Source organism: Prosopis cineraria, unplaced genomic scaffold (genome assembly GCF_029017545.1).
Source record: "Prosopis cineraria cultivar Desert tree isolate PC_DT_omini unplaced genomic scaffold, ASM2901754v1 PC7, whole genome shotgun sequence".
Taxonomy (NCBI): domain Eukaryota; kingdom Viridiplantae; phylum Streptophyta; class Magnoliopsida; order Fabales; family Fabaceae; genus Prosopis; species Prosopis cineraria.
This window is the reverse complement of record NW_026555338.1, coordinates 14,470,429-14,542,517: the sequence shown is the minus strand read 5'-3', so window position 1 is coordinate 14,542,517 and position 72,089 is coordinate 14,470,429. Positions and strand designations below refer to the sequence as shown.

The following is a 72,089-nucleotide window of genomic DNA, read 5'->3' as shown; positions in this document are numbered from 1 at the left end:
TTATTTATAAAATATTAAATTGTCCAATAATATTTTTAAATAAAAAAATATTTAGAAGCATTTATTAAAAACATAAATAAAAATTAGAGTTATATTTTATTTAAAGCTAAACACAACTCAATCTAAATTAGCTGGTGTCTACTAAAAACGCAAATACTGCAAGGTACGTTACCGAAGCTAATTATTATTCTGTCCAATTTATATAACAAAAAAATAAAATTAATAATTACTAAAATTAAAATTTATATAATGCAAAGTCAAGTCAAATCAAATCTGGATATTTAAGAAATTTTGTTATCAAATATAGATTTGTTCAAATAAAAAATTATAAATATTCTACTATAATATATATATATATATATATATATACCCTCCCCATCTCAAACTAAAATTCTCTCAAATTTTGTCTATAAATATCCCATCTACCATCCTTTTCTTTTCACGCGACACAACAAACAGCAACAACAATCATTAAAAACTATGTTTATGTTCATCTTTGGTCCCCCTGATTCCTTCTTCGGTGGATTACCTCGTTATAGTGGCAAGCCCAACCCAGGCCCAAGCCAAAGCCGAAGCCAACACCTGAGGACAAGCCTAAGCCTATGGCCGAGCCAAAGCTTGAGGTTAAGCTAAAGTCTAACCCCAAATCTGAATCAAAATAGAGGCCAGCAATCAAAGATTTTGAGTGCATGGGAGCCAAAGGACTAAGGATTTCGCCAAAATTTCATAGTCACTATTATTATATCTTCTTGATTTTGCTTTAACGTAATGATTATATTTTCTATTTTTAATTTATGAGGATCATTATGATTGTTTTAAGGTTATAGTTTATTATATATGAATCATTTTATGGTAATTAGTTTCAATGTTTTAAAGAATTGAAATTTCGTTGTATTTTAGAGTCAATTATGATTGTATGCTATTATGCTGCACCTTTTTGTTCTTAAGAAATTATATACTTTAATTTTAATTATCCTCTTCATTGGGTTTGTCCATATTTATATTGATAAATAAAAATTTTGCTATAACATATAGTGGAACGTGTGTCTGTATGACAGAATTTAAATATTATATACTCTCTCCGTTAAAAAATGTAAGACAATTTTTGAAGAGTTGGATGTTCAAAAATGTAAAGCATTTTTATCTTTTGAGATGTAATCATTACCTTTTTTTAAAAAGTGTCATTATTGATGAATAACTTTATGTTTATTGTAAGGCATTTAATAAAATTAAATATGAAAAGATAGGATTAGTTTAAAAGTAAATAACTACTTTATTGGAGGTGAAATTCAGTTAAAGTTGTCTTATATTTTTAACAGAGGAAGTGTATATATATATATATATATCTATGTAACATAATATGATTTACTATTCATTTAGTATATCTTGGCAACTTGTATTCAATATGAATTATCTAAACAATGTATTTGCACTAGTTATTATTTAATTAATGAAAGATTTGAATTTTTGCTTATCAATACTACTAGCCTCATTCACGTTTGGAAAGTAGAAAATTAATACAACAACTATTATAATTATTATATACATTATTTCATAATTTTTGCTTTATTTAAAGCCCTCGACTTTATCCATTATGGACTTGTAGATATTTTATAAAAAAAATATATATTATTTTATGTTTAGTTACAATACTATAAAAGTAATTGTTGGTTAGTTATTTTTAATTTTATAATATCTTTTTTAATTTTTTTATAAAATAATTTATTATTTAATTATTTTAAAATGTTATGATATCTTTACTTATAATCTTTCATTTATTACAGATTAGTTTCAAATGTTGCTCAAAGTAACTTATTAAAATAATCAAAAATCTATCATGTTTTTCAAATTTTAATTATTTTTAAAATTTTAAACAAATATCATAGAATCTTATAGAATAGATTTTTTTTTTGAAAAATAATTTATTTTTTTAATAAAGTAAGTTGAAATAAACATACCCTATATTTCTTTTTATAAAATCTTTAAATCATCTAAAAATTATTTATTTTTTAATTTTAAATAAAGAGGCCTAAATTGTAATATGTAGGCCTGTAATGTTTATTTTTACTAACAAAAAAAAAACTATTAGAAACTATCTAGAGATAATATAAATGACAAGATAAAATATAGAGTTATTTACTTGAGTAATGATTAAATTTTAAATTCTCATGACATAAATAAATTTATTTTGAAAATTAATTTTAATATTTTTGTTAATATTTCACACCTAATTACAGAATTTTCTTTGTAAAATTGAATAAAAATATTCAAATTTAAAAGAAACACTTATATATAGATCATCTACCTGTCAAGAATTAATTCAAATACTTGATGACATGAAAAAAGAATTCAAATACTAATAACTGGGTGATGTGTGATAGAGGTCATTGATTTAAATTTAAAATAAAAGTATTTATATAAAAAATAGAAATATTTAAGAAATGTCTGTAAACAAAGAAATACAAATGTCTATTTATTAAATAACTAGTAGACTTTGTTCGAAAATGTAAAATTCTCTTACTTGGCCTATGCGTCTTAGAATAGATTACATTTTCGTTGTTCGTCGGGAGTATCCTTGATATTCACTAAATAATATCATAATTAATATTTTATAAAAAATTATCTTTTATATGTTTTATCACATTAAAATTTTACATTTATTTACTGAATATTTGCAAGAGATATTATAGAGAATCTCAAAAATAATATTGGGGACCTAATTTAAGGCCAAGTGGTTTGCCATCAAGATAAATTCTTTTTTTTTTAATACGTCCATCATGATAAATTCTTTGGGTTCCCATTCCTCAATTCCAACTTAAATCTTCGGTTTTGCACCAAACTTCTTCTGACTCTATTTTTCATCTCCCACTATTTTATTTGCATAAAGTGCGAAAATTCATATGTATGTGTGTATATATATTCATATAATTATTTATGTATGAATTTATTTATTTGTTAACCAAATATATATATGTATATTAATCCTAAATATATTTCAAATAAATTTTATTTGATTTGCCAAATTTTAGTAGTTAATAATTAATAATTGTTACCATGGAAGCTTTGTTGTGATTTCATTAAGGTTTTAAAAATCAAACCGATCATCAAATCAGACAAGGCACTGGTTTAAGGGTTAATGGTTGAATCATGATCCAACAATGGTCGAACCGTTTATAAATTAATTATTATATTTAAGATTTTATATGTCAAATATTACATTATAAGTAACATTTTATCAATATTTCTTACACTTTTTAATGAAATATTCTTTTATTAGTATATAATATTGGCAAGAAAATTTAAGATTAGGTATTTTAGAGGCTTATTAAAACTAAATTTGAAAAATAAAATTGATATAAAAATATAGATAAGTAATCAGAAGTATAAAAAATTAAAGACTTATGTCTGTATTGAAAAAATAATTTAAGGATTAAGTAAAATGAATCAATAAAAATCAAAGAAACAATGTATTAAAAAAGGAGAAGCAGCGTACATCTTAGGCTTCACAGTGTTGCGTTTGTGTTCATTCTACTGCTAGCACAAGTCCCACATCGTCTGAATGCAAAGGAGTTGCAAGGAGAGATGTATTAAAAGGGGAAGTGAATGATGCTTTTCGTCAGCGTGCCAGTGAGCATGTGAGGCTGACATATGCTGTGTTTAATTGATACAGCTGGGCCGCTACTTATGAGCATGTGAGCATGAAACAGATTCAGTTAAATGTTACACCCAAAAATATACCACATACATATATACTGATAAGGAATAGTGAACATACAGGGTGGCAGCTTTTAATGGATTAATTAAAACTTTGGTAAATATGAGAGAGGAGAAAGGGGCTAATAGTGGTCATTTTTAAAACATCAGGCCACTGTGATTATAGATAAACTAAACATAAAGGACATGTATATGCAGTGATTACAGTCCCAAGCCACATCATTACAAATATCATCCCAATACAAATGTAAAGAATGCACATACCAAACACCACCTAAAAGATTCTTCATATTTCAATGTATCTCATCATAATTTGGCTACTATAATCATAAATGGGTAGGGTACCAATGCACATATTATCTCTTAGTGTAACAAACTTAGAACTTCACATAAGAGGAAGCAAAACAAACATAGAAGATTGCCTAAAAGATATGAACAAGAACTGGGTCTTACAAAATGCTACTCAAATTGGAAACACCATATTGATATGCCATATTTTGTTACAAAAATTAACACTTAAATAGAAGTATAAGCCTACACTTAAACAACTATTCACATAACAACATTGCAAAGCTAATGAATTGACTAGTTTTCACCTTAATATAGACCTTTAAAGTTAATAAAACACAGAACAGCAGGATTAAATGCTAATTACCATTGGATAAAGTCACTCGCATTCACTAAAATGAGTTCATAACACAAACTAGTTTAAAAATAGCACAAAATTACTATATGGCTAATTGACAAGCTTTTCTTCTATTTAAGAAGGCATATCATGTTGTTCTTACAAGAAATCATAGAAGATGGAAAACAAGTAACTAATGGGGTATGATATTGATTATGTCAAACTTATTTATAGAGCTGCCATTGCATCACAATTGTAGTGATAACAACTTCTGAATGACATGGAATGTAATTCACACTTCATGATTTGGAAGACATTTTTATTAAATATTAAAATATTTTTATTTGATTCTGAATTTATGATAATATACTAATGAAGCAGATGTGTATATATCTATGTATGTGTGCATGTATATGTATAACGGGCTAAAATCATATTCAACTTCTCCTAATTTGATAAGCATTTGCAGTCAAATTTCATGTAAAACACATGTCAAACACTTAATTTATCTCCACTTTGTGTATCCACAAAACTGATTGTCAACCAGAAACTACATAAAATAAGCAGTAACTTATGGTCTCAACAAGTAAATACGTTACTAGCCTTAGGTTTTGCCAATGACAGACAAAAGTAATAATGGGGCTAATGGCAATTTTAAGCCTGCTTGAAATGTGCTTGAAAGGGATACGAAGTGCTGATATTTATGGTTAGATAAAGTAAAAGGCTGCACATGTACCCATCATTAGATTAAATGGTTCCCCTGTCATTCCTTTTTGCAATTTCACACATGTAAAAGTTGCTAACCTATTGCTCTATCATGGGATAGAACCCTTTACAAGATCCCTGCATCCTGTAGCTTGCTTTTGTAACTATTGTTTTTTGCATTTAACTGCGATTGGCTCTTAAATATGACAGAGAACTAAAGTCCATCAGCCAAATCAAATATCCCCAAGCTCAATTCCAATATAGAAAACACAGAAACTAAAAATTTCTTTGTTGAAAGATTCATACATACTTCTTCCAACTTGGAGAACTCATGTCCGAAGCCAGAGTATGCAGGCAGCTTAAGGACAGTCAGACAAAACATAAACAGTAATAGACGCGAAGGTTATGTGAAATCAATGGAAAACCATAACTTATGCCAGAAGACAGAAGCACACGAATGACATACTGACTTTCAAGAAAGGACAAAGAGAAAACAGAGAAGAGACGAGGAGCAGTATACAAAGATGAGAAAATGAGAATAGACACAAATGAGAAGCAATATACCGACAAATCAATCAAAATAGCTTGCATTGAGGAAGAGAAGCTTTCCTACGGTCAATCAATCGAAAGAGCTCATGCTAGGGCAGAAAAGCTTTCCTCTGATCAATCAATTGAAATAGCTCCTTGGTAAGGCAAAGAAGATTAGAAGAGAGCTTATCGCTAGGGTAAAGAAGAGAGCTCGTCGCACACACAGGAACTCATTAGCAAGGCAGAGAAGAAACCGAGCAGAGATGAGAGCTCGTCTTACATAGGATCTCGTTCTAGCAAAGAAGAAAACGAGCATTTAACAATTACTTGAGAAGAAGGGTGTTTCGGTCTTTTCCTGTGACACCAAAATATTACTTAAAGACTCTGGGACTTCATTGGCCTTGAGAGAGAGAGATTAGAGCCCAATCCTACTGACACGAATAGGTTTCCAAGAGCTAGCTTCTATTTCCTGCTGAATAATATGAGATAAACGGTCAACACATATCACAAACAGATACAATGACATTGGGTCTCCTTGGCAGATCCCTCTAGAGGGCAAGAATGAATCCGATCTATTACAATGCCACAATTGCATTGATGGAGAATAGACACAATGCATCATAACCTCAACCATATGGGTAGGCAAATTTAAAAGTTGCAAGCAATCCTTCAAGAAGGGGAAGGAAGCTCTATTAGGAGAGGTATTCAAATCATTGAGAGAGAAAATGCATAAAAACTTGCCACAAAATTTCCTAATAGACACAATGCATCATAACCTCAACCATATGGGAAGGAAGCTCTTCATTCTGTTGGTAATAACCTTAGTCATGATTTTAAACATCATGTTACGTAGGTTAATAACACGGAGGTCACGTACCACTTCAGGGGGATCTTTCTTCGAGATCAGGACAAGGAACATGTTATTCATGTCCTTGATACGATGAAGCTGTTCAAACATTAATTTAATACTGACTCTGGAAAAAAATAGCTCCGAACCCATTGAGAGAGGAGACTTCATCACCCCCATAGACTTGGGAGCATCATGTATTTCATCATCTTCAATCCCACTCCCAATTGTTGAGTATGTTTGGCTTAAGAAGGGGAAACGTGAAATTAGAGTATAACTGCAGACAATGATGATCATCTTCGACAAAGAGATTGGCAAAAAAAATTCGTCAATAAATTCTTAATTTCATCTTCAAGCTTTAGAGCCCCAATACGATTAGCCTTCTCATGTCCATTAGCCACAATGTGAAAAAACCAAGTATTCTTGTCTCCATAGAGATTCCAATTCCTCTTAGACTTTTGAGCCCAAATGATGATTTCCTATAACAAGACAGTTTCAAATTCTTTTCGTAGTTCATCGTTACCTAGAGCTTTAGTAATTCCATTTAGATGGAGGATAATGTGTCTTTTCCAACCTTCTATGTGACTGAAAGCCTCTTTATTCTAGGTGTTGAGTTAGATTAGGCCTATATAAAAGTCCAAATTGAGGAATGGAGTTCTTGTCACAATCATGAGAAATGTTTGAGTTCAATGTGCAATTTACTCAGAGCCTCAAATATAATTTTCTCCAACTTTTGAATTTTGAGAGGGAACAGTTAAGAAACTGAATCCGCCGCACGTTCCCATAAGTCATCAGTTATGGGTGCAGTTCTCGCAAATTTTTTTCTGAGTGAAAAGAACAGAATGCTTTCATTTTTCCTAGCTTCTCATTCTCTCTGTGTGTGCATTTGCTATGTGTATCCGAACGAAATTCAATTGGTGTAGCTTTATTCCTGCATACGTCTCAATAACTCAAGGTATGCTTTCCTCTTTAGATTCTTACACTAGGAAATACAATGACTAGCAAAATTGTCAGTCTTGTCCACCCAAGAGTAATACCAATCCCATTTATCCTTAAAAAAATTCATGAACTCCTTCTAGAGGACCCAAGCAGCTATAAAGCGAAAAAGTCTCTTGGTGAGCAAAAAAACCTGTTAATTCATGCATATGGAGAAAGAGATGACAATAATCAGAAGGAAAAAAAAAAAAGGGAAGATGGGTTACCAACGTTGACCTAAAGGAATCAATCCACTCCAGGTTTACAAGTACTCGATCTAACTTACTTACTCCTATCCCTCTATGTTATGTGAAACTTGGCCCGATAAAGCCAACGTGGTTGAGAGTATAGTCATCACTATTTTATTATTGAAGTACATTACATTTTTTATTTTTAAAATGCATTACATTTTATTATTGAAAATCATGATTATTTTAATCAATAATTATTATAAGCTATCACTATTAACCAGACCATGGCTATTGACTAATTTTTTAATTCTCTTAAAATTTTTTAAATTAACACAACCAAACAACATATTTTTCTTTTGCTTTTGTTGAGATAGATACTTATTCTATTAATATATTTTATCTATTATGATTCATTCTTTTTAAATTTAAGAAATATTTTGTATTCATTAATTATTATTAAGTTCATCTATATATTATAAGCTCTTCAAATCAATAACGTACATTGCTTTTTTTATTCTCCTTTATTTCTCTCCTAAATTCTTTTAGTTTTGTTTCGGAAAACAATTTTAACAATGACATTTCACAACAATTTTTAAAATAAGAAAAGAAAATATAAACCAACAGGCCCTAAGAGTCCAACAAAATACTAGTACTATCGAATAATAATTAAACAAAATCCCGGCATCTTTTGCCCAACAAGAACAACAGAATGGGAAAATATACAGCTGGTTTAATTTTATTCACATTTTATTTTTAAAACTATTTTTTGTAACCATCTTTTAAAAATTATTTTTTAGACAAAACAAAACAAAAAAAAGTTTGTTTGATTATATTAATTTAAAAATAATTTTAAATTAAAATATTAGTCCATAGTAAAATTTGGTAGTGATTAATGATAATGAACCTGTGAATTATGATAGTGGTTAGTCTTGATTGACCATAATGTAGTATATTTTAAAATAAGCAAATGAAAAACAATTTTGGAAATAACTAAATTCGAAACACGTAACCAAATAATTTTTTATTTTTAAAATAAAAAACAGTTTTTTGTAAATAGAAATCAAATAGTTTTTGCTTTCTAAAGCTATTAATGTTAAGATGGATCAAGATCCCTATAATTTTTTTTATTAAAATATCAATCACAAAACTTGTGCTCAACTTTAATCAAAGTCTTTACTACTACCAGTTATATCATTGATACATCAACAACATCATCTCTAAGTTAGAATTTACCATAATTGTATAAACTAATATAAGAACATTAATCAAAGCTAATCATATCTCTTGGGACCAAAACCTATGTTTCCACAAATGGACTCGGAAAAAAAAAAATCTTAACTATCATTTCATTTAAGTGGAACATTGATTATTTTGTTATTATTTTACCCTTCATTATATTAACTCTTAATTTTATAGTGAACAAAAATGTAACAAATAATTAAAAGATTAATAGAATAAAATTTTGGTCAAATAATTAAAATTGACACAAAAATTTACGGGTAAAAACACACAATAGACAAATAACTATTATAAGAATATATTAGCACAACATTAAAACAACACAGCACAACACACAATTGCTTATTTATGAAATTGGTAAAATTTATTGTTGACATCCATCTCCTTGAACAATGAAGCTAATCTAGGAGCCAAACTTTGTTTCGAAGCTGGAGAAATAGCATGTTCTTCGATCATGGTCTCCAACAATGTCCCTGAAAGTGCTTTGTTTTCTATCACTCCATCTGGATTTTTTTGGCAGTGTAGCTTCGGAGTCCGGAGAAGCTGATCTGCAAAAGGAAAAAAAAATGAAAGGGTCATTTACATGAGAAATTGTTATTTTAAATATATTACTACAACTATGGTCATTAATTTAATAAACTTTATATCAATACCATCTTTTTTTTTTCTTTTCAATTGCAAGGACGTTTTACCAACTCCAATTTTAAATTTCTTTTTTCCTTTTTATTTTTTTTTCATTTTAAATTATGGAAACCACCGTGATTTTGAAAATTCCATTAAGAAGGAATATATGTATTTTAGCATAAATAATATATTCTAATTTTTGTGTACCACACATACCGTTGGAGTTCCATCAGGGGATTGGAAGTAGAAAACAGAGGAGCCAGGTGAGAAGCTGTGAGGTTGAAAGATTTGGACGATCTTATCAACGGCTTTAGCCTTTGCTTCACCATTCCCATTTGGTAACATGGAACTAGGGAGAGGGAAGTGGAACTGAACGTGGAATTCATTTTTTAGAATATTTGGTATGCATGATTCTGGTTCTTGAAGGAACTCAGTTCCATCAAATTTAATGGAACTCGGTTTCATCACCTCATTGATGGAACTGGTTTACTTCCCTGGAGCCGAATTTTTTATGACACTTCTACCTGTAATATTTTAATATATTGGCAACTTTATCCTTCTCACTTTTCACCTGAAACCTTCACTTGTCTCTCCTTTTTGCCTCACCCACCCCATTCTTCTTCAGCCACCGTCCTCATCTCCAGCGACGAACATGGCAATGGTGAGGATGCTTCCTCATCTCCAGATCTTTGTTGGAAAAGACGTTTTTCTCCTTCTTTAGTAGATCTTCATCGTCTTCTTCTCCCTCTTCTTTAATGGACTTTGATTAAAATGGTGCTTTGCGATATTTCTGGTTTTTGGGTATGATAAATCTGAAGCATCCTCCATTTTTTTCTTTGATTTTGTTGTCAGATTTGTTTTATTGTGCTTTGGGTTCGGCAGATTGGAAGTATCTTGAGTTCAACTTTGTTGAGAAGATATTTCTGTATTTTTCGGCAAAGATTACATTTTCCTTTGATAGGGGTGTGAAGATCTGAAGTGTTTTGGATTCGCATCCTACTGTTCACATTTTATCCTCTTTTTCACAATTTAAAAGGGAGGGGATTCATCACTGAAGCAAATAGCATGGGTTACATGAATATCTTAAATGGGATAAAGCAATGCAAATTCGTCACACCATTTCTTGAACACCATTCTTTACACCTTTATTTCCATTCTTTGGGGCTCACGATGCATTGCCATTCAAAATCAAGATATTGGGATTGGACTTATCAATCGATTCATAACCTTTCAAACACAATCAATATCTATTCGAACTCCCTTTACTTGTAGGAGTACATCTTGGATCGGCAATGTCTTTTTCTTTTTGGAGTTACTTTCGATAGCTGATATTCACACAAAAAGGGTGGATTATGGAGTTTTTTTGGGGATGCAAATGTTTCTACGGTAGCCGGATGTTGCTTCCATGGTGGCATATTGATGTTTTCAATGGTTAGGGCTGTTTCAAGTAGTGGTTATGATTTCATCTGCATGATATATTGGCCATTTCACATTATAAATAAATATTGTAATTAAAAATATATCTCATTTTCATCGTCATATCAACCATATATACTTTTAAAATCATCTCCACCTCCACCTATTTCTACTTTCACTTTCACTTTCACTTATATTTTCATTTTCATCAAAAACTTTTCCATGACACCAAATGTAAGTCCGATATCTTTCCTATGATTCACATAGTTTTGTAAGACTTTGCCATAGTACCCCCCAATAGTCAACGGGGCAAAATGCCCAATTCTGCTCCTCCTAATGCCATTATCTTTGACCCTCTTATTAATTTCTTGTATGGCCCTGCAATTAATTCATATTTTCATTATTAATTCCAAATCAATCTTTGTTTTTTCTTCTTCATACTGAACTTGATACTTCTTATTTTCTTTCTTCTTTAATTTACATAAAAAGTTATATACTCCTTCTTGACCACAATATAATATATTAGTAATAACTTCACAGTTTAAAAAAAAATTAGGTAAAATTTTTAATTTCTCAAAAAAGCTGTACATCTTTTAATTACACTATCATTGAATACCTTATATATTCAGCCAAAACAAAATACCCTATATAAAACTGCCTTAATATTTATCAATGAAATTCTAATGCATCATTTTTTCACAAAGAGTAATAAACGAAGTAGGGGTATAATTAAAATTACAATACCCTATTTATTAGACTAAGCAAAGCTCCTAGAAGATGCCCTATATGTATATATTATGGCCTCAATCCCTTAAGATATATGTGTGCGCGCGCGCACGGGCTAAAGGGTATTGTTGGTCCTCCATTTTTATATGAGATTTTAATTTGATCCTTTAATTTTATAAAATATTTTTTCAATCCTCTAACTTTAACACCATTAGTTTTAAATAATTATTTTTTTGTACCAATCTTTGTTATTTTTAAAAAAATTAAACTTAATATGTTAACATTTAAAAATATTTTGTTAATATTTAAAATTTCAATATAGAAATTTTTATAATGAAACTAGCAGTGTTAATGTTAAAAAACTGAAAAGACACATTAAAAATTTAAGAAATCAAAATAAAATTATATATAAAAATAAAGGATTAAATGTATACTTTTATCATATATACATATACATATATGTATATATATATATATATATATTCATAAATCATGAATCATAAATAATAAGATTTTTTTAACCTCAATACAATTGATGAAAATTAATTGATGAAATGTAAGATGAAGATAGCTTTGACAATATCCATGAAGAAATCAATGGAATTGAGTAACTCATTGGACTCTTGCCCTTCCACTTGGGAGGCCAGGGATGGGAATGCCTTGTCTTCCAAGTAAGCTCCAATTGTTGTGGCCTTTATGAACTGCCCCTCTATTGTTACACCTCTTACACTTGCTCGCCAAGATTCAATATATTTTAATTATTTTTATTCAAGCCGCTTGGATTTGATTAAGTTGGGTATCAAATTTATTAAATGAAAAATCAATTTTTTACTTTCTTATAGCTTTAAATCCATTATAAATTAGTCTCTCAAGTTTTGGTTATTTAATAAATCAATCATTGCACATTTAGAAAATATTTATTTTTTAAAAAGATAAGTTAGTAGAGAGTTATAAAATGTAGGAATCTATAGATTAAATAGCTAAAACTCAAACCCTTGTTTGGTTGGAGGGTTTTGAAGGCAAAAGGATGGAAGTTTCTAAGCAGTTCAGTTTTTCAAAAAATCGATAAGTGAGATTATAAAATGCTAACAAAGAGATTATATAAATTATAAGAAAAAGGAAAATTGATTAAATTTTTTAACTCAATTTATTTTTTTAATTGAAGTAATTATAATCTCCATTCTCATTAAAACTGTCCAACCAAACAAATCATAAGAGATTGAGTTGGCGGAGTTAATAAACTTCAAGATGATGCATCTGAAAAGTTTTAAAATATAAATCATCTTGATGTAAAAAATTAATGATATGGGGCAATCGAATGATAGCTTATAATAATTCAAAATCTCATGGTGTGTTATCTCACGAAAAACAATACTAATCGAAACAAACTCATAATTGAAAGAAAATTTAATTCATAAATTCAAATCAAGTCCTCTTAAAATACAAAAGGTTGAATTGTTTAAATAGACTTCTAAAAACCTAAACGATGCGATCCTAATTAATATATAATTCCAAATGGACAGATCATATATTAATAGATATATTTTGTCACACCCCAAAAAAATGGGAGTGACTAGCATAGAATATGCACCTAAACACACATCCCTTTAGACTAATTGAAGAAATTTTCCATTTTTTTAAAATACCTTTTCATTTAAATAAAGCCTTAATATTTTTGTAAAAATTCCAATAAAATCTTTCCTATAAATAGGGACTCCCAAAATTTTACAATACAAATTTTCAAATAGATATCATATCAACCAAGAGCTCAACTCTTTTCAACCAGCAAATAAAATGTTTAACAAAATAAAAATCCTAACAATAACCTATGTGGAGAACCTAACATAATGCTTACAAAACTAATACATGGATATGAAATTTACATCAGAAGGCACTTGATCTACCATTTCTCCTTAATGATCAAAAAAGGTACCACACCATCTAATATATCTAAGACTAAAGAGATAATTTTCAATGAATAATGTCCCAAGTTTAAGTTGAAGAAAAATAATGGAAAGAACATCAATGAGACAATTCTAAATTTAATAAAATAATTATTAATTATAACATAAATAAATATCTCATAAATCAACAGCTACGTATATGCGTAACCATGGAAGTGTGAATTTAAATAAAGATTATTAGCAAGTCAAGTTCTATTGCTAGACTATAGTATATCACTTAAACAATGCGGCAACAATAAATAAACAAATAATGCAGCTAGATATAAAATCTTTATATGATGAAAGAGCAATTTATTTAACAAAATTAATTTTAAATAAATAGAAAGTTTCAAAACTCAATTTCAATAGGACTTAATTAGATGAATAACAAGTACAGACACAAAATCCATGAGGGTAACTAATCAATTAAGTATGGATACACAGTCCACAAGGATAAATAACTAAGAGTAGCTTGAAGCCGTGAAAACAAGCGTGAGCACAAAGCCCGCGCAACCAAGCACGGGCATAAGGCCCATGGAAACAAGCGTGAGTATTATGCTCATAAATAACCATCCCTCAATTCCACATGTGTTGGCCATCGCACAGGGCTATCACCTCCTAAGTACCCTGCTAGTTAGGTATACCATGATGCGTCAAGGGCTAACGGAACTGTCGTTAGCAACCAACATTCTGAAATTAATCCCCCAATTTAAATCAAGCATGCATGGGTTATAAAATAAACATTTTCTCTCTTTTCAATATAATCATAAAAAAAAAGTATCTTCATGCCTTTCCATGCATGAATCATAATAAATAATCTATTTCCTAAATGTAATACTCCCTCCGTACCAAATTATAGGGTGCTTTTAAAGGAATTTTTGCGTTCCACAATATAACACACTTTGAGTAAATTAAGATTTCATTAAATGCATCAATTTTAATATTACCCTTATCTCTCTCTCCAACTAATTTCAATCACTTTTCTTTTCAATATATTATATGATAGGTATTTTAGAAAGTTTATATTTTTGTTTTGAAAAGATAAGATTGTTAAATGTATTTAATAAAGTTTATTGATATGTAAGATTTTATTTAAAAGTGTCTTATAATTTAGGAGGAAGAGAGTATCAATCAATATTAACATAATAAATAATTGCAAACATTCATTCGAAGAAAAAAACTAATTCCAATTCCTTCCATAAAATTTAAAGGAATGCAAGAATTTCCAAATATAGCTGATAATAAGATTAAATCATAATGTCAAACATGTATATTATATATGAATATGTTTAATCAAAATTTCAAGAAAAGTAAATTGACTAATACATTATTGAAATGTTATTCACTTACATGATAGGTTCTCAATATTCACAATTCACTCTTTACTACTTCAATCAATATTTCCTTCCACTAAATCCTCTATTCGAAACAAATGAGAGTTTTAATAATCCCCACTCAAGTTTGATAAACTCCCTCCCAATATTAACAATATTATATTTAATAAAGTTCTTAAATCAATCCAATTTATACCTTAAATTCTTCAATCCTTACAATATTTTATCTTTTTCTATCCAAAACTTTGTTTATATCATTATTGTCTTTTAGATTTGCTTTTAGCACAAGTAGCTAAATTTTAAGGTATATGCATGCGTGTACACCAAACTTAATTACTCTATTAACTCAAAAAATACTTATATCACCCATTTTTATTGAACATCTTAAGTGCATTACAAAACAAATCATAAAACAATATCATGGTTTATGAATCATCAATGGTAAAATTCTCAAAATTCAATTTGTCATATAATAACTTCATAATCAAATTCCTTTACAATTTTCAAGTTAACTTCCACTAAATAGCACCCTCAAATCAGTCATGCTTTTTATCCTAACTAACAGAATTTTAAAAAATACAAAATCAAGCAAGCTCTCCTAACAGGTATATTACCGAACACCTCGCAAGCAATATAATATTTAAATTTTAATAGTAAGCTCTTCTCTTTAAATCCCATTCCAACAACTATCCAACCATTCTACAACATCAAATCATCATACTTTTCCAATAAAATTTCCCAGCCACTTCCCATAAATTCTTTAATATCAGCCTTTAAATTAACCTGACCTCTTAACATCATCCCTTCAACATAGCTATTATTGTGCGTGTATATATATATATATATATAAAACCTGGAGAAAATTAGACCCTGTCTTCACACTTGTCACAACAGCAGGAAAAGGGAAAACCCACAATCACAATGCACAATACATATACGAGATTAGCGTAGGGAAGGGAAGAAATCTCTCACCTTAGATCATTAACGTTGGGAACAGCATGAAGAAGGAAGGAAGAACAGTTGCAACACTGAACAGGGGAGACTTGACACTGCTACACATTCAGGGAAGAGGAAGAACCAATGGCACTTCCACAGTCACCAGCGACGAACGGACAACGATGAAGGGAAAGGGAGACGATTCGAACATCCACAACCACACAACCAGAACGACGACGGCAGCAACGATGAACAATGGAGGCCATGGTTCGATGCTCTCCCTCTCTCTCTTCCTCTCTCTCTCTCTCACACCCCTTGCACTCTCTTTGACGATGCACAGACGGACTAGAGGGAGTCAAAAACCAGACGCACTCACACCCCACAGATGCAGTGACGACTCTATACTTATGAAGGAGGGAGAGCTGTCGCACGGGCAAGGAAGGATAGGAGAGAAAACGAAGTAACTTCGGCGAGCTTGCAGTGACTTGTTCATTTTCCGTCTTTTTATCAGATTTGCACCAGCTTTACATATTTCTCTGCTGCTGTCATACTTCAACAGCAATTATGGACTTGTAGGAGTAATGAAATTTTTTTGCTGTCACTTAGTAAAGCTAAATTCGCGGTGTAGTAGTTCCTAGGGGTCAGATATGGGTCATCAGTTCCTTTTTCATTCATTGCACTAATTGACTTTTTGTTTTAGCACAGAAGTTTAACTAAGTTATTTAATGTGATTTTACGGTCCAAGAAAATGCCTGATGAGTGGAGGAGAAGTACATTAATTCCTATTTATAAAAATAAAGGAGATATTCAGAATTGTACTAACTATAGAGGGATTAAACTCATGAGCCACACAATGAAATTGTGGGAGAAAGTAATTGAGCACAGGTTGAGATTGGAGACAAGTATTTCTGAGAATCAATTTGGTTTTATGCCAGGTAGATCAACTACAGAGGCGATTTATCTACTAAGGGGATTAATGGAAAAGTATCGTTGTAAAAATAAAGATCTACACATGGTTTTTATTGATTTGGAAAAAGCTTATGACCGTATACCAAGAGAAGTGCTTTGGAAAGCGTTGGAAAAAAAGGGAGTACGGATTGCTTATATTAAAGCCATACAAGATATGTATGCGGGGGTAAAAACTAGTATAAGAACGCCTAGTGGTCAAACAAAGGATTTTCCTATAAAGATTGGGCTACATCAGGGATCATCTCTGAGTCCTTATTTGTTCAACTTGATTTTAAATGTTTTGACGGAACATATTCAAGAGGAAATCCCGAAATGTATGCTCTTCGCGGATGATATAGTTCTTATAGCAGAGACAAGAGAAGAGGTTAATTGCAAACTTGAGTTATGGAGGAGGACATTGGAGTCGAAAGGTTTTCGTCTGAGTAGAAGTAAGACGGAATATTTATATTGTAAATTTGATAAAGGACTATTCGAAAATAATTTGGAAGTGAAATTGGGAGATCAAATTATACCTCAAGTGGAAAAGTTTAGATATTTGGGAGCCATTATCCAAAATGATGGCGAAATCAGTGGAGATATTTCACATAGAATTCAAGCTGGGTGGTTTAATTGGAGAAAAGCTAAAGGAGTTATTTGTGACCGTAAGGTGCCTAATAAACTTAAAGGAAAGTTTTATCGTACTGCTATCAGACCGGCAATGTTATATAGTAGTGAATGTTGGGCTCTAACGGGACAGCAAGAGCATAAAGTTGGAGTAGCAGAGATGAGAATGTTACGATGGATGTGCGGACATACACGTAAAGATAAAATTCGAAATGAGCACATACGTGAAAAAGTGAGGGTGGCACCTATTGAGGAAAAAATGGTAAAAAATCGGTTGAGATGGTTTGGGCATGTACAAAGAAGACCAAGGGAGGCACCAGTGAGAAGAGTGGAACATATAACTTTGAGTCCGATTAAGAGAGGTAGAGGAAGGCCTAAGAGAACACTCTTGGAAGTTGTTGAACGTGATCTCTTAATTAATAATATTTCTAAAAGCTTAATAAATGATAGAGCACAATGGCGTCTTGCAATCCATGTAGCCGACCCCACCTAGTGGGATAAAGGTTTGTTGTTGTTGTTGTTGTTGTTGTTGTTGTTGTTGTTTTAGCACAGAAGTTTAGGTGTTTCCAACAGTGCCTTTTGTCTTAGATCATGTCAAGTACATTGGTTTTGTCCTTACAAGTTCTTTAAATGAATTATCTAATTATTTAGTCTAATGACTCCTCATATATACTTATATGCTATGTAATTAATGTCAAATAATGGGAAAAAATCAGATTAAGGAGGAATAACTAAACCAGGGATATCATAGAGCTATTCAATTCATTTCATATGAGTATTAGTTAAACCTTTAGTGTTGCAACTCAAATTTATTCATTTAGATTGTGCTTCAAATTTCATACTTCCTTTCATAACTGTCACTTTTCATGCCTACATTTCATTTCATAACCTCAGATTGCTTCTTGATGAATGTTTCATGTTGAGGTTAGCAGATTTTGTGCCATTCTCCATATCATCAATACCTATAGTAATAGTCTCAATTTTTTTTTTTTGTTAGTGATGTCAATATAACAGAAGTTGATACATTTTGTTAACTCTTGTTTCTTAAGGAAAAACTCTATACTTTCCGTTTCATTTTCATCTTTCCTATATGCCTTTAATTTGTGTATTTCATGATCCATTGATATGTTTTCCTTTAATTCATTCTGTCATTAACATATGATGCCTCCTTTTAAAAGGAAGTTTTCAAGGTTAATGATGCAGGACAAAGAAAACCAAGATCCCAGTGGTATGAGACTTCACCTAGTTCACCGTCTAACCGTGGACAATCTGTCTTTCAAGACAATCAAACTGAAGATGTTAGTGACCAACTTATTTGATAGTATTCAAGTACATGTTGGATCATCTATGTTTCTTTTGGTAAAGATAATGTGGTATTAAGTGAGTTAATCATAAAGTTTTACCCAGTTCAAGATTCAAATTGGCTGTGCTGGGTAGTTTCTGAATAGGTACCTGTCACTTTGTCAAATCTTCATGGTTTCATTTTGTGTAGTTGAATAGTTTTTTTTTTCTTTTTCCTTTAACAGCATACTGATTTGACATCTTCCAATCTACTTACACCGTAATGCCTTTTGCCACTAGCCTACATTAGGTTTGTGTTATGTACTTATAGTATTGGTAACATCCCATATTTTAACAAATTGTGTTTTATGAGAGAAATCTATCTTTTGAAGTTTTTTTTATCAACTGTGATTTTAGTTTTTAGTCTAATTCTTTGTGATCCCTTCATACTATTAGTACTTCCACTCAGTTCTTCATGACAATCGTGGATCTGTGTTTTTTATTAATTGTCACATGATCTTTCTTCAATTATTTAGCTTATGTCCAGTACAAGCATTTTATTCTCTTTACTGCTACATCTTTTTTGTTTCTGTAGCAACTGTTCTTTGGACTTTTTTTTTTTTTGTCTAACTTTATTATGAACTGTTATAATTACCACATGATGTAACTAATTTCATTGGTTACCACCGATGTCATTCATGTTTTAGTCATTATTAAGTTAACTGACTTGTAACATGTAGTTTTTGTATTTCTTTAGTTATTTACTTTATGGTTCTGCATATTATAGAAGAATTAGCATAGTTAAGATATGGTCACAGATGAGAATTTTGATTCAGAGGGTGCTGACATCTTCAAGTTATTGTAGGGTCAAGTTATGTCTAATTAATTTGTTAAACGATTTAGTGTGTATTATCATTATTTGCTACAACCTACCACTGTATAGGCATATTATTTCCCTAATTCTATAGCAGAAATCTATGTCTTAGTCTGCTACTTGTCTTCTGCCTCCTTTTTATTTAACCGTGAGTGGACTGCTACTGTAAATATGATATTGTAGCTACTTGATTGTACTTTTCCCCCTATTTATCAGTATGTGTGTATATAGAACTAGATCATGTTTTTTATATCCATGTCTATTTTGTGGGTATACTAAATTCCTGATATAAAGCTATATTATTATCTGAACTAATTAAAACTATAGGTTTTTTGTCAGAAAATGTTATATATTCATTTTTTTCTTTAATAGCATACTAATTTGACATCTTCCATCCAGTTATTTTCTTTGTTCTCATCTTACTTAGATCCTGCAAAATCTTACTTTTTCCCCCTCAACAGTTAACATGATATACCATTATTTGTTGAACAGGGAATGGGGTAGTTTCAAATTTTTCATATGCAGCTCGCGTGTCTATTCCTGAGTTTGAACAGTTCGAGAATTTTAAAAGGGTTGTGTTGAAGGAAAAAAAAGGGCAGATCTTATATGTATTTTTTATGGGGTTTCACCAAAATGGATTGATGGGGTTTCATTATAAGTTTATACATCCTAAACCAGGAAGTTGGAGGATGCCATGTAAAAGAAGAATGAGACATCATCAAGTTCCAACCAAAATGAATTTTTTAAATATGAATTTGGTTTGCCATATTGAAACACTGCAGACAGGTTTGTGAACATAAATGTTATTATTGAATTTTATGCATTTTGTCTCTATGCAAGTTTGTCATCTCAAATTAATATTAACACATCTAATAGACTTGTGATAACCCAAGAATTTAAGGGAAAAAAAATTAAAAAATTAATTATATAGCAATTATATAAATTCTTGGAATAAATGTGATAAGAAAGAAAGCTAGTGCAGTGGTAGCAGAATATGAATTCTCTCATTAGGTCACGTGTTCGAATCTGCATTCCCTGTCTTTATTCTTTCTCGTCGTTCTCTGTTCCGTTTCTGTCTGTCTTCATTAGGTTGGGTTGCTGCTGATTCGTTTCTTTTCATTTTTGCCAAGTCGTGTTCAGTGGATCCCTCTTGTTCAACTGTAGGTTTCGTTTCCTTCTTCTTGGTGTACGCGCTGTCAGCTTTTCTGAGGTGACGAGTTTGAACTCTTTCATTTGCTGGTTTTGTTGTGCATGTGAATGGAAGGAATAAGGGAGTTGAATGCTGAAAGAAAAATTGTTCTTCTCTATGCTGCTGTCGCTGCTCTGCGTGTAGTTACAAATTTCATTTATCTGCTGTTGTGTGCGCGCATGAGGCTACAGAGGGTCAGCATGTTCTGTTGTGGCTGTGCGTGAGGAAGCTTAACGTTTAGGTTTTTCTTGCTATGTATATATGCGAACTGATGATTAAAGTGGCAAAACTTGACTCCCCTGTTGCTGTCCGTGACTGTATGTGGATGATCGGAGTTAAAAGAAAAAAAAAATTATTTATGCATGCTTTCTGTTGCTGCTGAGCCGCGCTGTTATAGGAGGGAGAGGACTCAAATTTAAGTTGGAAGTCCATTTTAAAGTTTGATAAAATATGTATGTGTGTGTGTGTGTGAGTCATAATTTTTGGAGTTAAATAAATCTAATTTGAATTGAATATGATTAAAGAAGCTATTAAGAAAAGATGGGAAGGGAGTAGCATGGATATATAACTTAAATAATTAGAATTTATGCACCTAAAGTAATTGGTGTAAAATCTATGAGAAAATTTTTACCTCAAGATTGGGGAAGGTTATAAGTATGAAGGATAATGTTTGGTGGGAGAAGTATGTTAGTATGGAAGCTATGGAATTATGAATGGATGGTTTTGACTAAAACAAATTGGTGGAGATTAGTGATATTAATGATAACACTTATATCAACTCTAAATATAATGTTGGTTTTGGAATTTTAAATGATGATGGTTGGTTTGGAGTTATGATAAAAATTTCATTTTTTGATATTCTGATAGGAAGTGAGGAAGAACAGGACCATGAGCAGAATTAAAGAAAAGAATATCTTTGAGAATTTGAAAGTCTGACGAATAAGTGAATAGCATTCCATTTAATTTATTTTTAACAGTCTTTCACTGAAATATTTTATTCTTATGAATTACATTAATTTTAAAAATTATGAAAGATCAATGAAGGACAAACGAGTTATGATATGTGCATTTATTATTTTCAAAAGTGTGTTTTCAAGATTGATGAAAGTATTTTTGTATGGTTGTTAAGCTTTGGAATGTATTGGCTATTCAATTATTGCAAGTTTGGTATATTAGTTATAAAGTATGATTTTCACAAATTTTGAGAATTGAAACAATTCGTACGAGTTTGACATTAAGAATGGTAATTTTATTACAGCAGCAATTATTCCTCTCGCATCTTTGAAACGTGAATTTTTAAGAGGACTCTAAACAGAACACTGTTGTAACATCCCAAAATTTTAAGACTCGGATTTATAAAAATAAAATAAAATAAAATATCTATAATTAAATTAAAATTTAGAATAATTTGATAGAGGTCCAGAGTTTGAATTTTACTAAGCAAAAGTTTAGTTTTATTTGATTTTTAACTATGGAAAAAATTACCAAAGTTGACCCAGGCTTTTGTGCAATAATAAAAAATATTGGGTCCTTTCTTGTAATTTGCCTCAAAATGTTTTAGCATTAGTTTTAAAGAGCAAAACAGACCAGAAACACAGAGAAAATGAACAAGGAAAGAAACGCACAAACGGGAGAGAGAGAGAGAGGAAGAAGAGAAGAGAAAGGGAGGGAGTTAGGCTTGGATCTAGAAGTCTTTGCGACTGTTGCGAGCTCAGCTACACGATAGGTGAACTCCCTACTTCAATCCTCCTCTCTTTCTCTTGATTTTCTTCAATTTTTGGAAGAGGAAATTTTTGGATTTTGATCCTAAAGGCTTTATTCTTGTAAGCTTTTGTTTCTTTGGATCCTAGGGAGCATGTTTTGAGTTTCTATATAGTGATCTAATATTTTGAGTGGATAATTGGATGAAAAGAGGTGTTTTGGGCACAAAATAAACCTTGAGAAATTGGGTTTTTGCTCTTCAATAGTTTAAGCTTATTGATTTAGTTATAATTTTTCTATTTGAGCCCAATAAGATTTAAATTAAGGTTTGGTTTTCATTATAAGGGCTAATGGTGAAAGTTGGTGATACTAAGTGAAGGTTTTTATTGATAAAAAATTATATAAATTGAAAATTAGCCTAATGATGGCTAATAAATGGTTTTGGTGGTTAAGTGATACTATGTGAATGTTTGGTTTAATATATGGACTATTAGGGTGGATTATGACTCATTGACCCAAGTTGTGTGGTATGAGTTATAGTTTTCATTAATGCTATTTATTATTATAAGTGATGTGGATCACTTATATGTTATAGGAAATTGTTGGTGGAACTTATTGAGAAGTAAGGAACAAACCAAGCCCTATTTTGTACAAGGGGAACTCTTTTGGTACCAAAGGGTTGAGGTAACAGAGGAATTTATATTTCTTATTACTTTGTTTTAGTTATTTTTGAATAAATATTACTAGTTATCATGCATTACATATTTTAAAAGATTAAATGTGCTTTATAAGGGGTTATGGGGTACTACTTTGATTATAGTGCAAATATGTTTTCTAATTGTTTAATAACAATGTTTTTATGGAAATGAGATTTATAAATATTATACTACTTTAGAGTGTTGAATGGTCAATACTCAGAAAAGGTAGACAAGAGTAAAAGGCATGATCTCGGTGGGAGTTCACCAATGAGAAGGTGTGGATTTTTGATATTCTATGGCACACTGTCAGTACTCAGTGTTGTCTTACATATTGTGGGCTCAGTGTACTAAAGTGGTTAACGTATTGAGTGTTCGACACCTCTCAGTGGGGGAGGGAATCCAACATATGAAGTGTGAGGTTGAGTGCCTAGGCCAAGGTAGCCCTCACATAGAAAGTAAGTTGGGCTGGTTCTGGGAGGGAGTTAGCTTCAACTGCTTAGGATTCATGTCGAAGGGGCATAGGAGGTTCGGTGGATTAGATCATGCCTTAGATTATGTTTTGTGTCTGTGGAGGTACAAGTAGGTATAAGGCTTACCTGCGAGTTAAAGAGTGCCAGGGGGCATTCTGTTGGTCATGAAAGGCCATACCGGCCTAGGTTATGCATTTATGCATTTTAAATGGCTAAATTATATACTATATTGAATTTATTATTCGTTTATTTGATTATGGCTTACTTTGTAATAATCAATGTAGATTTCGTTGTTACTGAGACTGTGGTTATCTCACCCCTTTTTTTTCAATATTCTAGGTCCAGGCGAAGGATCTAGTGGTGGACGGGAAAAGGAGCAAAGCTAGGGGTTTGCTTGTTATTTGTAAAGAACTGCAACCCCTTTCTTTTGAGCAAATATATTGTAATGTATTTAAGATTAGGGTGCCAGTAGGATATGATTATGTATGTGTGTGTGAATATGTGTGGATTGTGTGCTTGTGTATGAATTTTTGTCTGTTTGTAGACTTGTAGCTAGGAAACTTGGTTATGGTGTGTAGTTTTGATGGATTTAATTAGTAGATCAAGTTTCTATTACAAGCAGATATTTATTTTGATATATATGTGATTTTATAAGCAAATGCAAAGTGGTTGCATTGCAAATGGTGTGCTATGGGCAAACATACACCTTGGATAGAGAGAGTGGGTGCGTGGGCCCCACAAGGAGCTCTGAGCTAAGTGAAAATGTTTAGCATATGTATTTATATAAATACATGGTATTTGAATTGATTTGTGACCACTCTTGTATGATTTGTGCATTTTGAGGGTTTAGGGTCCATTTTGGGAAATGGCACCTGGGTGGTCAAATTTTGATGTATGGAGGTTTTCTATCATTTGAATGTTCTATCAGGTGTTTTTAGTCTTATTTGACGTGTCCAAAGTGTTCCCACAGGTTTGTGACCATTAGGATGAGATTTGGACAATTTTGAAAATGGTTTTTACCAAAAAGCTGCACTTTTGCATCCCGGTGTCCAAATCTTAATCCGACCGTTGGATTTCTCTAAAATTTGGGTCACAAGTAAAACCTTTTATAAGATTCGTGTGGGCTTTGGAATCACATCGATCAGATATCGGACGGAGAAATGACGCACTCCGGAATTTGGTCTGGAGGTGCTGTCATGACAGCATTAAATTGCTGTCATGACAGCTACAGTGTTGATGTTGTAACCTGCACAAAATTTAATCCGTCTGTTGGATCTTTTCAAAATTTAGTATGCTAATAGTATTTTTTAAAAGTGACATGTGGACTTTGGAATCACTCCGATCGGAGGTCAGATGATGAAATGGTGCATTCCAAAAGTTGGTCCGGAAGTGCTGTCATGACAGCTTTTTAGCTATCATGACAGCAAAAATAATCAATTTTTTAACATGTCTAATTTTCAATCTGACCGTTAGATCTTTTTGAAATTTGGTATACTTATAGTACCATTTGAATGTGATGTGTGAGCTTTAAAATCACTTCGATCGGAGGTCAAATGATGAAACGGTGCCTCCCAGAAGTTGGCCCAGGAGGGCTGTCATGCTGTCATGACAGCATCTTTTTATTTCACTTTCGTCTAGCTTGCTTCTGCGTGCTATAGGTAGAACCTATAAATTTTTTTTAAAGGCTTTAAATGGTTTGTTTCCTAAGTTGGTTTTAGAATTAATTCCTTAACCACACTTAGTTTATTTGAATTGTGTGATTTTTGGATAACACTCGGGGCAAGTGTTACAACTGTTACTAACGGCAGTTCCATTAGCTCGTAGCGCATTGTGGTTAAACACTAGCTAGTTTGTTTCATGAGCTTTATTCTCACATTTGGTATTCGTGAGTTTTGTACCCACATTTGATTCTATGGCTTGAGTTGTATTTGGTTATTTACCCTTGTGGATTGTGTGTCCATGTTTGTTTTTCATAGCTTTGGCTGCATTTGGTTACTTACCCTCGTGGACTGTGTGTCCACATTTGTAACATGTTTTGTTGAGTTCTTAAAATTTTAAATGTTGACTAATATGTGTTTTTGAAATTTACATGATTTTGCCTATCAATTATACCACTCTGAGTTATATGTGAGTAAATTGTTTTCTTTAAGCATAATAATATAAATTGCTTTCAATTTACTCTCATTTTACAATTATGGTTATGACTTATAGGACTATAAATTTATTTTGTGGAATTACTTTTAATTAGTTTACACCATTATTAGAGTTTGTTGATTTAAATTTTAAAAATTTTACTTTGGGAATACTATTCACTAAAAAACTTATTTTGGTCTCGGATTTGTTAGTTGACACTAATCCCACCATCGACTTCTGAAGGGCAATATAAACTGCATTGGGTGGAAATTTTTGATTGGTACTGTTACTTTTGATGTAAATATGTAAGTCGTATGTATTTTGATTTAAAAGAAAGATTAGTGCTCCACATAGATTGTTGTTAGAGTTTTATTTTGATTTATATATTGGTTGCTGGCTGGAGGGAGCTATGCTCCTAATTTATACTATCATCTGTAAAAAAATTTGTTGTAAAATTTTCAGGAGATCCTAATTACAGCAAAGGTTCTGCCAAAATTTCTACAAAAACGTTGAAGTCTTCTTATGATAAGTAATAGTAAAAGTGTTATAAATTCTATATAATCTAATTATTTTTAAAAAAATAAATTGAATTTTTCATGTTACAGCTTACAAGAATGCGCGATGTAGTTTGCGCCTGTGCCAATAACCCTCTATTTTTTAGGCGTGACAAGACTTCTATACCTATTTTGTTTTATTGCAAGTGAATTTTTTTTTCATTCTTATAAGCAATGGAAAGAGCATTATTTCATCATTGAGAAAATTGCATAACTTTTTAGTTTTTTAATATAATTTATTTACCGATAATTTTTTTAACTTTCCCTTCTTTTCATATTTAAAGTTCTTTTTTTTTTTTTAGTTCCTCCATATTTATAGCATTGTAGATGCAATGATATGATTAGATATTGATCATATATTTGTAACATTCGTTTAAAAAAAATTCCAATTGAGTAAAATTTAAGTGTACGTTTTTCGGACATTATGAAGGACAGAAGGAGCAAATTTTTAATGCAGAATTAGAAGATTTTTTTATTTGCTTTATAAAAAAAATTTAATGCCTTGCTTTCATTGAATGTTGCAAGGAGATAATATATTATTAAAATATTTATATTAAATAAAGATAAAATTAAAAATTTATTAAATTTTTGAATAGATTTAATGTGTTTTAATTTTTTTTTAATTTCATTAGATGTGGTTCATAATCAAGATTAAAGGAGTATTTTCTTACACAAATTTCTTTGATTAAGACTATCAAATTAGTAATTTTTTAAGAAATGTGGGACAAAATTTTTTTTTGGGGGGGGGGTCCCCGCGGTGTCGCGCATACTCTCACTCTCGTCTTCGTCTCGTCTCTTTGCCAAGTTCCCAAATTCATTTTCGTTGTCTTCAACAATCGACATTCGACCGTCTTTCTCCCTCATCCCCAAATCCCCGGGAAATCGACGGCATCTCCTAGCTTTCCGGTGACGTCTTCTGGCTCCCCAGTCCCCAGCAGTCAGCTAGTGCGTGCCTCGTTCTTGTTCTTTTCGGGGTAAACTTTCATTATCTATGTCCTTCCTATATTGTTAGCTCTGCTGTTAAATCTCTTTCACACTGCTGCTTTTCCTCTGTCGAGATTTGATTTTTAGGGTTTAATTTGAATTTGGCAATATGAACACAGTTACTTTCTGTAGCAGACCTGTGCGACCGGAATTTCCTTTAAAGCTACCTATATACCCTGAGAAAAGAGACCTTTATTAACTTCTGATCTAATTTCCATTTATTAATTCTATTGCGAATTGTTGTTATTTTAAACCATCATTATTTAATACTTCTTCAAATAGAAGTTACACCTAATATTTATAAACAACTATAACACATCTTAAACAATTCAAATTGTTCTTGATTCAGCATTTCCTATCTCTCTTTAACATATTCCAATTCTAATATTTAAATTGGGCATTTCAAGGAAATCATAGTCTATCACCTTGGCACTATTATAACTATCAACTTCCATAATGACTTTATTTCCTTTCAGACATTTTCATTAACTCCATGATACATTCAAGTTGCATCTTTCCATTTGACTCCGCCAGGAATTCCCATAAACGTTATAGTAATCTTTCTCTATTTTTTCTTGCCTTGTACTAACATGAAGATTAAGTGCTTCATAATTGTCAAGCATCGAACAAGACTACAAACACATTCTCTTTAATAAATAAATTCTTCTTAGTAAGCTAGGAATCAAAGATTGAAATTGTCATTTTTTATATTCTTCTAGCCACCAAAGAAATTTTTGACTGCACCTGCCAACCTAATTTTGATCATGAGTAAATTGGTGGTATTTCAGTGCTGCGTATGTGCTTCAATCATTAATTTGCTTATTATATGATCATTTTTTGCTGAGAAGAAGGTAAGAGAGTGAATCAAACTTTAAAATTGTCGTCCTTTAAAGTTGTTATTGCTAGGTTCTTGTGCAGTGTTGCTGCTAATGTTATGTCTGTCACTGACTAGGTTTTTACTTTTGTTTTTATTGAGACGAATTATGAATGGGTACGATTTGGTTATGATGCAGTTAATATTAATCATATTCACTGTCACATCAATTTTCTTGGGAATTAATTGGAATTCCGTTCATCTTTTGGGAAACTCTCTCTTAGTTGCTCTTTATGTCGATAATAATCTGAATTTTGAAATAACTACTTCACTTTTTTTCTGTGTCATATATATTTTGGAAAAAAGTATTATGGATTACCATGTTCTGCTAACACTGGTAGCTATGGTTTACTGTGTCACTCAAGATAATGGCAGTCAAAATAACTGTTTTTGTACTGCGGAAATTGACCAAGGTTGTTTTTTCTTTTTAAAAAAAATTATTGAGGGTATAATTATAGAGTTAGAAAAATGAAATATGTGGCATTCGCCTTTTGGTACTAATAATAAATTTATATTACTCTTACTTTTTGAGGATAACTGAAAAATGCTCTTATAGTATTCAGTTGTTGGTTTGAATGAATTGTATCCACTCTGTAACTTTTAGAGGAACAGAAGCTGCGGTGAAGAAGATGCAGAACAGTGACACATTTGGCCAAGAGCAAAACTTCTAGAGTCAGAAGATTAGAGATCTCAGACAAGGGAAAAGGTTTTATGGAGTTACCACAACAACTTAGCATCTGTGATTCCGTATCTGACAAGGAATTCTAGGATCGGTTTCTCGAGCTCGGTTCGCCCGGAGATGATCATGTTATATGTGTCATAGAGGATGAACTTCGTGAGAGGGTTATTGCAACAGGGAGTGTATTCATTGAAAAGAAATTCCTAGGAAATTGTGGCAAGCTTGGTCATATTGAAGATGTTGTTGATTCCAGTGCACGAGGGAAGCAACTGGGAAAGAAAGTGATCAAGTTCCTTACAGATCATGCTCGTTCAAGGGGTTGCTATAAGGTAATACTTGATTGCAGCCATGAGAACAAAGTGTTCTACGAGAAGTGTGGATTCAAGCAGAGATTAGTTCAGATGGCCATGTATTTTGTTTGATGACTGACTAATAGTGCAGGTTTGGTTTTCTGATAGTGAAAAGTTACTTTGTTAAAAATTAGTTTGAGCAAAGTCAGTTTAATAAAAATTATTTGTTGTAACAAGTTTGTATTTGAATATATTTTTTGAAAAATTAGTTTCGTAAATTGAAAGTTATTTAGATTATAATAATAAAATATATTTTTGAATGTATAATTATTAAAAAAATACATTGATTTATGATTATGTATAATTTTTATCATACAAATGTAATATATTTAAAATATTTAAAAAATATAATAAAAATTTGAAATAACAAGAAATTTGATAGGTTGAATAATAAAAATAAAATAAATGTTTCAATATATATTAATATTAAAAATTTACATAATTCAAAAATATACTTTCTCCGTTAAAAATGTAAGGCAATTTTAATTGAATTTCACCTTTCAATAAAGTGGTTATTTATTTTTAAATTAATCTTATCTTTTCATATTTATTTCAATTAAACACTCTACAATAAATATAAAATTATTATTAATAGAGTCACTTAAAAAAAAAGGTATAATTATATTTCAAAAGACTAAAAATATTTTATATTTTTGAATATTTAATTCTTTAAAAATATTTTACATTTTTTAATAGAAGGAATATATGATAGATTTTGTATTAAAAAAAGTTTAACCAACTAGACAAATGTTTATTGGTTAATAAAAATTTTAAATAATATAAAATTTAATATATTGAACTAAAATTTTTTAAATATTTGAATATATATATACACATATATCAAGGCTAAATATTAATATGATTATTATTGAATCTATAATGTTAAAAACTTGATCTCTAATTATTATTATTATTATTATTTAAATGATGGTTATATTTCCAATGAGTTGATAATATTTTTTAAATAAAAAAAATAATAAATTAAATTTGAAGTAACACAGTCAAATAACAATTCACTTTTTAAAAGATCTATCCTCTTACATCCACCAAATACACTATTAATAATATTCTCAAAAAACTTTTAGAATGCACTTTCATTTTCATACTTTTAGGGTAGCATAATGTTTTGCCAACTTTATTTTGTGTTCTCTCGAATGTATCATGATTTGAATTTAAATTTGGTTTTGAATCAAATCCTCTATTTGAAATATTGTATGCCTAGAAATATGTGAATTTTGATCTGATCCAAATTCATGGGTTATTATAATTATTTTTGTAATTTTGAATTCCTTCTAGACCTTATTTAAAATTCCACCTACTCTACTCTTCTCTCTCTCTCTCTCTCTCTCTCTCTCTCTCTCATGTTTTTACTATCGGTGATATTGATACCATTGTCTTTCATTGAATGAAGAAAAGAAGTAAGCTTATTACTTTTAATCTTTTATTTTTGAATATTAGCTCTTCTCTTTTATTTTTATAATTTTTTACACTATCCAAATAAAAATTTTTACATAAATAAATTTTAGAAAAAATTAATTATTTGGTCATTATAGTTTTGACCTAATTATAACTCAAACCTTACATTTTAACTTGTTATAACTCAGTTTTAAAATTTTGACTCAATTGCAAATCAGTTTTTGAACTTTGCCTCTTATAATTTAATTCATATAGTTTTAACATTTTAAATATTAGTCTCTATATTTTAAACAATAAAATTATAAAGATTAAAAATTTTTTAAACTTTTAATATTTATAACATTTATAAAGATTAAAAGGGTTTAGTAATTTAAGATATTAGTAATAAATTTTAAAATATTTTTAATATTTATAATTTTAATTTTTAAATATAGGGATCAATATTTAAGAGGTTCAAACTTCAGGGACTAAATTATAAGAAGCAAAGTTTAGCAGTTAAGTTATAATAAGTCAAATTTTAAAGATTGAGTTATAATTAAGTCAAAACTATAAGGATTAAATCATTAATTTTTCTTAAATTTTATATGTGAGACTTTAAATATAAAATTTAAATTTAAATTCATCAATTCAAATACTATCTTATATTTATTTATGTCATAGACATATAGATGAATATCTTTATAAATGATTATTGATACAATTCATTTTCTCATTTTCAAGTTCTATTAAATGAACAAGAGCGTTGTCTCAGGCTTTCTCCTAGTGAGGACGAGTTCAGGAAATATCTTTACTCTTTTTTTAAAAAAAATTAAGGATCATTTTTGTCTTTCAACTTTACTTGAAAAGCTATTAGGGACTCTAACCTCAATTATGAATTATGTATATCCCTAAATGTTAAATATTCCTTTATTCATTATCCTAACGTTAAAACCACTTAAAATTTGTTAGTCATCAGTAGATTCTACTATTTTTTAATATTTTTTGTTAAATTAACGGTTATTTTTACCCCTCAATTTTTAATTAAAGGGTTAGTAGGTACCCTCAACTCAAATATTTAATAATAAAAATTGTTAAAAAAATGTAATGTGGAGTCCAATAATGCTCAACTAATGGCGGAAAATAATAGGATAATAAGGGAGGGAATATTTAAAGTTGAAGGATAGAATTAATTCATAGTTAAATTTAGGGTCTATAGTGACCTCTTAGGCAAAGATGCAGGCAAAAATGACTATTAACTCTTTTTTATTTTATTTTTGTTAAAGGTATAAGGCAATAATCACAATTAAAGTCATGTATTCTTTATGAATTTGTCAAGTTCTATTGTAACTTTATTTTATTTGCTTTCTTGCACGGTTTTTCTTGTAACATTTAATTTAATCTTGGAAAAATGCACATCAAAAGGCTATGTTAATAACAACACATCTTCCTTTTTCTTTTTCTTTTCTTAATAATAAAAGTTTAAATGATTTGGTTCCCAAAAGCTCATCAAGAGCTAAGCATGCCTCCAACCTCAAAGGTCCTATAGAAATATTTATAGATCACCCACTAATAAAGTTCTTACATCAATAATAAGATTTGATCTCATAACTTTGTAGATTATAGTATATGATTCGATTATATTTGTATATTTTTGAAAGATAATCATAATATTTTCAAGTATCCAAATGATTTTCAAATTTCATATTAACCTGTTTGGATTTCAATTAAGCATAATTAATTATAAAAATAATTTATTAATATGATAAGTTTTTTTAATTGATTATGTTATAATACAATTTATTTAGATATTATTTTTTTAAAATTAATTTTAACAGAATTGAAGATGTTTGGATGTTTTAGTCAAAATTAATTTTAGCTGTACAAATTACCATAAAAGACATTATTTTTTAAAATTAAATTATTGATAAAGTTGTTTATAATATTATTAAATTTTTTAAATTATAATATTATTAAATTTGTTAAATTTTATTTAAGAAGTAAAATATATTATTTAACTTATATATCTAATTAATTATAGAAATTTAAACATTATTGATATTAACAATGTAATCTACGTAAATAAATAACTCAATATATCTATGTTTAAATAAGTTTAATAAAAGAGAAAGAAATAATTATTAAATACTAAACATTAATTTTATAATAACTAATGAAGATGATAATATACAAATTAATCTCTAATAATATCATGGATATAAGCTGTAATGGGTGCCCTAAATTAGGACTTAAATTATCATACTAATCATGGTTAATCAAAGACTAATCCAAAAGGATTATCCTATAAGAGAGTAACCTAAACAAATTTTTAACATGTATTTTCATACACTACAAAACAAAGGGATCCCAAGTCTTTAAAATATTTCAAGAGCTCACATTATTCAATTAAACCTCTGCGAAAGCATGATTAAGAGACACATCTCAAAATGGGAGAAAAACTTCCCCCCTTATTTTCTCTCTATATACATAATATATATATTTATCAATATAATACTTGGCCATTCAAACCCTTTCATAACTGGCAATGGGGGATTAAGATCTCAATCACATTTATCACAATGACTATCACCTAGTCATCATACTCTATATATCATTTATTCATCAATAACCTATCATATGCATGAATTTCACTTTTCATTCATATATGATTAATATCAACTATTCACCCTTGGACAACAAAACACAAGAGAAGACCATAACAATATTTCAGTTCTCAAATTCATGCATAGAATAACTATTTTCACTTGCACAAATAATTTTTGGCCCATTAATATAAATATAAGCAATAAATCACATTTCCAAGGGCCTAAAATACATTTCTACCCAACACAAAACCCATAATGCAAGTGGATCAAAAATATATTATCCTAGTTGGCAATATCATAAACTAAATGCACATATCAAAATAAAAAGAGAAAGGCCCACAGAAGTGATTATTATCAATTGGCCTAATGTTCCTTTCCTCTGTTCTTTTCAGATGAACTAGTTCTTGTAATATGTTAAAATAAAGGGGTGAATATAACTACTCAGTAACTAAGATACATCTAAGTTATATAAATGCATGATAATTAATCATGAATGCAAGTGGCTAATAAATTCATTAAGATGACCATGTAAACAATCATATCAAGATCATGCTAATCACATTAACATCTAATTCATTGAATAATCTCAATAATAAAGTCAAGTACAAAATTGGCACGATTGCCCACCAGTACTGAATATTTGTACAAAATTAGCACAATTGGTCACATATACATTGTTCACATATTTATTATATGTTCTCATTTCCACAATTATAATCATAGTCTCAAATATAAGCATCAATAATTCAAATGACATAACAATAATAATAAATGCATGATTAATATCTTCCTTATATCTCTCTTATTTCCTCTGACATGAAATCCATGGGCCAACAATCGAAAGGGATCGTCCATGTGATAAGACTACCTAAAGCCTCAATCATATCATGAGGGGCTAGTGAATTAGTGTTACTTTACTCACTTATGAACATGGTTTTTCCTAAATCACATACTATAGGGTGTCATACCCAAAACTAGTTCTATTCAAAACTCCAAATAGGCTAACAGGGTTAAGTCCGTTAATAAGAACGATGTTATAGTATCCTACAAGATAAATAGCGGCTATAACCCTTAGGATTATCAATTAATAGCTAAGTGCCATATGGATTTTGCACAACCGCAGCTCCTTTATTAAGGTGAACTCCCGTCATGTGATCATCCTCATGAGAAAATGCATTTGAATAACTCTCATATATGTAATTCACAATTATCCCACATACTCATTAACTTTCTTACTCAACAAGCATCAAGAATCATCATATTTTAATCATGCCTCATGCATCAATTTTTATATTATCACATAAATCACATTAGCATTATATGAAAACTCAACATGTTCATATACAATTCATCATCATGCATAATCCACAATTTATAATCAAGAGTATGCACATCATCATCAACGCTTAATCTCATTAGTCAAATCATGTCACAATTAACTTGGTCACAAATTATAGGACCTCAACAAAGTCACATACGCATTACAAATAATAATTTTAAGATTGGACGTGCGCGTGCACGTACACACTTATTTCACAAACATAAATAATTAATTAACACACAAATGTATAAAATATATTTTCCTTAATTACATCAATCTTTGAGAGGTTAAAAGTTACTCTTTAAGTTACAACACATTCAAAAGCTTGAATGGTGCTAAAAAAAAATTTATCTACAATTAATGATATTTCAATATGTCAATAATATTATTAACACAATTTTCACTCATATTTCAACACTTAAGTATTTACCTCATTTCATTTCATTTTTCAAGACCTTAATTTTAGCCTCTTGAGTTCTAAAATTCAGTTTCATATATTTGAACTTATCCACTTAGTTTAATAGCTTCATTCACAATAATTTCATTGAAATTTGGCTAAAATCATCCTTCAAACAATTTTCTAATATCAAAATTTTCCTTTTTATTTTCAAAAATTCACATTTAAAAATACTCAAAAATTACAAACTTAGTCTAAAATCTAGACTCATCATTTTATAGCTTTAATAATATATTTCTACTCCCAAATAATTATCTAAACATTAACAAATCAATTTATATTTTTTAGATTTAACCAAAAATCTACTTATAGAGATCTAGAGTTAATTCAAAGGCCTCAAATTCTAATTCTATCAACAAAATAATACTTTAGAATATTTATTATACTACCAACAACTTCTACCACCATATTTATTCATAAAAAATTCAACGCTCTTTCAAATTCTATATTTTTCATAACCCCAAAATTTGAAACTCAAGAGAAACTATGATTGAAAAAAATATTTATAACACTTATATAGTTTTAGAATATTTAAAATCTCATCTAAAATATCTTATTATGGAGTCCCGCCTTCTAATTCAGTCTCATTGCCAGGGTCTCTTCTTATATTTTTTAATAATGTTATTATTACTATTTTTATTTTCTAAAAAAATCATAATTTAAGATTTGGATTTTATTTTAAATTAAATTCAATAATAATCTCCTAATTAAAATTATTTATATCAAAACATTTCTTCAAAATTACTCATTTACCCTTGATAAACTTAATTAATCTTGAATTAAATTTTGGGATATTACATGAGCCACATTTGATTAAGTACATTCATACTGTTAATTTTGACTGAAGTAGCTTTGATTAGGTGGATGACTGTGCTAAGTAAATCCACCTAGTGTTTGACGTGGCTGCCTTCTTTGTTTAGTCTACAAAATTGAGTTTGGGTCTTCATCATTGATTGGGTTAGGCTCGGGGGAGAGAAGTCAAGAATGAACTCAACATGCACACAAACCAAAATGAATTTAGCCTCCGATCTCTAGCGATGTCAGGCATACCGTCACCAAGCTCTTCCTTCTGCTTTCTTCTCGCTTTCTCACTTTTATTGAGACAAGCTCTCATCACCTTGGTTGGGAAGTAGGAGGAGTATCTAAGGATGTTTCCGATATGGGGGAAACTATGAGTCCAACTGGGAGGAAACAATGACAATGGAGGTACATCATCGGCTTTCGCTTTATATCCCACTACTGCATCTTCCTTGGCCTCATCTTCATTTGGTGTGCCTTAGCCTTCTTATTCGGCCTTGATGAGTGCTTTATCAGCTTGGCACACGGTGACAAGCTCGAGGGTGGGAGGACAATGATAGAGAAACAGCACAGACCTGACAAGAAGAAGGTACAAGATAGCGAGAGACAAGAGATCAAAAACAAGAGAAGACGTAGGATACCTAGGGTAATATTGGTAGGCAAAGAATTTTGACAAAATTATTATTCTAATGGTAAAATTGGTTAAGAGATGCTGGCAAGGAGAGCTTATTACAAAATGTGGTTTAGTTTAGATAATTGATTAGTTGAAAATTGTGTTGTTTTGGTAATTTTCACCTAACCCATGGTTTGCTCTCAAAAAATCAATTATTTGGACAAACCAAATAAGAACTAAGTCTCAAATAATTTGGACTAACTCGACGTAAAATCACATGTATGAAAACCATTTTTAGGTAATAATTTTATTCTTCCATAAAATTTAAATTTAAGTTTTTTTTAATAGAAGGCCACAGAAAAAACATGTGAATAGACATCTTAAGTCATATCAGCATGTAAAAGGTTTCTACAATCAAGGGGTGAGATATCAAAAATATGAACGTTGAAGTTATTGGTAGGAGTTTGGTGAGCTATCTAATTAGGCAATTGTTTGTGTCTCTAAAGACGTGGTTAAATGTGACTATCCAGTCTCTCACAGCTAGTTCTCTAACTTTGTTGATAGATTCAACAAGAGGATGATTTGCAGAGAACTTGTTGCGAATTAGTGTGAGTGCTTTTATAAAATCTAAGTGAATGTTGACTTTGTCAAACTTTTTCGTCCAACAAGTGTTAAGACCTTCAAGGATGCCTATGAGTTCAGCAACTATACTGGGGTGATAACCTAGATATTTTGAGAAGCTTTGGATCCAATTTTCTTGATTATCTCAAATGAGTCTACTTTAGGCAGCCACACCATAAATGTTGACAAAACCATCTATGTCAAGTTTGACCCATCCTTTTTCAAAGGGCACTATTTTGCTTTTGATCTATCACTTTGTAGGGACAAGTGATCGATTCTTGATTGAAGGTTGAGATTGTTTAGAATATCTTGGATGCTGGTGAATGTAATGTCTGTCATGTGTGTTTTCTAGATGTTTTTTGCATCTTCCCTTCCAATGTTCCAGCATATGTGGGCAAATTTTTTTTCTCGCATTTGAATTACCTGCCTCTTTCTTTGCATTTTGAAGTATCTATTCTTGCAAAATGAGAGAAAAGAAAGTGTTGAGTTTAAATTGATCAACTAATTCCAACCAGACCTCTCTAGATTTCTTGCAATTTCTCAAGAAATGAATGGTTGAATCTAAAGAGCTACAACCAAAGAGGCATGTCCTAACACAAGGATTGACTCTATTATAGCATGTGAATTTAGGTTGGAGATCACCTAAGCCGCTTTTCAAAGGAAAGATTTAATCTTCTCATAAGCAAGTCACTTCCAAATCTTAGACCAAATCTTAAAGCTTGTACTATCTCTATGACTTTAAATAGCCTTGTAAGTGGATTTGATGGTGAAGCTACCATCAATAGAAGGTCTCCAATAAATGATATTTTCATTTGTATTATGATTTAGAGATTGAACAATAGTGATGAAATTGATGACATCTGGGTGAAGATATTTGCGCAGTTGCAAGGTATTATTTTAGATAAATAAGTATGCAACCACTTATCCTAGCTATTGTTGGTAACAAGGGACAATATTGCACAAGCTAAAATAATGTTACTACATTGGAAATTAATAAGCTTGCAGTACAATTCTTGGATTTAATTATATCCTTGTTTTCTAGCAAAAGTTACAATAAAAGACTAACAAGCATTAGTTCTAGTAGAAATAACTTTGGCTGCATAAGCATGAAGTTTTTTGTTCAAATCTATGCAAAAATAGAAAACGTTTTGGGGAGAGTTTTTCAAATTAAACTTTATTTGAAATACCAAAGCATTACTTTGGCTGCTTTACTTTTCTTTAATCAACTTTATTTTCCTTACTTTAGTTAAAAAAAGAAAAAATAACAATAAAATCTCTCTAAAATATATAAATGATAATTTGGTCTATTGAAATACCATAATTCTCCTCAAGTTTTTAGAGACTTTTTTATTATTAATGAATTTATATAAATTATCAAATTGCTTTGATTAAAAATAAATGATTCATAAGTTTTGTTTAAATATTCACAACTTTTTTTTCTTATATTTACAATAATGTTACAGCAAATTACAACTTTACATGTTAAATTTCTTATTTGCTGATGTATTATTGCGAATATAAGAAGAAAAGTCGTGAATATTTAAATAAAATTTGTGAATCATTTATTTTTAATAAAGGCAATTTGATAATTTATATAAATTCATTAATGACAGAAAAGTCTCTAGAAACTTAAGGGGAGTTATGGCATTTCAAGGGCCAAATTATCATTTATATATTTTAAAGAGATTTTATTGTCATTTTCTAAAAAAACACTTAGAAAAATTAAGTATAGATCTTGTAGAATAAACTTATTTATAAATAAATTTTGTAAAATTTAGAATCTATAGCTATGGTTTTTAAGATTTGAGTTTAATTTAAAATGAGAGTACAAAAACAATACTGTCCTATTAAAAATTATTTAAGTTATAGTTATAAAATATTAAAATAATAGTTATAAATTATTAATAAAGTAATTATAAAAAATTGTGTTAAACTTTACTACTAACACATGGTTGGTTTAACTATTATATATATAAAATTATAGTTGTAAAATATAAAAATGATAGTTGTAAATACTGATAAAATAATTGTGTACAATTAGTATCACACTTGTAATATATGATTAGTTTACATATTAAATATATAAAATTATAGTTGTAAAAAGTTAAAATGATAGTTATAAATTATTAATAAAATAATTATAAATTATTTGATTGATATGTTATTTTTACACTTTAATTTCAAATTTCACTTAGGTCCTAAGGACCTAACTGTAATTTTTAAATTTTATAAAACTTATTTATAAATAAGTCTATTTCATGAGAGTTATACATAATTTTCTTAAAAAACTTAATTTCTCTCATCTATTTTTTTAACCAACTCTCGTCTAATTTAGTATAGTAAAAATTTAAGGTTCTTTTATCCCAAAAAAAATGAAAGAATAACAATAAAATATGAATTAATCACAGCAAATTTCTTAATAAAACTTGTTTAAAAATGAATTGTAGATATATATTTAAATATTTATAAATGAAAATATGAGTTACAAATTGATTAATATATTTAGAATTTAAATATTTTATTTGAAATTAACACTCTTAAATTTATAGCTATTTAAATTAATTTATTTTTTTTAATTTTTTATTAAGAACCAAACTATTATTAATTTTTTTAAGACTTGATCGACATTCTTCTGTATAAAAAAAAATTTGAGGTTCCTTTCAATTACTTGAGAGAAAAGTTGAAAAAATGGGTATGAGAAAATCGTTCAAAGAATGAGAATGAAAAAATATAAAAAATATAAATTGTACTCGGAGTAATTAATTTTACTATTTGGGTCATTAATTTTCAACTTATATCAATTTATAAACTAAAATTAATAATTAATAACATCAACAACAACAACAACCCCCCCCCCCCCGATTGAAACCATTCTCGTGAGTACCGGACCCAGTTCTCGTCGTCGACGAACCGCATTCCACGCTCTGTCGGACGCCGTCCACCGTTGCTAGCCCTGGCTGGTTGTTCTCAGGCAAGAAGTAAAGAAGTTTCGAACCCTAGGGCTTTTTTCACTCCCAAAATCTGGTGAGATTGATTTGTTCAATCTGGCTTTGAATCTAGATTTGAATTCGTTCCCCGCGTCATCTGTTTCCTGCGTGGCTGTTATTGCTTTGTTTTTAATTTGGCTTTGAATCTGGTCGTGTAATCGTTGAATATTGACGCTTTGGAATCTGGGAATATTATACTTCTTCTCTCTTCATTTTGATTACTAGCGACTTGAATGATTTGGATTGTGCTGTTTTGCAATGTTGGATTTGTTGTGTATTGCTACTCTGTTTATCAATCTTTTTATATTATCATCAATTATTCAATTTTGGAAAATTTTCAAGGTGTTTGTGATATATGACTTGCAAACGACTTGGCTTGAGTTGTGTCAAAGTATCTGGAACACAAATTAAAAGGTTATTATATCAACTATGCATATTTCAGAGATTTCAGCAGGGGCAGAGGACCCCACTGAGTGTAGTATAAGTCCGCCTATGCTTCTGCTGCTTCATGGCCTGTGGTTTTAAATTGCTGCAGTTCCTCTGTCTTGGTGTTTTTAGCTGTTTTGTTAATGGTGTAATTTGAATTGGGCAATTTTTTTTTTCAAAAAAAAAATTGTATTCTTAAACCCCCTCCCCCCAAAAAAAAGAGAGAGAAAGAGCTGCTACTGAAGATTTTAGCCCTCATTTATTGGTCATCTGTTACAGGTTTTCTTGTATTATGGTCTAGTATCATTCCATCATGGAACTTTTCACAGGAAAAAATAAAAAAATAAAAAACAGCCAATAGAAGAGGAGGAGAACTCTGTTGAAGAATCTTTTTCTGTCATAAATTCATTAACGCATTTATGCTAGGATATTTCTATTAGCTGATATGACTCAAGCAAGAATCAAGAAGTTAAATAATATGTTGTAGATCCAGTTTATATTGTAGAACTTGACACATTTTGGCTTGGACATGCTCTTGACAGTCATCACCACTGGAGCAGTCATTCGATCACAGCACTGGAGGACACCCCAAAAACCTGGACATTTAGCAGTTGGTGAGAATGCTGAAGATCTCTGGAACTCCAACATCCAGTGTTCAATTTCCTCAGGGATATGTAAAGAATTCAACTTATGGCCTGGACAAGCATAGTTTTTATGTATCCTGGCCTTCTTCAGCCTCAAGTATTTTAATATCTGCTTACATTCCCTTTTCTGTGTTTGATGCTGCATTAGCTACTTGTTGCATTCTCTCTGATATTTGTTTGTTTTTGTACTTAATAGGAAAACCTCAGACTTCCATTCATTGTTCTGTTCGATTCCGTCCTTGCATTGATATACACAAGGTATGCCAGTCTCTAGTTTGTCAAATTTTTATCATACTCTGCAATTTTTTTGGGGAAAAAAAATTGATGACAATTTCTGTGGTTTCAATGGCTTGATTTTGTATGGCCATGATAATAGCTACATGAACAGTGAAAGAACTTATGTATATGTGACGAGGTATTTGATAAATTCATCCGGTTTTCACATTTGTGGCAGGGTAAAGTCAAACAAATTGTTGGATCAACCCTTCAAGATTTAAAGGGGGATGTGTCTAATCCTGTGACCAATTTTGAATCTGATAAGTCAGCAGCTGAGTATGCTGATCTTTATAGAGAGGATGGGCTTACTGGTGGTCATGTAATTATGCTCGGAGCAGATCCTTTAAGCAAAGCTGCTGCCTTAGAGGCATTACATGCTTATCCAGGTACTATGCTTAATTCATTGGTTTTCATTTTCCTTTGAGTGTCTGTATGTGCATTTTAAAGTTGGTGTTACCACAAATTAGTGACATTATTGTGGATTTGTGGAGAGTACAACAGAGTGCAGTTGAAATAGGTCGTGATAATCTTTGTTTTGAACTTTTAATAAGTTGCAACTGGAAATGCTAGATGGATTAATTAAGAAAAGAAAGAAAAAGGAACTCCTAAACTAGGTCAGATATTAATTAGATTGGCCAATATTTAGTTGCTTATTTAGTGTCTGCGAGTATCTGCAGGATGACCTCTCTCTCTCTCTCTCTCTCTCTCTCTCTCTCTCTCGGCTTGGATCTCTAGTTTACCTTGTTAGTCAGGTAGCCACAAATTGAGTTTATTCCTTGTTGTTTCCGTTCTGATACTTTATAACATAACATGAGAGAATGTCTCTCTTAACATGTGGATCATGTTGACTGCTGCCTCCAAGTTATTTGCATTGCCTTTGTTCTTTGTGGTTGATGATATGCTAAAAACTTACAGATTTTTCTTTGCTGAGCTGAACTTACCGTGGAGGACTGGTAACTTGTAGGCAGTCTGCAAGTTGGAGGTGGAATAAATTCTGGCAATTGTTTGAGTTACATTGACGAAGGAGCAAGCCATGTCATTGTCACATCTGTATGTTTTATCTTCTTTGATTTGTTCAGCTTTTTTACTCCCCATTAAATGATATGGCTCGCCAAATGCTGATAGATACAGACTTGATAGTTAAATTCATTTGGAACAACTCTTAAACGTCTAGATCTGTAATCATGGGCACTTTTCCTTCTTTTATATTCATTTGTTTTAATCTAGAGATTTAAAATAAAATCAATTTTTTTATTAAAAAAAATAAAAATAACATATTTGTTCTGTGCTGAGAAAGGAAAATCACTTTGCATAACTTTTCCTCAATTACACTATACTGAAAAGGGACCACAAAAAGAAAAAACGTATATAAAGTAACTGCCAGTAGAGAAGCAGTTCTTGGTAGAGAATGGATGTAGACGTGTTATATTATTTGTTTTCTGTCTTCTCAGTATGTATTTAACAATGGACAAATGGATCTCGAGAGGCTCAAAGATCTTGTACGAGTTGTTGGAAGACAGAGGCTTGTATTGGATCTCAGCTGCAGAAAAAAGGTCAAACAGGTTTATTTGTATTTAATAGTTTATTCTATCCCTGAAAAATAAAAATTCTGGAAGAATGATTAGGCACTAATGTGTAGCACAACTCTAGTAACTTGAGATTGAAGTAACAATTTTCTTTTATGGGCTTGTGAATGCTGTGATTTAATATTCAGCTAAAAGGTATAAAATATTCAAGAGCAATTCTAAACTGAAGGATGAGAGGTTATCAACTGGTAGGAAATCAATGCATATGTACATGTTAAAGAATGAAAACTGTTTTGGATGTTACGCACATGCACGCATGCAAGTATATGGGTGTGTCTAAATCTCCTTAGGGTGCTGTTTTTGTTTAATGCTTTTTATCATTTTAGCAATTTTGTATTTGTGGCTTCTTATGTTCAGGAAGGTAAATATGCAGTTGTCACTGATAGATGGCAGAAATTTAGTGATGTGACTCTTGATGCTGAAATATTGCAATTTCTTGCCAACTTTGCTGATGAATTTCTGGTTCATGGCGTTGATGTTGAAGGGAAAAAGTAAGTAAAAATTGTTCATGTCTTCAACTGGAATTAATTAGGGTTGAGGATTCTATTATCAAAATGGCTCCTCCTACTTTCCCAGAGTGAATTTATTTGACAAACAATTCTGGAGTAAGAAGCATTTGGGAATGATATAACTTGTTTTCACATTTTTCTTCAGTCCATTTTTTTACCAAAAATGTAAACACCTATTATGCACAGTTAGAAATGCAATTGATATTAATTGATTGCTCATTGTAGGTTGGGTATTGATGAAGAGCTTGTGGCTTTGCTTGGCAAGCATTCACCGGTTGGTAACAATCCTCATCTACTTTGATTTTATTTGACCTGTTATATTTATGCTTCATCAATGTATTTAAATAGCATGGAAATATCTGACCCAAAAAAAAAAAAAAGCCTGAAAATATGAATTGACCATTAGAACAAGAAAGTAGTAATTTTAAAATGTGGTATTACACCAAATTTCAGTTTGCTCTGCCATGAAGCCTTATTAAATGTACATATTATTTATCTATTCTGTATGTCAGATTCCTGTCACCTATGCTGGTGGTGTTATTGAGATGGCTGATTTGGAGAGGATAAAAATGGCTGGACTGGAACGCGTGGATGTTACAGTGGGAAGTGCATTGGATATTTTTGGAGGGAACTTAGCTTATAAGGATGTTGTTTCTTGGCATGCCCAGCAACATGCCTCAATGGTTTAGTTGGTATGGCTTGGATGTGCTTAAGGGTGAGCTGGGATTATGTTTAATTGATTATCTTTATTTGACTATTTATCTAGACATTTTTCATGAATTAATCTGGAACTTGGATCCAAACACTCACTATTTCATTGGCCTCTGCTCCAGTATCTGCATCAGCTGTCACATGTTCTTGAGATTTTGTCATGATAATTATTGGGCAGTTTCGGTTAACAATATACCCAACGATTTAATTATTGATAAAATACAATGATATTATGCAGTCCATGTAATTGACCCTGTTTAGTGGGATAAGATTTGTTTGGAAGAGGCTAATGCTTTTGCCAAGTGTTGTTGTCTAGACTCGCCTCTTTTGGGGTGTAGTAATCTTTTGGATAGAGATGTTTATATATACTTATGCTATTAGTGATTGATCTCTAGTGTTGTATGGCCTAGGTCATTCCCTTTTTATTCAAAATAAATAAATAAATTGCTAATGTTCACTCTTTTATCATGTTCTGATTCCTTGTCAATGTTTTTGACTTGTTTCATAATAGGCTGGTCTATCTACGAAGCTTTATCACTGTAGCTTGACTTTATCTTTGTTAATTACTTGCGCACTAGTTTTGTAATAGACTTGCCTTTAAAAAAAAAAAAAGAGTGGAGGAGGGAAGGGAAAGTTTTAATAAATTTGGTTTTGGAAAAAAAAAAAGGGATGGAAATTTTCTAAAGAGTTTTCTTACCCTTCCTTCCTCTCTTCTGTATCTGTTTAAAAAAATTAACCCAACTTTTTTATGTTTTAAAAACATAATCATTTAAAAGTTTTCCTTCATTCAATTGCTTTCTAATCAAGCGAGCATTAGTATGTTTGTGATGAAGAATTACAAGAAAATACAAGTTCAAATATTTGAGCCTTCAAAACAAAATCAAATGAACAGTATGCATTTGATGGCCCTAAATGTCGAGTTTGAAGCTAAAATTTGGCATGTGTTTAGGGGCAGTTTCATTTACTCAAATATGGTAATTTTTAAAGTTCTAGTGATTATTTTATGAATTTTTGAATTCAGTTTAAAATGCTGTCTTGCAACAGCTCTACGTCTTTTTTATCAGATTTGCTGTTTTAGTATTTTCCTCGACTTAATGGGCTTCAATGACTTTGAAACTTTACATAGTAGATAGTAAATGAATATAACATTCTAGAAAGTCCTAATTTGCTTAAATTGGATGTTCCAAGATCAAGTTTTGATAATTTGAAGTTTGGGATCAAATTTGTACATAACATGATAGGACAAAGTCAAGAGGAATTAAGCTTCCGTTATTCTTTAACAAACTACATTGGTTACTAATAAGATGTTTTAAGCATCTTAAGTGAGTTGAAATGACCTTTGGTGATGGATGATGGAGAAAGAGCAAGTGACTAGAATAAAAAAAAGGGAGGGGGAGTTACACAAGTAAGAGCAAGAGTAATATTGTTTATAAATTAGATGAGTATGATGCTTAGACAATTTCTTGATAAATTTAAGATGGAATTCATTGATGAAATTTTGGTGTATTTAAAGGAGTCTAAAATAACATGAATATTATTTATATTTGACACTTATAGAGCTAGAGTCATTGTAAGTATGTTATTAGAGTGATTAAACAATGAAAAACTGTTTGGATGTCAAGTTTCTTCAACATACAAATTATTTCTTTGTTCAAGAGATTTGTCATTTAATGATTTGTTAGGATCAATACCAAATTTTTTTAGCAAAATTGCCAAAGTTAAGGAGTCCTATAAATTTTGAGCTACATTGTTAAGGAATCACTGCCACAGATTTCAAACCAAAGTAAGTTAACTTATTTCAATTGTTTTGCAGTAATTTGAGTGATAACAAGCTTATAGGTTCAATTCCAAAGGCTCTTATGGAAAAGTCATATGTAACTTTGTAATTGAGATTTCACACACACACACACACACAACTGTTTGTTTAATATTATTATTCCTACCCTTTTGTGAATAATTAATAGTTATAACTGACTTGATCCTTAATTTGGCGGATAATCTTGGTTTTTGTCTAGAGGATTCATCCAAAGGTTCGAACTTAGTTATTCCACTTGTTGCTTCAGTTTCTTCTTTGATTGTAATCTTTATTTTTTTTAGGAATATGGATATTGAAAACCAAGAAATTAAAAGGTTCTCTTGTGAAATTTGTTTCATTAAAAATCATGTTCATTTGTAATGATTGAGCACCTATCATTGTATGCTCATAATCAGCTTCTCTTGTGAAATTTCTTTAGTTATGTATCAGTGAGGGATATTTCAGAGTTCATGGCCACACTTTCTAGTATTTTGTTTCCTTCCTTGAATTTCTCTAGCAATCTTTACTTTCCCATTTATACATCTGACTAAAAAGTTCACATTGATTTTGCAAATATTGCAATGGTTATTACTTTTCTAGAAATGAAGAATCCTTCCAACTAAAAAAAAAATCAAGCTGTTTCTTACTTAGTTCTAAGAATCACTGATAATTTGCAAAACTTAATTGGAGGAGTATTTCAGTTAGTGTGCAAATTAAGGTAGAGCATTAGCAGTTACATGAGAAGTCAAAAGTACATATTTAAGTTTGGAGGACTGAATTTCTTAAGGGAGAAAAAAATATCATGACTAAAAAATTTAAGTTAAATTAAAATTTATAATTAGATAATTAAAATGTATTTTTATTTTATTTTTTTGTGTAAATTTAGCAATGTGAATTGGTAGCTTTGTAGTAATTGTTGTTAGTCTCTATGTAGAGATCTAGTGTTTGAATCCTTTGATATGCATTTTTATTTTTATTTTGCTCTAGTCTCTATACAATTACCTTTTTGTCTCAATCAATACCATAAAAAATGTAATAGCTCAGAAATTTAAGAAGAATTAAAATTTTTGATAAGGTATTTTGATTATATTTTGGAAAGAATACAACAAGAGGAATCAGGGGTTCAGGAGAAAATTTTGCTAACAACAACCTTTCATGAGATTGTGGGTTCGAATCCTCCCTTTATAAAATAGAGAAACTTTATTTTTCTAAAGCCATGAAATTATTAAAATGCCCTTGAAAAAAACAGAGAGAGACAAACCTAAGGAGAGAGACCGATCTGAACCCTATTTGCACCCCCTTCCCTTTGCTGTCTTACTCATTGTCGAGTTCATCGCCGGTGAGCCTTGGCTACATAGGAATTTTTCCCTCCTTTGGTTCGTGCTGCAACCTGACAAAAAGAGGGAGAATGTTTGACTTTTTCCTTTCTTCCTCCTCGCTCGTTCGTTCTATTTGCCACTAGTGATCGTGGTTGTATCTGTGCTAGTACTAGAGGTTTCGTTTGCAAGATCATCCTCCTCTTTCACTATTTCACACCATTGGTCTTTCATCGTCGTCTTCTTCTTCCCTCCATATTTTCGCCTTGTGTTGTGCTGGTTTGAAGGAGGGAGCTGTGATTTCTTTGTTTTTCCTCTGCCCTTGTGGGAATTAAGGAGCAACCCGTATCACAAAAGCAATTAATTAGGAGTAAGTTATGTATTTGAAAACGTATAAGGTAAGTGAATATTGTCCTAATGACTTGTTAGTGATTTCACTTTCTTTAAAATTTTGATCAAACATATTCATATATAATGTATGTCCAAGCTTTTTTTGTGACTTTTAACAGTATTTGATTTATTATTATTTTTTTTTGTGGATTGTGTGTCTATACTTGTTATTCATTTTGATCAATCCTACTAAAGAATGAGTTTCAAAATTTATTGCCTTTAAATTGATTCTATGGAACAAGCAGTTCTTTTTCTTTCTATATGAATTTCATATAATGAGTTACATAACCCTTATTTGTTTAAAACATATGTTGTAGTTTAAAAGTGGAACTTGATTGCTATGTCATTATTACTCGACCATGTTTATATGGCTATTTATTTATATGAAATTGTTTGATATATGAGATATGTGCTCCTGTTATTCGAAGTGATTATCTTTACCAAATTCATATATGTTTCCATGTTTTATGTCTATAAATCTATTCAATCTTCCAAAAGATAAGTGTTTTGTAGCTTCATTTATTTTACACTTACAGTTCTTGAATTTAATGTTTTATGATATATCACGTTGAATTATTCTCTTTTAATTGTGCACATAATTATTTAAATATATTCACCTTTATTCTCTATAGTTTTATTATGGGAATGTTATTCACTAGAAATTAATTTTTTTTTTTTTGGGTCTCAAATGATATGTCCCTAACTCTGTACCTGCAGTTGAATTTATTGTCAATTTGAAATTGGAACATTATTTTGGTTAATCTTCATGTTTTATAAAATCTCATTTGTTACGCATGTAAAATTTTCATAAAAAATTAATAAAAATATAAACATTATATTAAATCAAATTTTCTCTATTTTTGGCCAAAAATATTAAATCAATTTTTCTATAAATTTTAAAATTTAATTATTAATTCATTAATAATTTTCACCTTCACATATTAACATATAAGTATGGATTAATTTTTTCTTTTTTTTTTTCCTCCTTTGTTAGCCTCCCTTCTTGGGCAGTAATACATACCATTTTATTTTATGCAAGTTGAAATAAACTTTTTCAATTTTTTTTAGTTGTGAACTATGTGGTTAATGGTGTAAAATACGAGTTTCTATTGTCGCTTCCCCTCTTCATACTTACGTAAATCCAACAATAAAATAAAACTAGCCCCGTTCTTTTTTTAAAAAAATTAAAGTAAAATTTTTTTTGGTAGCCCACCCAGTTTACCAAAACTTTTGCCTCGACTACATCCAGATTCGACCCGCGTCGCGCACTTGGCATGGTGAGTGAGTCTTCCAACGAGAATTTTCTGCATACATAAGGCTCGAACTTGAGACCTTATTTAAGCGAAACTGAATCGCTTACTACTCGGACCAACTCTTGTTAGTTAAAGTCAAATTTATTAAAAGTAAAAGAGAAACAACCTACATCAATGGCCCAAGGAATACAAACACAAATAGACAAGCATTGAGGCCCCTTCATAGATATCAAATTGTGGGCCCAAACAAACATTGAAAATATTAGACACGTTAGTGAACTTAAGTAGATGAAAAGCACAATTTGGTTGAAGCCCAAGCAAATTTTGCAGAGGCTTTATGAGAGGAGATCTATTTGTGTACTTAAAGGTGTGCTTGGAGTTCATGGTATAATTGATTACAAAAAAATTAATTAATATGATTAATTTTAATTATAATCAATTATGTTATAATGTGATTATAGGATGACTTAAGACAAAATTAATGTTAGATATATAAATTACAATAAAGGACATTATCTTTTTATAATGTTATTAGATCTGTTAAATTATATTTAATTAATAAAATAAATATGTAATAGTTATTATTTTGACATGAAATGGTTAATAATTATTATATATATACACACTAATTAACAAAAGTCACTGGTTCACCCTGAATCAATAAATTTGAATTAAATAGATAGTTGTATTTATAAAACACACACATAAATATCACCTATTCCTCCCTTATGTTGACCATCAACCCCAAAAAGCCACTGCCATGTGACAATACTAGAAAGCACCAATATACATGTACCATTTTTAAGTGTTAAAATTGAAAACTTAAAATCACTCTGGCAGTGTAATGACTCCAATGTGGTAATCAATTCTCATAAGTTGCTGAGATTAGCTTCCTTTACACCAGAGTCTTTTTTTTTTTTAGCAAAATGCAATTAACAAAAAATTGAGGGTATTTGGTTTTTTTTTGGTTGCTAAAACCATGGTTTTGATAAGCATAATTGATTAATTGGGGGTATCCAAATAGGCACTAAAGCGCTTACAGTTTGGGGTGTCATGATGAGAAAATTCTAGATGTCAAGAAAATAAAACTCTTTATGATGACTCTTGCTATCATTCTCTGTTAAGTTGTTTAAGTATCAGTGGGTTTAAATGATATGGAAAGCCACATATCGGGGGCTTAATAATTAATTTAAAAATAAAGAGGAAGGTCTCATAAACTTGAGCCTTAAAATTTTAAGTTAAGATGTAGTACCCTGCACTCTTGCTTGTTTTTCCTCTCCTCCTATTTCAAAGTAGTTGTTTCTCATCCCAACTTAATACACCTGTGTCATATATGATATGTTCTTGATTTTTATACAAATTAATACTAAATGAATATTAATATATTGTACAGTAAACTTTAAAAACTATATAAGGGTATTCTTCTATTATTAAAAAAAAAAAAACTAACTTGAACCTAAAAGCTAGCTACAGGGTGCAAAGACTTGAGGGCTTATGTACATGGTTCAGCTATTGACCTTATGTCAATTGGGGTAATATATTTAATTATTTTTAAATTATAAATATTAAGTGATAAAAATTATAATAATCAAATAGAATAACCGAAATGAAAATTATTATCTGTGATCATACTATCTTTCAAAAAGCTTTTCCTATTTTTATTTTCAGTTCTCGCTGTTATATTTTTCTCATGGTTTATATTGCTATGTTTGTAGTATTCCTTTTCTCTGATCACACTTTGTTCCTTCATTTTTTCCCCTTTAATTAATGAAATAAAAGTAGTGAAAACAGTTTTTGACATTTCAAGTCCAATTCCTTCACATTTCCACAAAAAAATCCATCTTTTTTTTTATTATGGCAGCCAGCTTTACGATTTCATGTCCAATTCCTTCATATTTCCACAACCGATGTTCAAAAATTTACTGATGAATTTAAAACGTAAACAGTTTTTTACAGCACTTTTTTTTTAATCATCTTTCATATATTATTTTATTTAATCACTATAATTTAGGGAAATTTATCATTTATAATACCATCATATGAAAAGCCAAAGGGGAAAAAAATGCTAGAATACTCATCATGGCTTCAAATCAACTACTATCAAATTCACAACAAAAGTTATATGTTATTCATAATTCCTCACACTAACTACATGAAACAAGAGATAACCATGAACAATAACATAGATCATCCTTGGCAAGACAATCAATAACATTGGACCATCAAGAATAAAATGCTTGTGGGAACACACAACATGGACCATACATGTAATTGACAACAGAAGTTGTTAATGATCAACCAGGTTCTTGCTCTTGTTCTTGAATCTTGCCTTCCTGATATGAATTTCCACATGCATGAAGTCAACAAAGTTATCCACATGTCTGAAGCAAGCATGTCTCCATTTTTTATTGAGCAACAAGAATCCAATAACTACCCAAAATCCCGTGATGAATCCCAGTGCTATCACAAAGTAAAATAACACCTTTTCTTTTCCTTTATCATCATCCTCTTCATGAAAGCTAAGGTTGGAAGGTGGGTGGGCTATCCCAATCCCAGGACATGATTTTCCAAGAAGATCTCCACAAAGATATGGATTGCCATTATAAGAAGATGGACCAAAGGTAGAGAATTGAGCCCCTTCAGGAATAGGTCCTGAAAAATTATTATTTGATAAATTTAAAAAACTCAATGAAGTCATGGTGGACATGTTGCTGGGAATAGGACCAAAAAGTTGGTTGCTTGATAGATCAATGGATTCCAATGACTTCATGTTTGAGATCTTGCTTGGAATCTTTCCTGAAAATTTATTGTGTGATAAGTTCAAGCCAATCAAACCCGAGAGACAAGTTAAACCTTCTGGAATTGAACCCTTCAAATTGTTATTTGACAAGTCAATGTTTGTCAAATACCTCAAATTTGAAGTGTATTCTAGTTGCAATCCTTTCAAAACTTGATCAACACCCTCTTCAAACATTACGTCTGCACTTTCATCAGCAAATCCAGCAATACCATCTTCTGGGTTGAATTGGTTTGTCCCATTAAGAATGCAAAAGCAAGAAGGGATTGAACCTGACAAATTAGAACCAGAAAGATCCAAGATTCCCAATCTGTGGAGCTTGCAAAGGGAAGGTGGAATATCACCACATAACAAATTCTGTGACATCCTTAGAATGCGAAGTTGCGGCAATCCCCCATCACCTATCCAAGAAGGTATCATTCCAGTAAATTGGTTCTCACCAAGGTCCAAAACTTCTAATGTTGAATGTCTTTGTAAGACATGTTGAAGATCCCCACGTAAATTGTTGTTGCTCAAAATTAACCACGTCATATCAGATAAATTCCAAAATGTGCTTGGAATAGTGCCTGATAGCTTATTAGATGAAAGATTTATAACGAAAGTTTGACTAGCGTTGCTCCAACAATTGGGAATTTCACCAGATAGTCTATTATATGATAGCCTTAGAGTGATCAACTTCTCCAAATTGCACAAAGAGTTTGGTATTGAACCTTCTATAAGATTGTGCCTAAGATCTAACACTCTTAACTTTATATTTTGATCCCCAATGTATTTTGGGATTTGTCCCCTAATGCTGTTATTGGATAAATCCAAGTGCACTAGCCTCTTTTGTTTTTGAAGCCATTGTGGAAACTTTGTGCCTATGTTGCAGGATGTCATTCCTAACTGTGTTAAGGATTGAAATGGAGGTGTCCAATTTGAATCAATCTTTACAAAAAGATTGTTAAATCCTAATTGCAAACTTTGTATATTTATGAGCTTTTCAAGATGGTTCTCATAAAAGGTACCTTCCAAAAGGTTATGTGAAAGATCTAATTTAACTAAATTAGACAATTTTCCAAGATTAACTGGAATAGGCCCACAGAGAGAATTTTTTGAAAGATCAAGAGTTTCCAAGTTCTCTAACTCTCCAAACCAACTTGGCATTGGCCCATAGAGGAGATTATTTGAAAGATAAAGTGTTTTCAAGTTCTTTAGCTCGCCTAACCAGCTTGGCAAACTCTCATTAATACCATTGGAAGATAAGAATAATTCTTCAAAATTGTCAATTGAGCATTGAGATAAATTTCCACTGCCAAAACTTAGTAAAGACACTAATGATTCATATTTGCCACCGGACAAGTCTAAGGATTGGAGGGAACATATGTTGTTCAAGATAGAGGAGATGGAGATTTTACTTTCATTGAAAGAATTCCAAGAAAGATCAAGATGGATCAGAGAGTGAAAATTACCCAGCCAGTGTGGAATTGAAGAAATTGAGTTCCCTGAAAGGTCCAACTCTCTTAAGGAGGTCATATTTTGAAGAGCATTAGGAATTGAACCATGAAGAAAATTGTTTGAAAGATCCAAGAGCTCAATATTAGGAAGAAATGTAGAATTCATGGACGCATGTGTGACATGGACATTGGCAATACCACAATAACTAAACTCTGCCTGTAACAGAGAAGAAAGCATGGAAAGTACCTGAAACAAATTGTGTGCCTTCTCAAGGGACACTCTAGTCATTGTTATGTGTCTCAATGATGAAAGTTTTGAAACCCAACCCATGTCATCAGCATATAAATCTTCCCCATAATCTGAAAGATCAAGAACTTGAAGGTTTGAAAGATTACCAAGATGATGGGGAATCATGCCACTAAAGTGAGAATCAAAGAGGTTGAGGTATCTCAGCTGCTTCATGGAACCGAGGAACTCTGGTATATGACTATAACTAAAATTGTTTCCACTCAAGTCCAAGTAATTCAAATGTTCCAACTCCAACAATGAAGGGTCCACAGCTTCCGCTTCTGATGTATAGCTAAGATCAAGCTTGATAACATGTCTTGAAATAAAATCACAACCAACACCTTTCCAGTGACAGCAATTAAGTCCCTCCCAAGAACCAAGTGATCCAGCAGATGTGTTTTTGAAACTTGATCTGAATTTCAAAAGAGCTTGCCGCTCTCGTTCATGGCAAGGAGAGGTAGAGTTTGTGGAGAAGCAGAGTCGTGAGGAATGAAAGAACAGGAAAAGCAAGAGAAACACAACATTTGAGTTAGGACTCATGATTGCAACAATGAAGAATGATCAAACTATACTTGAAAACAAGGTATCATGACTGAAAAAATGCCATTGGTCGTATATATATAGAGGAAAAGAAGTTGGTTACTCAGGGGCGGAAAAATAGTCGACGTAAAGGGGAAAGAAACAAAATCGTTATATGTATGCTTTTCAAAAATATTTTTATGAAAGTAATTTATTGTTTTAAAAGTCACCTAAGCTTTAAAGAAATACAAAAGAAATTAGAAGTTCCATCTCAAAAATTCAAATTTAAAAGTAACCTAGACTTTAGAAGCGCTTTCATACTTGTAGGAGTGTTGGACTATGCTTTTTTCATTACGCCCCCTACCGTAAATTTGAACTGCTCACATCAAATTTTAACAATACAAGTGAATTTGTATCTTTAAAAACTATTAAATCTAAATTATTAAATTCAGTCTCATGGTTTAGATTTGTAATGTTCTTTGCACTTCGCTATAGTGGAGAGAAACTTACGGGAGAATCTACAAACAATGTTTCACAAAATTTCTGTAGGGTAAAAATAAGACTTCTCATTGGCATTTTTTTTTTCTAACAGTATCATTTATGATTTTTTATTTAAAATTAATTAAAATAAAATATAACATTTTGAAATATAATGAAAATTAAAACCAAAAGCAATAAAAGTAGAAGGTGATGGCTTCTTTTAGGAATAGCTAGCTATATGGTGAGAAGAGTAAAGAATTTCTGCATAAAAATTAATCAATTTTATAAAAATTTCTGTATTGTTTCCGTTTGTGGTCTGAACTAAAGAAACAAGAATTTTACATACTGAAAAAATTTCAAAGGAAAATGATCATCACTCATCTGGAGAGAAATCTTCTGGCATTAATGTTACAAAAATTGAAAGCTACTAGTTGACCAATCAATTCAATATAATTTAGTTCACACAGTTAATAAAAAATAATTAAATAAATAAAAATATATTGCAAAATTATTTACTTAGCATTTTTTTTAACCGAAATGCTCATCATCATTACCTAAATTTTTTGTAATACTTCAATAACAGGACTTAGATTTTTATTATAGTAATTAATATTTCAACTGAAAATTATAATTTTTATAAGCTATAAATATTAGTGCCACACACTATAGTGGTCCATATATCAAAACTATATCAAAACCACGTGAATGGGCAGATTGGCAATTGACAAGTCTTTGGAAGTCATCTAATTGAGACAAGAGAATTTAATATGTTGGAAAACTTTTCAATGCATGTCTCCTAAAGTTTTCTTGCCTCAACTATACAAAATAAAAATATTTTTAAAATATTTTTTCTTTTTATCTCAAAAGCGCGTGAATGTGAAATTTGTAGAGGAAAAGTAGCTAATTGCTCAGGGAATAAAAATAGTTCAAAGTATAGGGAAAAAGAATAACAATCATTAAATTGATACTTTTGAAAAATATTTTTACAAAACTATTTTGTGGTTTTAAAAGTCATCTGAGATACGAAAGCATACAAAATAAAATAGAAGTTCCACTTTCTAAAGTTTATTTAAATTTTATTTAATTATTTTTATTTGATATACAAAATAAATTAGCTTTGTGAACTTGTGCATCATCGTGTAAGGTTAATTTGAGGAATGAGATATATTTTTATTTGATACAAGTGATTTTTATTTACCTCTTATATTTTAAGAAAATCAATTAAAATTTAGCTAAATCGTTATCCCAATAAAATTAGCAATACTCCTATTGAAAATTTTAATTTTAAAAACTATAGCATTAGCATCTCATATATGGGTGCGATCGTAGAATTTTGAAGTGGCATTATATGAACGATAAAAAAAAAAGTGGAATTTTTTTTATTATACCCTTATTTAATATTACAAATTCAAAAACAATATATATTAAGTTTCACATGAATATTTTGCATTAACGCCTGAGGTTTTTAATGTATTTAAAATATTATTTATTATTTTTTAGTATAAAACAAATTAGGAGAGAAAGAAATGGAGAATGGAAAAGTGAGCGTTTTATTGATCAGAAAAACTTACAATACATAAATGAACATAATAATAACTAATAAAAATTTTAATAATATTTAATGAATACAAAATATTCTCTAAATCTAAACAAAATAAATCTTAAAAGATGAGAAATCTAAACATAATAAATTCTAACAAATTATATGTTGACGAATGTTAAAATGCTACATTTTTTCTTGACAACATTTATTGACGAGTTATAACAATTCTCAAAACTTCTCCAAGTTATGTACATGAGACATGGCGTCTAATGATGACAAAATGTTTTAATATGTTAAAAGACTTTTCACAAGTGAGGTTATGTGTATCAAGCATGAATTTTTTTTCCATTAAATAATATTAACCTTATATAAAATATGATAATTAATTTAAAATCATTTGTTGACCTACCACAGTTCGATTTAATTAATATTTTTGAAAAATAATAAATAAATGTAAAATTTAATATTCGTTTTATAAAATATTCATATGATGATTCTTAATTATGATTTGCATGAGCTATAATCAAATACAATTATTTTTTTTAGAATATTATTCAATAATAAATACACAACTACTATTGTAAAAGTAACTATTGCAATTTTTATTTGGGAGGATCACAATCAGGTCTCACATAAGGAAAGTAATTACTGTAAAATCTATTGACAACTGAACGAAACTGCATTAACAACATAATCAATTATCAATATAGTTTAGTTCAGTTATCAATGGATCTTATAGTAATTAATTTTCTTATGTGGGACTTCAATGCAATTCTTCCTTTTTATTTTGCATGTTATTAAATTAGCACCAATCCTACCAATAAGCATTGGTTTTAGTAAAATGAGTTATGATCGCCGAAGTTTGAAGTTCAAGCCTATATAAATGCAAAAAATAATTTTAGAATAACTACCTTCAATTAGACTTGATAATACTCAAATATGAACCAATCAAATATTCATATAAAAAAAATCAGCACCAACCCACTATAGTAATAAGTGATGGTGGTAAAAAAAAAAAAACAACAACAACAAGAAGTGATAAGTGATGGCCCTTTTTGTCAAATCAGTCAAAAGTATCACTTTATTTTGGCTAGGGCTGTGCAAAAGTCTCCCAGTCCTGTCTGGTCCAGTCCAACCCGAGATGGTCTCAGTCTTGTTCGGTCTGTATAGTCACTGGTCCTTCAGGACCAAAAGGACTAAAAAGACCAGACTATTTTTTCGGGTTGGACTGGACAAGAGACCAGGCATCCGGACCACTTGGTCCAGTCCAGTCCTATTAATTTTTTTTTATTATAATTATAATTAATTTATTTTTGACAAATGTTTAAAGTGTAATTGATGCTAAGGAGATGATTGCATAAAGATTTATTAAGTTTGTTTCTAAATTGTTATTGTAATATAGTGTTGTTGAATTTTTTGAGTACTGTTTTTATTAAAGTTTATAAATTTAAATAATTTAGACTATAACAAAAATATTTTTTTTTCTTATTGTTAGAAATTATTATGGATTTATTATTATTATAAGTATTTTTACTATCTTAATTGAGTTTATTATGTTGGAATGGATTATTGCCTCTCATAGAATAAAAAGAGGGAAAAAAAGCTAAGTGAGTATTGGACTGACAGGACCAGTCTCCCAGTCCTATGGACCAAGTCCGGTCCTGTTAATCTTCGGGTTATCACTGGACAAGACTGGACTACGGGTTGCCTAACCCAGTCTTTTTCATGAAAGAGACCGGACTTCGGGTTAGGGTGAAGTCCAGTGCCGTCCAGTCCTTTGTGCAGCCCTAATTTTGGCTATTAAAGACGGACCTTTTATTTTTCTTAATTGCGTGTGGACCATGATGGATCTACCAAAGGAAGCTTCTTACTAAATTTCTTACGAGCTCCTTCATTTGATTAATCATAATAAATGAGTAAAAGAAGGTAACAAAAGGCATCAACTTGTCGAAGACTTTTCATGAGGATCGATGTCGTCGCACATCTTTCTTTCTTTCCTTCCTTCTTTTTTATATTGCCATCCATCATACATCTTTCACACTGCTTTCTTGCACTAATTCTTTTGATTGTAATTTTTTAATCAGCTATTAATTCCGTAAATTGAAACTTTAAGTAAAGTGAAAATCACTTGGCATCTCACTGTTTTTTTCCCTTCCAATACTATAAGTTACTTCACTTTAATTGAATTTAGTTTGTAAATATTGTAAACTTTTTTGCATGAAAATCAAATATATGCTAAAAATTGTACTTACAAATTATAATTACATATATAGGATATAATATGGCTCCTTTTTATGTTAATATAAGTTATTTTTTTGAAAAAATAAGATATAATATGGCTATAGCAAATTTTATTTGTCTGAGTTAGAATTTTTACTTATCTTAATATATTCTTCAAAAGATGTGCAAATTTGTTGAACTTGATAGTGTTGAATCATGAATGTGATGTAACGATTAGATTCCAACAATCTAAAGTGATTCGTTGCCCGCTAATTCTTCATTTCCTTAATTCAATTTTTAAATAGCTCCGCTAAAGTATGAATAAAATATGAAATAGGCTGAATTCTGCTGGTGGCTGGATCAAAGTGAAATCAATTTAATTTCACAATTTTAATTAATATTCTTCATAAGCAATAACTGAATGAGTAAGAATATTTTTATTATATCATAATTATATACCTAAGATCTTCATATTAGTTATATTACTTTTTTAAATGATGTTTTTTATTTGTCCATATAAATATAGGAAAACTCTTTCGGGTTGGTCATGACAAACTTTCCCAATATTTAGTGTAAGTGGCAAGAACTCTCATCATTTTAAAAAAATATTTGGGGGTATGAATTCTGACATTTTTACATACTACAACTTAGTTGGAAGGGATCTATCTTCAACCGTAAGTATCTAGAGAAGATTTAATTTTCATGTTGCAAAAACTTCCTCTTGAACTCCTCCCAAGTAATGTCAGCATCATTATCAGGTTTGGTGCTATCCCACCATTGCTGGGCTGTTTTCTGTAATAGTTGTTCAGTAATTCGCACCTTTTGTGGTGAGGTGCATTCCACAACCCTAAATATCTTTTCTAGTTACTTCACCCGTTCCTCTGCTGAAGGGATAAATGATGGTCCTCTTTACAAAGTCAGTCAAAACTATGGCTTCATTTTTCTATCTTTTTTAAAAGATAAATTATATATTAAGGGAAAAAAGATCACAACAATATCATCCAGGACGTGATTGGTAAAAACAAAAGGTTAAGAAGCAGCAGCAAAAGTAATCGAAGTAAAATGAGAAAGAAGCGGAAAAATATCTTGACCGACAGTGCTTGTTTGCAGACCTCGATGAAATAGATTGGCAAAAGAATAAAAAAACACAGTCATCGATCTCTATAATTTCATTAAATTTTATTTTAATTTTTTTAATATTTTTAATTTTTATAATTTTAGAAAGATTGAATGATATTTATTTTTTAAATCCTTATAATTTCAGTTTTTTTAATAATAGGTTTAAAAGCAATGAAAAAAACTACAAGGATTGAAAACAAAATCCACTCAAGCTATAGAGACAAAAATTATGTTTTATCCAACAGCAAGTTCTTCAGAGCAGGAAGCAAAAGTTTCAGTTTTTTCAGTAATAGGGTTAAAACATTTAAAAAAAATTATAAGAACTGAAAACAAAATCCAATCAAGCTATAGAGACAAAAAATTATGTTTTACCCAAAAGAATTGTGTCAAAAGATTGTAATTTCTAGTTCTTGGGAGGAATCTGCAGCAGCAAGTGATTGTGGAAAATTGGCTTCAACAGCTGAATTTGTTGCTTTATTTTTCTATCAAAGACTGACCATTTCTCCCAGTTTTTTCTTTTTTTAAATTGCGTGTGGACCATGACGGTCGATCTAATGTCTAAAGGAAGCTCACCAAATCTCTCACTCCGTCATTTGATTTATCATAATAAATAAATAAATAAAACAAAGAAAGGGACTTTATGAAGTCTTTCCAAAGTCATCTAGTGGATACAAAAGACTGCGAGTTGAGGACTTTTCACCAGGATCGATGTCAGCGCACGTCTTTCACAATGCTATATGTATTGTATTAATTCAGGTAAAGTGAAAATCAAAGACGGACCATTTCTTTTTCTTAATTGCGTATGTACTGATGGATCTTGTTTTGATCTTTATACTTTACTCACATTTTACTGTTAGTTTTTATATTTTTTTTTAATATTTTAAGCCTCTTTATTTTTGTTTTTTTATTATTTTGAATCCTTTTAAGGTCTCTATATTTTGTTCATAGAGGGACTGAAAATAATAAAAAATAAAAATATAGGGACTTAAAGCACTAAAAAAAAGTATAAGGACCAAAAGTAAAATACGAGTAAAATACAGGGACAAAAGATATATTTACCCTTTAATTTATCATAACTTGTTAAAAAATTGAAAATATATGTAATATTCTAAAGAATCATACAAAATATAAAGTGACACATGATATATTCATTTTAAGAAGAATATATATATATATATATATAATATTTTTAAAAAAATTATCTTTTTTTTCATACTCAAAATAATCTTTACTGATGTCATATACAAATTAAGTAACAAAAGGGATAGTGGAATTTTTAGTCCCATAACTTTGTATTGGTTATTATTTTGGTCTATGAAATTTAATCTTTCGTTAATATATCAAGTCCCTAAAATTTCAAAACCATATACAATGTACTGTAATTGGCAAAAACAAACTATGTACACTTATTCTTAATTTTTGATTTATAGGAAAATAACTTATAAGGACTAATTGTGTATATGAGATTATGAAACTTTATGGACTTGACCGATAAAAAATAAATTTCAAAGATTAAATCAATAATTAAAACAGATTTAAAAAACTAAAAGTTTCATTATCCCTAACATAAAATAAATATGTATTTGTATTCATACAAATAATTTCTTTTCTTGATGTATTAACTTAAAAGTTTGTATTTTGAACTTTTTATTGCTAATGAAATATTTTCTTTATTTAAAAAAATTTATTCATCATGTAAATGCTCAACCCTCATAATGATTAATATGTGATATTTTACAAACAATTTAATCAGAAAAATATGCATAATAATGTAAATATTAAGTATCATTGTTATTTAGAGGTGAATATTCAATAAGTAACCAAAAAATTTTAATAAACTAATAAATCACATATTCTATTTCTATTTAAATACTGGAGGAGAAATGTGTTTCTTTTATATACATGTGTGTGTGTGTATGCATGTATATATAAACTATCGAAACATTTGGATTGAGGATTGTATGCCATTTTTTCTATAAAAGTTGGACAATTTCACCTTTTAAATTGAGTGTGGACAGTGTTGGTTGATCTATTGCGGAAATGACTGGGTTCTCAAATTTAACAAGTCTTTGGAAAGTCATCTAATGGAGACAAAAGACTTTAGTATATATGTCGAAGACTACTTCTCAATAGGATTGATCGTTTTTGTTTTTAATTGACAATAAAGACTTTAAAATTTGTGATTTATAACAAATTAAAAAATAATATCTTCCTTTTTTTTTTCGAATGACTACTTCCTCTATGAAAATTATTATTTTAGTTGCATGCATTGATAAAAAAAATTCAGCAAAGAAGTAATCATTTTCTATTTTATTTTAGTCAATAATTCAATTAAAGTAGTTATTTTTCAACTGGTAATAGCCACTGACGGCAAATATGTCATTTCTTCTATAAGTTTATGGAGGAAACATACTTGAAATGCTTGCACCAGTTGAATCTCTATGCGGAAACAAGATTATCATGTGAACTCGGTTCATGCTCACAGCAAATGTCACCCAAAGAAGATAAAGCACACTCAGAATGACATGCTCGCTCAGAGAACAATTATGATCATCGTCATATAACCTTCACGCATGAAGCATGAGAAGGCAACATGTGTATGCGGTTATATCCCACCATTTTTCCAAGCAGCAGGAGACAATTACACTTAAAAGCTTAAGTATGTTGCATGTAAAAAACCCAGATTTTCTCAATATTCTAATAAAGCAAGCCTCATTCTCATTGGGCTTAATTATCTTTGGGCAGATTAATCAAAGGCGGATAATCCAACATTTTTCACCCATACTTTGTGGATAAGATATCATTGGTCCTGTCTCTTTAATTCTCTTCCTTCTTTTCATACAAGATGCTTTGCCACGACCGCATAGACTAAACGTCTCAATTTCAAGCATTTGTATTAGAATTAGTAATACTCCTATTGATAATTTTAATTCTATAAACTACAGTATTAAGTAGCACTATGATTTTTTTTACACCCTTATTTAAATTAACAAACTCAAAAACAAAATTTATTAGGTTTCACATGGATATTATGCATGAACGCCTTTCTACTGAGGTTTTTAATGTATTCAAAACATTATTTATTATATTTTAATTATATATCAACGAATGTTAAAATGCTACATTTTTTCTTGACAACATTTATTGACGAGTTATAACAATTCTCCAAACTTCTACGACTAGTTATGTACATGAGACATGGCATCTAATGATGACATAATATTTTAATATGTTAAAGACTTCACCAATAAGGTTATGACGCATCAAGAGTGAAAATTTTTCCCATTTAATAATATTAGCTTTTCAAAATTAATAAATAAATGAAAATTTAGTATTCGTTCTATAAAATGTTCATATGATTAGTCGTAATTAGGATTTGCATTAGTTATAATCAAATACAATTATCTTATTTTGAGAAGATTATTCAATAACAGAACTTCAACTATTACTATAAATGTAATAATTGCCATTTTCATTTTTCTTTTTATAAAATTAGCACCAACCACCCTGCAAACAGGCATTGGTTTTAATAAAATGAGTTATGAGCATTTAAACGCAAGGTTTGATATTCGAGATGAATGCAAAAATTATTTTTAGAAGAACTACCTCAATTAGATTTATTTGGCTTAACTAAATAATTATATAAAAAAATTAGCACCAACCATTTTGTCAAATCAGTCAAAACTATCACTTTATTTTTCTATCAAAGATGGACCATTTCTTTTTCTTAATTGCGTGTGGACCATGGATCTACTAGAGGAAGCTTCTTACTAAATTTCTTACCCCCATCATTTAACTTATTATCATAATAAATAAGAAAAACAAGGTAAGAGAGACTTTATTAAGTTTTCGGTCTAGTGGAGGCAAAAGACTCCAACATGTTGAAGACATTTCATGAGGATCCATGTCATCATACATTTTTCACAATGCTTTCTGGCATTAATTATTGAAACTTTAAGTAAAGTGAAAATCACTTGGGATCCCACTTTATTTTTCCTTCCAATATTATAAGTGACTTTAATTTAATTTAGTTTACAAATATTGCAAACATTTGTTACAAGAAAATATATTGTAAAAATTATAATTACATAAGATATAAAATGCCTATCGCAAATTTTAATTGTCTGAGTTAGAATTGTTATTTTTTCTTAATATTCTATACAAGATATTCAAATTTTTTAGCTTCATGGTGTTGGATGTGATGTAAAGATTGGCATTCCAACAACGTAATGTGATCCGTTGCCCGCTAATTTTTCATTTCCTTAATTTAATTTTCAGATGGCTACCCTAAAGTATGAATAAAATATGAAATAGGCTGAAATCTACTGGTGGATCAAATTGAATTAAAATTAATTTCGCAATTTTAATTAATATTCTTCATAAACAATAACCGAATAAGTAGAGATATTGTTATACTCATAATTGTATACCTAAGATCTTTATATTAGTTATAACTTTTTAAATAATTTTTTTATCTGTACCTATAAATATAGATAGGAAAACTATTTTGAGTTGCTTATGACAAATTCTCCCAACATTTAGTGTAAGTGGTAAGAACTCTTATCATTTTAAATAAATATTTGGTCATATCAATTCCAACATTTTTACATATATATTGCAATTTAGTTGAAAGGGATCTATCTTCTATCATAAGTATTTAGAGAAGATTTAATTTTCATGTGGGTGGAATATACTCCATGAAAAGATAGTTTATGGGATAACCTTTAGTCTTTTAATTTTATACAAAGTTTCATTTTTAGTCTTTTAATTTTATAAAGTGTCATTTCAATTCTTTAAACCTAACACCATTTGTTTTATCAAAAAAAAATTCATACATTCTACTTGAATAAAACATTCTCAAGTATAGATATATTGAGTTAATTTTTTAAAATAACCATAACTGGTACAAAAAATAACAGCATTGGGGTTAAATGATTGAAAAGATATTTTATTAAATTAAGGAACTAAATTGAAACCTTCTATAAAATTAGAGGATCAAAACTATTCTTTAACCTATTTTATAAAATTAAAGGATTAAATTAATTAAAATCTTGTGTAAAGTTAGAAGGTAAAAGATACATTGTTACCTTTGATTTTGAATTTTTAATATTTTCTCAAAAATGTAGCAATCCATTGAATTCACATTGTTGAACTTACTTGAAGAATGAGATTCATGAAATTTGGCTAAAGGAAACTTCACAAGTAATTTCTCATCTCTTCTTTTAGTTTTCAAATTGATACATTCAATTGGCTTCATCATTTCATTGAGTTAAAATGCTGCTGCTTTTTCTTGGCCAAAATGAATAGAAAAGCTAAGTTATATCTACAAAAATAAATGATAGACTTGCGCAAAATAATATTCTTACGACACAATTAGGGTGTCAGTTTTGAAATGAACAATGATAATAATAATAAATTTAATAGATTTTCATAAATAGGAGAGAAGCAAGGTATCATGGTGTCTATTACTACAATGCAATGGACGCGATAATAGATAGCTAAAGCAGGAAAAAAGAAAAATGAATGATCACATATGTTGTTTTATTGACTTGACACCATAATTCTTTCTCACCATTATATGTCACGGCTTTGGAATTTCCTCTTCCTTCGAACCAATGCTGATCATTTCTTTATTTAAAAAATATAAGATATTTTTATATTTTAAAGGTGAAATTAAAGTGAGATATTTTTAGTATTTTAAGGTATAATTAATGTATTTTTTTTCATAGTGCTCTAATAAATAAATCACTTTACATTTATTTTAAAGTGAAAAACTCTATTAAATAGAGGTAAATATAAAAAGATAGTATTAGTTTGATAACAGCTAAATACTTTATTGAGGGTGTAAGTTAATTAAAAATACCTTATATTTTTTAATGGAAGAAATATATGATGTATGAGGACTTAATTGTATATATGATTATGAAACTTTACAGACTTAATTGATAAAAAAGAAATTTCAAAGATCAAATCAATAATTGAAATAAACTTGAAAAACTAAAAGTTTCATTATCCCTAACCTAAAATTAATATGTGCTTGAATTTATACAAATAATTTCTCTCTTGATGTACTACCTTAAAAGTTGTATTTTGAACTTTTTATTGTTAATAAAAAATTTTCTTTATTTCAGAAAATATTGTATTCAACAAATGCTCAACTCTCATAACGATTAATATGTGATGTTTTACACACAAAACAATCAGAAAAAATATGCATGTGTAACGTAAATATTAAGTGTTACTGTTATTAGAGGTGAGGATTCAATGAATAACCAAAAAAATTGTAATAAACTGATAAATCATATATTCTATTTCTATTTAAACACTGGAGGGGAAATGTGTGTGTTTATTTACGTACGTATGTATGTAAACCGCGAGGAAACATTTCATTCTTAAAAGGGAGAATAACAAATAAATATCTTGTAAGAACATTAATGTTAAATTAAAAACTTTAATACTGAAACATTATAAAAGGAGCACTGAAATTTAGAAATATTAGTGTCAACAAATCCAAATTTAATATTAACGCTCTTATAAGATCCTTATTTATTATTCACCCTTTTTAAAATTGCGTGTGGACGCTCTGGTGGTTGATCTAAAAGATGGTTCTCAACTTTAACAAGTCTTTGGAAAGTCATCTAATGAAGACAAAATATTTTAATATGTTGAATACTACTTTTCTTTTTCTTTTTGGTGAATTATGTTGAAGACTACTTTTCATGAGGATTGATTTTTTTTAATTAACGAAAAAGACTTTAAATTTTTTTATTTATAACAAACTAATTTTTTTTGAAAATTACTATTTTACTTGATTTAATGAAAAACAAATTTTTCAGAGAAAAGCAAAAGATACAAAACATTTGAGTAAGGACTCATGATTGCAGCAATGAAGAATGAAGCTATTGACACTACTGTCGAATAGCACCAAAGTTAATAAAAACTAGATTTTGTAGTAAAGCGTAATCTAGATCATATTCTTAAGAGTCAATGGAGTAACTAATTGAATTATGATTATGAAAAGGTCAATAATGGGGTTTTTATGATAAAATTAAAAATAAAATTAGAAATAAATAAATAGAGGAAATTCAACTGAGAAAATTATCAAGAACAAGCAGTGCAATTAATTACAACCTAATCACCTAAACTTAATCTTCCTTGTCCACCAAATAAATCAATTTTATTTAACTTTATTATTTTGGTTTTTATTATATATTTATCAAACTATCATTTAAGAATTAAACAAGAAATTAAGTTATAGATTAATTGAGATCTCCTTTAACCCACAATCTAACAACTGTTCTATATTAGTCGTACCAGAAACAAAGTATGGATAATCACCCAAGCTAGGCCAAATTACTCTTACAATGCTATATCAATCGATTATAACAAGTAAAACCTTAGCTAAAATTTATAACCCAAAAATTATGTAGTAAAGCTACTTTACTCAGCAATAGCAATTAAAGCATAAAATTTAGAGATAGAGAGAAAAAGAGCAATTTAGAATAAAGCTAGAATAAAATCTTCCTTGAATATTAAAGACTTTGATTAAAATTTAAGAGAATGAAAAGCATATTTAAAACGAAACATATAGAATGAAAGAAACAAAATAAATTGATTTGGGTTTTTCTCTCTCTTTGTTTTGTTTTCATTTCTTTTGTTTCATGCACCTTTTTTTTTAATTTTTTTCTACCTTTTTGGCTCTATCTTTTCTTTTCTTTTTCTTCCTTCCTTTCTTTTTTTTTTTCTTTCTTTGCCTTTTGGCTCCCTCTCTATTTTTTTCTTTTCAAAATAACCCAAATCTCCCTTCAAGCATATTCTTTCATTCTAACAAATATTATAACATACTTTTTATTACCTAAAGTGGGATGAGAAAAATGAAGGAAAAATATTTTTATAGGTTATGTTTTCAGTTGGCTAAAATTTTAAAGAAAAAGTTTAGGCTCAAAGGGGCTAACAAGAAATAAATTGCATGGAATGGTTATTTGGCTAAGTAGGTTAAAAGAAAAAAATTACCTAAATCATCTTCATGCAAAGCATATGCAATTATAGTCCCAACTAAGAATCAAGACAAGGTCTAGAGTGGGAGTAGTAATAGGAGAATACACATAAGAAGAGAATAATATTAGGCCCAAATCCTCACAAGTTAAAGACTATCACATTAATCTATTGAAACTAAATTCATTATCACTTAACTGAAATTTTAAATATAAGATCAATTACTTATTATGCTCAAATGCATCCAAACTAAAATTGTCTTAAACTGGCAACTTCACACACACACACACACACACACACACAAAACCTAAAAGTATCTAAAAAAATGCAAGAAAACACCTAATTTTTTTTTAAAAAAAACTTTTTGAAATAAAGACAAGTCCCTTCCCCCACACTTAAATCTTGCATTGTCCTCAATGCAACTCAGTTTAGACTACACCGGTTAATCCAAGAATAAAATATAAAATGCGAGGTAAAAGTGAAAGGAGAGGAAACAACCAGATAATTTAAATCTCCGCAAGCTCTTAAAGTTGAAATTCTCATCTCTAATAGAGAATAGATGCTTCTTCAAAACATTTTTCTCTATAAGCTTATCAAAAGCTCCTTTAGAGTATGTTTGGTTGGGGGGAGGGGAAATTTCCAAAATACACTAAATAATCCAAAATAAATTTAAACAAAATTTCTAAAATTTAATTTTTGATTTGATCTCCAAGCATGTCCATATCCTTCATATCTAAAATATTCTCCATCAATATCTTTTAAATTTGGTCTAAAATATCTGCACAAATAAAATAAAATTAAATAACAACTGTGCAAAAATATTAAAGATATTATTTATATTTTAAAATCAAAGATTTATTTAATTAAAATCTCAAAACTAAATATTGACTAATAAAATTAAATAATATCTAATTAAACTTAATTAGTCTCAAATAAATATTTGAAAAATTAAATTAAAAGGATAAAAAATATATAAAGTTGTCATTTATCAGTTATATTGGAAAAGTAGCTAATTACTCTGGGCAGAAAAATTGTTCAAGGTATAGTGAAAAAATAAAATTAAACCCTGAAGTTATGATCTAATGATGGCATGATATTTTAATATGTTAAAGACTTTTCAGTTTCATGTAATTTAAACCTTGGAATGTTCAAATGATTAGTCAAAAAATATTAATCACATGAAACTGAAGTAGGTCAATAAATGATGACATAATTTAAAATCATTTGTTGACCTGTTCAGTTTCGAGTAATTAATATTTTTCAAAATAATAATAAATAAATGAAAATTTAATATCCATTCTATAATATGTTCATATGATTAGTCTTAACTTATTTATGATTTGCAATTGTTATAATCACACACGATTTTTTTTATTTTGAGAAGATTATTCAATAACAGAACTTCAACAGTAAGACACGAGAGTGCTCAAATTTGAACCAATCAAATATTCATATTAAAAAAAAAAAATCAGCACCACCGCACTATATTAATAAGTGATAGCCCAATTTTCTCAAATCAATCAAAGCTATATTACTTTATTTTTCTGTCAAAGACGGGCCATTTCTTCTTGAAAAAATTACAGTTAGTTCCACATAAGAGAATTAATGTTGTTAATGCAGTTTAATTAAATTGTCAATAAATTTTGTAGTAATTAATTTTTTTATGTGTAATTTTAATGTAATTGTCCTTTTCTCTTTCTTAATTGCGTGTGGACCATGATGGTCGATCTAATAATGTCTAAAGGAAGCTTTCTTACTAAATTTCTTACGAGCTCCATCATTTGATTTATCATAATAAATAGGTAAAACAAGGTAAGAGACTTTATTAAGTCTTTGGAAAGTCTTCTAATGGAGACAAAAGACTTCAACGCGTCGACGATTTTTCATGAGGATTGATGTCAGCGAACATCTTTCACAATGCTTTTTTGCATTAATTCTGTAAACTGTAATTTTTTGTCAGATATTAATTCCGTAAATTGAAACTCTAACTGAAGTGAAAAATCACTTGGCATCTCGCTTTATTATTATTATTTTTTTTGCTTCCACTACTATAAGGTACTTCACTTTAATTCATTTTAGTCTGCAAATGTTGTAAACATTTTCATGACTATTTGAAAAGATACCGCAAGTACCTAGAGAAGATTTAATTTTCATGTTGGTAGAATATATTTGAAAAGATACTTTATGAAACTAATGAAACAAATTAATTAAAATCTTGTATAAAGTTAGAAGATCAAAGATATATTATTACCTCTTCTATTTTAAATTTCTAATGTTTTCCTAAAAAATTATACCAATCCATTGAATTCACATTGTTGAACTAACGTGAAAAATGCATGGGATTCATAACATTTGGCTAAAGGAAACTTCACACGTAATTTCTCATCTCTTCATTCAATTTTCAAATTGATACATGAAATTGGCTTCATTCATTTCATAGTGTTAAAATGCTACTTCTTTTCTTAACCAGAATGTATAGAAGAGCTAAGTTATACCCTCAAAAATGAATATATACACCAGTGCCAAATAATATTTCACGACACAATTATGGCGTCAGTTTTAAAATGAACAACAATAAAGATTTAAATGGATTTTCATAAATAGGAGAGAAAAGCAGCGTATTATGTTGTCTGGTGCTACAGCACAACAGATGCCATAATATATAACTACAACAACAACAAAAAATACGCGAATTATGATGTCTGATGGTTATATCCCACCATTTATCAAGCAGCAGGAGAAAATTACACTTAAAAGCCTGGATATTTCGCATATAAAAAAAACCATATTTTCTCAATATTCTAATAAAGCAAGCCCATTCTCATTGGACTTAATTATCTTTGGGCAAATCCATCAAAGATGGATAACCCAAAATATCATTGGTCCTTATTCTTTTTCTTCCTTTTCATATGAGGTGCTTTGCCATGATTATATAGGCTTAACATCTCAATTTCTGGCATTTGTACTAGAAATCTTATCACAGACTAGCACGATAAAATGAGTAATATTCCTATTGAAAATTTTAATTTTATAAACTATAGTCTTAGCATCTCATATATGGGTGCCATTTTAGAATTTTGAAGAAGCATTATTTGAAGATGAAAGAAAAAAAAATACCATTATGATTTTTTTATTATACCCTTATTTAATCTAACCCTTATTTTATCTAACAAATTAAAAAACGACATTTATTAAGTCTCACATGAATATTATGCATGAATGTCTCTCTACTGACGTTTTTAATGTATTTAAAACATTATTTATTATTTTTTAATTATATATCAATGAATGTTAAAATGCCACATTTTTTTTTGACCACATTTATTGACAAGTTATAACAATTCTCAAAACTCCTACGACCAGTTATGTACATGAGACATGGCATCTAATGATGACAAAACATTTTAATGTGTCAAAAACTTCACAATTGAGGTTGCGACGCATCAAGCGTGAATTTTTTTTCCATTAAATAATATTAGCCTTCGATAAAATATGAAAATTAATTTAAAATCATTTGTTGACCTAACTCAGTTCATTTAACTAATAGCTTTCCAAAAATAATAAATAAATGAAAATTTAGTACTCATTCTATAAAATGTTCATATGATTAGTCATAATTTTGATTTGCATTAATTATAATCAAATACAATTATTTTATTTTGAGAAGATTATTCAATAACAGAACTTCAACTATTATTGTAAAAGTAACAATTGCAATTTTTATTTTACATATTATAAAATGAGTTATGATCATTAAACACAAAGTTTGATGTTTGAGCATGTATTGCAAAAAATATTTTTATAACAACCATCCTGATTTGTTTGACTTAATTGAATAATTATATAAAAAAATTAGCACCAACCCACTATAGTGATAAGTGATGGCCCTGTTTTGTCAAATCAGTCAAAAGTCTAAACTATCACTTTATTTTTCTATTAAAGATGGACCATTTCTTTTTCTTAATTGCGTGTGGACCATGTATCTACTAAAGGAGATTTCTTATTAAATTTGTTACCCCATCATTTAATGTATTATCATAATAAAGAAGTAAAACAAAGTAAGAGAGACTTTATTAAGTCTTTGGTATAGTGGAGACAAAAGACTTCAACATGTTGAAGACATTTCGTGAGGATCCATGTCATCATACATCTTTCACAATGCTTTCTTGCATTAATTATTCAAACTTTAAGCAAAGTGAAAATCACTTGGCATCTCATTTTTTTCCCCTTCCTTCCAATGCTGTAAGTGACTTCATTTTAATTTATTTAGTTTACAAATATTGCAAACATTTTTTACAAGAAAATCAAATATATAGTAAAATTATAATTACATAAGATATAAAATGGTTATCGCAAATTTTAATTGTCTGAGTTAGAATTGTTATTCTATCTTAATATTCTTTACAAGAGATTCAAATTGGTTAACTTGATAGTGTTGGATGTGATGCAGATTGGGATTCCAACAATGTAATGTGATCCGTTGTCCGCTAATTTTTCATTTCCTTAATTCAATTTTTAGATAGCTACGCTAAAATATTAAATAGGCTGAAATCTACTGGCGGATCAAAGTGAATTCAATTTAATTTCGCAATTTTAATTAATATTCTTCACAAACAATAACTGAATAAGTAAAAATATTTTTATACTCATAATTATATACCTAAGATCTTCATATTAGTTTTAATTTTTAAATAATACCTAAGATCTACATGACCGAGTTCATATGGATTAACTCAATGAATATATATAAGTATGGGTTCGAATGATTTGAAACTGCTTATTATTCATGGAGTTGTTATTGATGTTAATGGAAGTGTTCTTGCTATCT

The 72,089-nt window shown here is 29.8% G+C and overlaps 2 protein-coding genes and 1 pseudogene across 3 annotated transcripts; 2 read left to right on the top strand and 1 right to left on the bottom strand.

The window, feature by feature from the left end:
* Window positions 1-15,865: 15,865 nt before the first annotated feature.
* LOC129316495 (glucosamine 6-phosphate N-acetyltransferase-like) lies at window positions 15,866-29,292 on the top strand (annotated as a pseudogene).
* Window positions 29,293-39,825: 10,533 nt separating this feature from the next.
* LOC129315229 (1-(5-phosphoribosyl)-5-[(5-phosphoribosylamino)methylideneamino] imidazole-4-carboxamide isomerase, chloroplastic-like) lies at window positions 39,826-44,411 on the top strand. The gene is made up of 9 exons (XM_054958801.1): window positions 39,826-39,994; window positions 40,926-41,124; window positions 41,224-41,285; window positions 41,482-41,689; window positions 42,268-42,353; window positions 42,755-42,856; window positions 43,247-43,380; window positions 43,624-43,672; window positions 43,911-44,411. Exons 2-9 carry the CDS (start codon window positions 41,004-41,006, stop codon window positions 44,085-44,087), a joined length of 939 nt encoding a protein of 312 aa, XP_054814776.1. The 5' UTR covers window positions 39,826-39,994; window positions 40,926-41,003; the 3' UTR covers window positions 44,088-44,411.
* A 6,534-nt stretch (window positions 44,412-50,945) lies between these two features.
* Window positions 50,946-53,972, bottom strand: LOC129315221 (receptor-like protein EIX2). Of its 2 annotated transcripts, XM_054958791.1 has the most exons (2): window positions 53,493-53,972; window positions 50,946-52,061 (listed from the first exon to the last, which is right to left on the bottom strand). In XM_054958791.1, exons 1-2 carry the CDS (start codon window positions 53,923-53,925, stop codon window positions 51,151-51,153), a joined length of 1,344 nt encoding a protein of 447 aa, XP_054814766.1. In that variant the 5' UTR covers window positions 53,926-53,972; the 3' UTR covers window positions 50,946-51,150. The 2 variants fall into 2 exon arrangements, with proteins under 2 accessions (XP_054814766.1, XP_054814765.1); XM_054958790.1 differs by having other exon boundaries at window positions 50,946-53,972.
* Between the last annotated feature and the right edge of the window lie 18,117 nt (window positions 53,973-72,089).

What these genes read in the sequence shown, in the direction of transcription:
- LOC129315229 (XM_054958801.1), top strand. Translation starts at nt 41,004, where the DNA reads ATGCTGAAGATCTCTGGAACTCCAACATCCAGTGTTCAATTTCCTCAG. An exon ending in GCCATGTCATTGTCACATCT is followed by an intron (nt 42,354 to 42,754) that starts GTATGTTTTATC and finishes CTGTCTTCTCAG; the next exon opens with TATGTATTTAACAATGGACA. An exon ending in GTTGATGTTGAAGGGAAAAA is followed by an intron (nt 43,381 to 43,623) that starts GTAAGTAAAAAT and finishes TGCTCATTGTAG; the next exon opens with GTTGGGTATTGATGAAGAGC.
- LOC129315221 (XM_054958790.1), bottom strand. Translation starts at nt 53,925, where the DNA reads ATGAGTCCTAACTCAAATGTTGTGTTTCTCTTGCTTTTCCTGTTCTTT.